Below are 72,089 nucleotides of genomic sequence, written 5' to 3' on the forward strand. Positions count from 1 at the left end.
TTTAATAGGATGCCTGGCAGAATCTTAACCTCAATGCAGGCCTATGGGGTCCAGCCTTATTCTCAATGACTGCATAGCCAGGCATGAAGGGACCCCATATTATTAATTTGAAGCCTGGTAAAAAGAGATTTATGTATTTATTTATTTACTACATTTATACCCCGCCCTCTTTTCCCTTAAAGGGGACTCAGAGCGGCTTACAAGTTATATTTATATACACTATCTCATTAGCATAGCACAATATTAGCATTATATATTACTACATTGCACTATACCACTATATAGAAATATTGTTAGCAATATTACATTTAAAATATAATATGTAATTAATATTATTGTATCATTGTTAGTATTATATTGCTTAATTTATTTATTTATTTATTTATTAGATTTATATGCTGCCCTTCTCACCCCGAAGGGGACTCAGAACGGCTTAAAAATTAAATTTACATACAATATTATATTATTAGCATAGTACAATACTGGCAATAAATTACTATATTGTACTATATCAATATATGGTAGTATTATTAGTAATATTACATGCAAAATATAATATATAATTAATATTATTATATTGTATTATTAGTATATCGTATTACAATATAATATTATGAATATATGTATATACAATATGTTGTAATTATTATATATTAAATTTTATATATATATATATATATATATATATATATATATATACACACACACACACACACACACACACACACAGTAGAGTCTCATTTATCCAACATAAACGGGCCAGCAGAATGTTGGATAAGCGAATATGTTGGATAATAAGGAGGGATTAAGGAAAAGCCTATTAAACATCAAATTAGTTTATGATTTTACAAATTAAGCACCAAATCATCATGTTATACAACAAATTTCACAAAAAAAGTAGTTCAATATGCAGTAATGCTATGTAGTAATTACTGTATTTATGAATTTAGTACCAAAATATCATGATGTCTTGAAAACATTGTCTACAAAAATGCGTTGGATAAGCGAGTGTTGGATAAGTGAGACTCTACTGTATATAAAAATTAGAATAGCATGTTATTAGGGGAGGAGCATCTTAATTATTAGATGTCAGTATTAGTCATTAGATGTTAATATTAGTTATTCATATTAGTATCAATATTACATTAATATACAATAGAGCAGGGGTCCCCAAACTAAGGCCCGTGTGCGGGATGCGGCCCATCGAAGCCATTTATCCGGCCCCCACAGCACAACCCTTATTATTATTATTATTATTATTATTATTATTATTATTAGCATTGAGGCTGGGTGGCCATCTGTCAGGGGTGCTTTGCTTGTGCTTTCGGTGCACAAAGGCAGAAAGGGATTGGACTCAATGGCCAACCCTTCCAACCCTCATAATTATTATTATTATTATTATTAATTATTATTATTATTGCTTGGTGGCCAACTGTCAGAACCCTGCTACTAGAGCCTGGATGTGGCTCTGAGTTTCAGGGTCACTGACATTGATAAGACACCTGCGTCCCAGGACTCGGAGGAGAAACGGCTGATGGACTTGGCGGGGAATTTGCGCGGGGTTTTACTGAGCGGGAAGAGACTGTTCAAATGAGGGGGAGGGTATATAAAGGAGGGTTGGCCGGAGCCTCCCATTCTTGGCTTTTCTGATGTTCATGTTTCCTACAGTAAAAGTTCCTGGTGATACCACAAAGAGTCTCGTGTGTTCATTCAGGAGCGGCTGTGGTGAGCTGACACTAAGCCAAGAATACGGACACCATCCCGCTGTAGCGGTGAGGTGTAACATGCAAGTGGAGGATGAAGAGCTCTTGGGCGCCGGAGGAGGAAGGTCGGAAAGGGCCACTCCCGAGACGGACGCTGAGTTCCACCAGCTGGCGGCCCTGGCGTCATCCACCGCTTATGCCCAGCCAAATGGGGTAACCCAGAGGCGCGGAGTGGTGCGGGGAGATAGCACCGGAGGAGAGGAAGGTTCACCTTCCCCAGGCCCGCAAAAGATGGTGTTTCTGGAGGAGAGGATGTCGGCGATGGAGACCACCCTGGCAGTGATGTCGAGGGCGATGGAGCGCCTGGCGGTTTTGGCGGAGCCGGAGCGAGGAAGGGAACTCCGGGCTAGCTCAATGTGGGACGTGAGCATGGGAAGCAGCCAGGGCTTTGCAGACCTCCCAGCACCGAAGGGAAGGGAAATGCGAAAGGAGCCCGGTGCCCGGCCCAAGATCCAAACGAGCCTGACGCGGGTGGAGGAGAGTGACGACGAAGGGGAAAAGCCTCCGAGAATCCCGGCTACGCTCCCAACTGAGACCCTGGTGCCCCTGGCGAATGCCGGGCGTGGCACAGGACAAAGGGAAGCAGCAGCGGGGCCCACTGGCCCGCAAGGGGGCTTGCGACGGGCGGAGGATTGGGGATTGCCACCACAGGGACCCCTACCGAGACGAGAGGAACTAAGGATCGAGTTTGGGGGAGAGTCCTCTGAACTGGATTTTTTCCTGACCACGGTGAGGGGCTATATGGAGGACAATGCCCACACTTTTAGAACGGAATCCAGCCGGGTACGGGCCATTGGTGCAGTGTTGAAGAGGGGAGCGGCCAGCTGGTACGTTCAACTACACGCGCGGCGCGACCCGTGTCTGGGGTCACTCCGACGCTTTATGGGGGCCCTGGAGACCCGTTTCCGAGATCCACTGGAGCAGATCCGGGCGAGGGAGGAGTTGAAGACCGTCTCCCAGGGGCAGAGGTCGGTATCTGAGTATGCGGAGGAGTTCCAATGCCTCGCTGAAAAGGTGCCGGAATGGTCTGCAGTGACAAAGATAGAACTCTTCAAAGAGGGGCTCAGGCGGGAGATCCTCTCCTGGGCGGTGCATCGTGATGAGCCTGACACACTGCGCGGATGGATTCAGCTGGCGGGGCGCATCGAGACATCGCTGGCCCAGGCGAGGAGGCACCGAGGAGGGCTACAGCAGCGGCCGCAGATGAAAGAGGGGAGCCGGAAGGAGGGATCAACCCCAGCCGGGAGGAGAACGGAGCCGACAGGGAACGTGAGCACCAGCAGGAGGGGCTGCTTCGTGTGCGGCCGTTTGGGCCACAGGGCTGCCGAGTGCTGGCAGAGAAAAGGGGAAGGCGGAGGCCCGCCCAAACCAAGAGCCGTTGCAGGGAAACGCGCCGAGGGAGAACTACCGATGAGGCACCACTCGGGGGGGTTGGTAAGTCAGGACAAAGCCATGTTAGTGGTCCCCATTCAGCTGGAAAGTGGCAGCAAACAAGCAACCTGCAAAGCATTTGTGGATTGTGGATGTTCCAGGAACATCATCTCCCCTGAATTAGCCGAGGGATTGGGATGCGAAAGAACGAACCTAGAATCCCCAATAGCTTTTTCGCAGTTGGACGGATCCACAGCATCGGGATCATTAGCTAAGTACAGTGCCGAAGATGTAAAGTGTAAGATAGGGAGTTGGGAAGGAAAGGTGTCATTTGTGATATCACAAATAGCCAGCTATAATGTTATACTAGGCATGCCATGGCTGGGGCAGGCCAACCCGCAAATCAACTGGGAGGATAAGAGCATGATCTTCAGGATGAAGTTGGAAGGAGGGAGCCAGGAAGTGGAAAGGGAGCCGGGGAAAAGGGGGGAGGAAGACTCTATCAGGATAGCAGAACTGGCAGATAAATTACCCCCAGAGTATCGGGATTTTGTGGACGTATTTGATGAGAAGGAAGCAGACAGTTTCCCACCGAAGCGGAGAGTTGAAGTGAAGATAGAGCTAGTCCCAGGAGCAGAGCTTCCTAAGGCAAAAATATACCCAATGTCGGCTAGGGAAAAGGAGGAACTGAGAAAATACATTGATAAAAACCTAGCGAGGGGTTTCATAGAGCCTTCAAATTCCCCTCTAGGGGCGCCTGTGTTGTTCAGGCGCAAAAAGGACCAAACGCTGAGGCTCTGCATTGACTACAGGGGCCTGAATGCAATCAGTTCTGGAAATAAATACCCCCTACCTTTAGTGAAGGACTTGATCGCCCAGTTATCGGAGGGACAGATATTCACTAAATTGGACTTAATTGAAGCGTACCATAAATTGCAGATTAAACCAGAGGACAGGTGGAAGACGGCCTTCTCCTGTGCATTCGGATTATTCAATTATCGTGTGCTCCCTTTCGGTTTGTGCGGCGGAGGCGCCGCGTTCATGCAATTAATCAACGAAGTGTTGCATCCATTGTTGTACAAGGGAGTCTTTGTTTTTTTAGATGACATATTGTTAGTATCTCGGACTAAGGAGCAACACATAGAACTAGTCAGGGAAGTCCTGCAAAAGTTGAGAGAAGCAAAACTGTATGCGAAGCTTGCCAAGTGCGAGTTCAATAAAGACCAGATAGACTTTCTGGGGTATAGGATTTCCTCCCAGGGAGTGGCGATGGACCCTGCGAAGGTAGAAGACGTGAGGGGGTGGGAAGCCCCCAAAACACGGAAGCAGCTGCAATCCTTCCTAGGGTTCGCAAACTTCTATAGAACATTTATCAAGGACTTTGCGCGCCTCACTTTGCCATTAACGGATTTGTTAAAGACTAAAGGTAGGGGAGAAACAGCCAAAGTGAAGGCCCCAGGGGCCAAACTGACCTGGACAATAGAATGCCAGGAAGCTTTCGAAGCCCTTAAAAAGCGTTTTACTGAGGAGCCTGTCCTACAGCACCCTGATATGTCTAAAGCCTTTGTATTACATTGCGATGCGTCAGACCGGGCATATGGGGCAGTTCTGCTACAGAAAGACGAGGGGGGGAACCTGAAGCCATGTGGCTATCTGTCAAAAAAGTTTAGCGATACAGAAAAAAACTGGCCGATTTGGGAGAGAGAAGCCTTAGCGATTCTAAAAGCACTAGAGTGCTGGAGACACTTCCTGGAAGGAAGTGGAACACCGTTTGAGGTGTGGACTGACCATAGAAATTTACAGTATCTAAGATCCCCTCGTAAACTATCAGCGAAGCAAATTACATGGGCCCAATATTTCAGCCGTTTTGATTTCAGACTCAGATTCTTCCAGGGGAAACATAATATACTCGCTGACGCTCTCTCTCGGATGCCTCAGCACGGGGGAGGAATTCAGGAATCTGAAGGGAGTATTTTTCTTGATAAGCAATGGGGCCTGGCAGTACTAACTCGAGCACAAGCGGCCAAAGAAAACAAACGTACTGCCATTTCCACGGGGGGAGGAGAAATATGGGAGGAAGAGTTGAAGCGAGCGTATGGAATGGACAAATGGTTACAAACAAACAAAGAAAAGGGAGAATTGTGTGGGGATTTGGTGTTTGTAAATAAGAAATTGTATATTCCTGAATGTTTAAGACGAGAAATGTTAAGGAAGTACCATGATAACAAGGGTGCGGGTCATCTAGGCCCCACCAGGACTATTAAACTGTTGGCCAAACAATGCTGGTGGCCCGGAATGAGGAAAGACGCCAGGGGATACGTCACGCAGTGTGAATTATGTGCAGAGGGAAAAACACCACCGGGGAAGCCCCAGGGGCTATTGCAGAAGGTGGTGGAGCCCATGAGGCCATGGGAATGCGTAGCCATGGATTTTGTAGGCGAACTACCCCCCAGCAGAGGCCACAGATACATTTGGACAATATTGGACCTATTCTCAAAACAGGCACACTTTGTGGCTCTGCCAAAACTTCCTTCAGCTGAAAAACTTGCTGATTTGTATGTGAAGCATGTATATCGCCTACATGGGTGTCCCGACAAGATAATTAGTGACCGGGGAGTCCAATTTACTGCAAAATTTTGGGGAAAATTCTTACAGCTGTTAGGAGCAGAAAGGAACCTGAGCTCGGCCTTTCATCCCGCGACCAACGGGGGGGTCGAACGTACCCAACAGACACTGTGCCAATTCTTAAGGATGTACACCAATTATAGACAGGATGATTGGGCGGACCTTCTTCCGTTTGCTGAGATGGCTTTTAACGGGGCCGTACATTCGGCCACAGGTCGTGCCCCATTCGAAATAGTATACGGACAGGAGGTGGCACCTTTCCCCAGGCTACCCGAGTGGAAGGAAGGGGAGGGCCAGACCGACGAGGAATGGCCGGCCAAAATCAAGCAAGGGTGGCAAACCGTGGTAGAGGCATTGCGGGAAACACAAAAGAAGTACAAGCTCTTTGCGGATCGTAGGCGCCGAGAGGGGGACAAATTGGGCGAAGGAGATCTGGTTTGGCTGAGCACAAAAAACCTGAAATTGGGGTTCCCATCCAAGAAATTGGCTCCACGCTATATAGGGCCATTCAGGGTAGCAAAAAGAATAAACGAAGTGACCTATGAGCTGAGGCTACCAAAGGACCTAGGAAAGGTACACCCGGTATTCCATTGCAGCCTGTTAAAAAAGTATAAAGGAACTCTGGACAGCGGAGAACAATAGTTGTGTTTAATCTTTTCCTTCCAGGACGAAGGGGAGGAGGACGCCATGTCAGAACCCTGCTACTAGAGCCTGGATGTGGCTCTGAGTTTCAGGGTCACTGACATTGATAAGACACCTGCGTCCCAGGACTCGGAGGAGAAACGGCTGATGGACTTGGCGGGGAATTTGCGCGGGGTTTTACTGAGCGGGAAGAGACTGTTCAAATGAGGGGGAGGGTATATAAAGGAGGGTTGGCCGGAGCCTCCCATTCTTGGCTTTTCTGATGTTCATGTTTCCTACAGTAAAAGTTCCTGGTGATACCACAAAGAGTCTCGTGTGTTCATTCAGGAGCGGCTGTGGTGAGCTGACAGCCAACTATAGTCTGGCCCTGCAATGGTCTGAAGGATCGTGAACTGGCTCCCTGTTTAAAAGGTTTGGGGACCCCTGCAATAGAGTATATTATTATCCTAGCACAATGTTATTATGTTATATAGTAGTATGTATGTTAATATTATTTATTCATATTAGTATCAATATGACATTAATATACAATAGAGTATATTATTATCCTAGCACAATATTCATATGTTCTATAGTAGTATGTTGTTGCTAGGGGGAGGGGCCCCCCACTGATGGGGAGGGCCCCCCCACTGAGATCCCCTGTCATTAATGTTAGACCAGGCATTTAACGCCTACCTTTGCATTAAAGAGCAGGCTCCTAGGCCTTTGCATTCAAGAGCAGTGCGCTAGGCCTTTGCGCAAGGAACACCACCCACGGCTCCCCTTGTGCGTGGCGTTGAGGCCCCACTCGGTGACGGACGGGTCCTCCCTTTGCCCTGGGCAGGTCGTGGGGGGGGGTCTCCCTGGATGTGCAGGGGGTCACGGCTGGGGGGAGAGCGGGGGCCCGGCCTTGGCACCCCCCTGGGGACCCGAGGGGCCGCTCTCAGCCCACGTCACGGGCATTTTAAAACGTCCCCGGGATGTAGTAGCTCAGATTAATCCCTGCACTAACCGCTAACCCTACTAACCCAGTTCTAACCCGGGCAGGCTAGGCTTTTAAATAGGACTGTTTTTGCCTGTTGGCAAGAACCAAGTGGGAGGGGGCCTCCGGGCCTCCCGTGGGAAGAAGGGCTCCGGCCCCCCCGGCCCCCCGGCCCCTGCCCTGTGCTGGGAGCCCCCCGCCCGGGCCCCCAGAGGCCTCCCTGTGGTACCGGGCTTGGCCCCCATCCGCTCTGCCCCCATCCGACGGCCTAGGAAAGCCCCCCACCATCCGCCCAGGGCCAACGGACGGCCCTCCCTCCCAGGGGCAGCCGCGTTCCTCACGCAAAGGTCTGGCGCACGGGAGCCTGTTTCTGAATGCAAACGTGGGGCCCAGGACCCCCCCCCTTGTCTCCGTGCAGGGCCACCCCCCCAGGGACCCCCACAAATGCCTGGTGACAGGGGATCCTCTCCTCTTAGCAGGAGGAAAAGCCACGTGCGTAAAGCGGTGCCTTTGCTCCCGTCGTTCCCAAGAGCCCCCCAAAAGCGAGATGCTCCCCTGGGTTCAGCCCTCCTGACCCCTGTCTTCTCCCTTGTTCCATGTCTCCAAAATCCCCGAGGGAGGGGCTCCTCCTGGACAAGAGCCAAGGACGGACGGACGGACGGACGGACGGATGGAGATCCCAGAGAGAGAGCGGAGAGCAGGACGCCTTGCCTTTTCCCAGCTGCTGAGGTCGACCCCTTTCCAACGAGGTCAGCTTTCAAGAAGAAAACTCTTCCCAAAAAAGTGTGTTCTGGTTATTATTCAAAGGCACAACGTTCAATATTTGACAGCATTAAACATCTAGATTACAGGACAGTTTATGTTACTGCATTTTATACACCTGACCTTGTTTTTACAAAGGTACTCTGTATAATTTTTGCCTCTATATATATATATTGTACTATGCTCAGACTCATTGTTCTGATATGCTGTTATATGGTTTAATTGTTTATATTGTTTATATTTTTAATGTATGACTGTTTATTACATGTGACATTGGGCTTGTTTCCCATGTGAGCCACCCCGAGTCCTCCTGGGGGAGATGGGAGCGGGAATATAAAAATAAAGTATTATTTTGTATTATTATTTATAATATTTATTATATATAATTTTCTTGCACCCCAAGTACCTCTGCCAAGTGCCAAAGAGTATTTAACTCTGCCTACATGGCACTAAAGTGTATTTATATGTTGATTGTTCCTATTGATTTTATGTTATGTTTTTTTTTGCTTTGTATAATAAGGCATTGAATTTTTGCCTTAATAATAATAGTTTTATGAATGTTTTAATGTCACTGAATTTTGAATTGAATTGAAATGTCATTGTAATTGTTTATATGTGTATTTTCTATTTGTAAGCCACCCTGAGTCTCCCCTTATTGGGTGAGAAGGTTTGGGAAGAAATACTGTCATAAATAAATAAATAAATATTCTGTGTCCAGGTTGGTTCATGGTTGACTTCTCTGGCAGGATGAGTCTGCAGGGCCTTTCCTGTCCCATGCAGCCGTGGGCAAGTCTACACAGGGACCACCAAGCCCAGCACTCTGCCCCGCAGCAAGCATGCAACAGAAAAGGCACTGCAGACACTCCTGCGCCTGCGCGGCCTGCTCCCGATTCGAGGGAACTTGGCCCGCCCACTACAGGCATCCCTTTATGCGCCTGCGCGGCCTGCTCCCTATGAGAGCGAACTTGGCCCCGCCCACTGCAGGCATCCCTTTATGCGCCTGTGCGGCCTGCTCCGTATGAGAGCGAACCTGGCCCCGCCCACTGCAGGCATCCCTTTATGCGCCTGTGCGGCCTGCTCCCTATGAGAGCGAACGTGGCCCCGCCCACTGCAGGCATCCCTTATGCGCCTGTGCGGCCTGCTCCCTATGAGAGCGAACGTGGCCCCGCCCACGACAGGCATCCCTCTCCCTCCCTTCTGCGCCTGCGCGGCCTCCTCGGCGTCACCGGAAGCTCCGTCACAGGGCGGCAAGATGGCGGCCCGGCCCGGTCAGAGGCGTTCGGGGCGGCGTTTCCACGGTGACCCGGGTCCGTCGAGGCTTCGTCGCCAAGGCCCGGGAGGAGGAGGAAGGGCGCCGGGAGCGTGGCCTTCCAAACCGAGCCGGGGTTGGGCGTGAGGCCGCGCCTGCCTCCCTTCACTGCCCGGACGTTTGCAGGCCAAGGCGGGGAAGGAATCCCAGGCAGGAAACCCCCCTTGGCCTGCGCGCCCTCCCTGCCTGCCGGAGTTTGGGACTCTTCCCAACCCGTAGGCTGGCTGCTAGGCATTGTGGGAGTTGGAGTCCCAAGTTCGCCCAGGCCTCTTCTTTTTTCCTGACCTTTTTTAAAAAAAATTATGTATCAAAAAAAGTTTTCAATAAAAATGATTTAAAAAAAATAAATGGAGGTGAGCACCAACCTCCAGAGTGTGAGTAGATCAATAGGTACCGCTCCAGCGGGAAGGTAACGGCGCTCCATGCCGTCGTGCCAGTGGCCACATGACCCTGGAGGTGTCTACGGACAACGCCGGCGCTTCGGCTTAGAAATTATTTCTACTAATAGGTTTGAGAAAGTAAAAAAGTAGACCAGAAGGAAGAAGGCGGGACCAGGAAGACACCTGTCCATCATGTCTCCTGTATCAATTTCACAATAGAATAATAGAGAATACTCATATTATACTATACTCATCATATACTGTATACACATATAATATTGATAATATTCCGATGTAATACAATAGAATAATAATAATAATACGGTATTATAATTATATATTTATATTACAGGTAATATTACTAATAATATATAATGCTTATATTGTGCTGTACTAATATTATAATGTATATACATATAATATTGATAATAATATTCTGATGTATTACAATATAATAATAATAATACGCTATTATAATTATATATTTTATGACATGTAATATTACTAATAATATTGCAATATAGTCCTATAGTACAAAATAATAATATATAATGCTTATATTGTGCTGTACTAATATAATGTATATACTTATAATATAATACTGATAATAATATTCCTATGTATTACAATATAATAATAATAATACACTATTATGATTGTATATACATATAATACTGATAATAATATTCCAATGCAATACAATTTAATAAAAATAATAATGCACTATTATAATTGTATATTTTTATTACATGTAATATGACTAATAATATTGCAATATAGTCATTTAGTACAAATAATAATATATAATGCTTGTATTGTGCTGTACTAATATTATAATATATATATATACTGATATTAATATTCTGATGTAATATAATGTAATAATAATAATAATACACTATTGTATATTTAAATTACATGTAATATTCCTAATAATATTGCAATATAGTCCTATAGTACAATATAATAATATATAATGCTTATATTGTGCTGTACTAATATTATAATGTATATACATATAATATTGATAATAATATTCCGATGCAATACAATTTAATAATAATAATACACTTTTATAATTGTATAATTTTATTACATGTAATATTACTAATAATATTGCAATATAGTACAATATAATAATATATAATGCTTATATTGTGCTGTACTAATATTATAATGTATATACATGTAATATAATACTGAGAATAATATTCCGATGTATTACAATATAATAATAATACCCTATTATAATTGTATATACATATAATACTGATAATAATATTCCAATGCAATACAATTTAATAATAATAATAATAATAATACACTATTATAATTGTATATTTTTATTACATGTAATATGACTAATAATATTGCAGTATAGTCCTATAGTACAATATAATAATATATAATGCTTGTTTTGTGCTGTACTAATATTATAATGTATATACATATAATACTGATAATAATATTCCAATGCAATACAATGTAATAATAATAATAATACACTATTGTATATTTATATTACATGTAATATGACTAATAATATTGCAATATAGTCATATAGTACAATATAATAATATATAATGCTTATATTGTGCTGTACTGTTATAATGTATAAAATACTGATAATAATATTCCAATGTATTACTATATAATAATAATAATACGCTATTATAATTGTATATACATATAATACTGATAATAATATTCTGATGCAATACAATGCAATAATAATAATAATAATACACTATTTTATATTTATATTCCATGTAATGTTACTAATAATATTGCAATATAGTCGTATAGTACAATATAATAATATACAATGCTTATATTGTGCTGTACTAATATTATAATATATTGTATATACATATAATATTGATAATAATATTCCGATGTATTACAATATAATAATAATAATATGCTATTATAATTAAATATTTATATTACATGTAATGTTAGTAGTAATACTGCAACATAGTCATATAGTACAATACAATAATATATAATGCTTATATTGAGCTGTACTAATATTATAATATATTGTATATACATATATTATTGATAATAATATTCTGATGTAATATTTATTTATTTATTATTTAAACGTATATGCCATCACTCCCCTAGGGTTAATACAATGTAATAATAATAATATACTATTGTATATTTATATTCCATGTAATGTTACAAATAATATTGCAATATAGTAATATAGTACAATATAATAATTTACAATGCTTATATTGTGCTGTACTAATATTATAATATACATATAATATTGATAATATTCCAATGTATTACAATATAATAATAATACACTATTATAATGATATAAGGCACCAGCACTCTTGGGCGGAGGGCGTGACAGGTCTTGCAAACCTCTCACTCCCAAGATTATTATTATTAATATTAATATTATTTAAGATTACCCTGGATCAAAGAAATATCAATTAATATTACATTAAGTCCTAATGGCTTTTCTGTCTGTCGCCCTCCTGTGGACAGAAGAAGATTGCACTTGCCTTGAAACTCTGATTCTTTGCTCTCTGCTGCCATCCAATGGTCAGATAGAAAAGTGCAGCACAAAGGCGCCTTCAACGCTCGAGGCTGCACTTCCGCCTCTGACCATTGGATGGCAGCAGAGAGCGAAGACTCAGAATCCCAAGGCAAGTGCAATATTCTTCTGTCCACAGGAGGGCGACAAAGAGAAAAGACATTAGGAATCCCATTGATAGATCATTGAGCCATTTGGGAAATATAATTACATGACAATAGTAATACTACTAATAATAACATCCTGGGAGTTAGGGTTTTGCAAGGTCTTTCCCGTCTTCTGCCCAGGAGTGCCGGTGCCTTGTCAAACTACAACTCCCACCATCCTAGACAAACTCTACAACAGCTCAATGCCATTGGAGCCTAGGAGATATAACCCCCCCTTGCTTAGTTTTCCAATAAGAATAACATAATAACAACAAAACTTTATTTCTAGACCGCCCTCTCTCCTCCAGAGGATGTACATATAATTCACTATAATTGTATATTTTTATTATATGAAATATTACTAATAATATTGCAATATAGTCGTATAATATAACTCGCTGTACCCGGCCACGCGTTGCTGTGGCGTAGTCCTTAGTGGGGTTTTCTTCGTGGCATAAAGAGGATTCTCCGTAGGTAGGAAGCAGCCAGGCTTTGATGCTGCAAGGCTATTCAATGGGATTCAAGTTGGCCGACAATGGAGTCCCCTAGGTATGAAGCAGCCAGGCTTTGATGCTGCAAGGCTATTCAATGGGATTCAAGTTGGCCGACAATGGAGTCCCCTAGGTATGAAGCAGCCAGGCTTTGATGCTGCAAGGCTATTCAATGGGATTCAAGTTTGCCGACAATGGAGTCCCCTAGGTATGAAGCAGCCAGGCTTTGATGCTGCAAGGCTATTCAATGGCCAGGAATCCGCTGTGTGTGTTTGTCTCCATCCAGTGGTGAAAGGCGCGCATTGCAGGCGGAGAGAAAATGAATGGGAAGAAGCCGCTGTGTGTGTTTGTCTCCATCCAGTGGTGAAAGGCGCGCATTGCAGGCGGAGAGAAAATGAATGGGAAGAAGCCGCTGTGTGTGTTTGTCTCCATCCAGTGGTGAAAGGCGCGCATTGCAGGCGGACTGGAAAATTCCCCGCATTGCCGTCAATGGAGACGGAGGAGGAGGATGAGGAGGAGGAGGATGAGGACGAAGGCCTCTCCATGGAATATTCTTCAAATACCCTATATACCCGGATATAAGCCGACCCGAATATAAACCGAGGCATCTAATTTTACCACAAAAAAAACCCTGGGAAATCATTGACTCCAGTATAAGCCGAGGGTGGGAAATTTCAGAAATAAAAATAGATACCAATAAAATTACATTGTGGGTGAAACGTCAGGAGAGAATGCTTCTGGAAACCAATTATTATTACTTAGATTGTACTATATTAATCATATACCACAATGTCTATAATACACCCCTAGTATGTTATATTATTAGTATTATGTCACATTTTAGTGCTAAATCATAAGTTGCATAAGAGATGTGGGCGAAACGTCAGGAGAGAATGCTTCTGGGAAACCAATTATTATTTCTTAGATTGTACTATATTAATCATATACCACAATGTCTATAATACACCCCTAGTATGTTATATTATTAGTATTATGTCACATTTTAGTGCTAAATCAAAAGTTGCATAAGAGATGTGGGCGAAACGTCAGGAGAGAATGCTTCTGGGAAACCAATTATTTTTTCTTAGACTGTACTATATTAATCATATACCACAATGTCTATAATACACCACGAGTATATTATATTATTAGTATTATGTCACATTTTAGTGCTAAATCATAAGTTGCATAAGAGATGTGGGCGAAACGTCAGGAGAGAATGCTTCTGGGAAACCAATTATGATTTCTTAGATTGTACTATATTAATAATATACCACAATATCTATAATACACCACTAGTATGTTATATTATTAGTATTATGTCACATACCAGTGCTAAATCATAAGTTGCATAAGAGATGTGGGCGAAACGTCAGGAGAGAATGCTTCTGGGAAACCAATTGTTTTTTCTTAGATTGTACTATATTAATCATATACCACAATGTCTATAATACACCACGAGTATATTATATTATTAGTATTATGTCACATTTTAGTGCTAAATCATAAGTTGCATAAGAGATGTGGGCGAAACGTCAGGAGAGAATGCTTCTGGGAAACCAATTATTATTTCTTACATTGTACTATATTAATCATATACCACAATGTCTATAATACACCCCTAGTATGTTATATTATTAGTATTATGTCACATTTTAGTGCTAAATCAAAAGTTGCATAAGAGATGTGGGCGAAACGTCAGGAGAGAATGCTTCTGGGAAACCAATTATTATTTCTTAGATTGTACTATATTAATCATATACCACAATGTCTATAATACACCCCTAGTATGTTATATTATTAGTATTATGTCACATTTTAGTGCTAAATCAAAAGTTGCATAAGAGATGTGGGCGAAACGTCAGGAGAGAATGCTTCTGGGAAACCAATTATTTTTTCTTAGATTGTACTATATTAATCATATACCACAATGTCTATAATACACCACGAGTATATTATATTATTAGTATTATGTCACATTTTAGTGCTAAATCATAAGTTGCATAAGAGATGTGGGCGAAACGTCAGGAGAGAATGCTTCTGGGAAACCAATTATGATTTCTTAGATTGTACTATATTAATAATATACCACAATATCTATAATACACCCCTAGTATGTTATATTATTAGTATTATGTCACATTTTAGTGCTAAATCAAAAGTTGCATAAGAGATGTGGGCGAAACGTCAGGAGAGAATGCTTCTGGGAAACCAATTATTATTTCTTAGATTGTACTATATTAATCATATACCACAATGTCTATAATACACCACGAGTATATTATATTATTAGTATTATGTCACATTTTAGTGCTAAATCATAAGTTGCATAAGAGATGTGGTCGAAACGTCAGGAGAGAATGCTTCTGGGAAACCAATTATTATTTCTTACATTGTACTATATTAATCATATACCACAATGTCTATAATACACCCCTAGTATGTTATATTATTAGTATTATGTCACATTTTAGTGCTAAATCATAAGTTGCATAAGAGATGTGGGCGAAACGTCAGGAGAGAATGCTTCTGGGAAACCAATTATTTTTTCTTAGATTGTACTATATTAATAATATACCACAATGTCTATAATACACCCCTAGTATGTTATATTATTAGTATTATGTAACATATTAGTGCTAAATCATAAGTTGCATAAGAGATGTGGGCGAAATGTCAGGAGAGAATGCTTCTGGGAAACCAATTATTATTTCTTAGATTGTACTATATTAATCATATACCACAATGTCTATAATACACCCCTAGTATGTTATATCATTAGTATTATGTCACATACCAGTGCTAAATCATAAGTTGCATAAGAGATGTGGGCGAAACGTCAGGAGAGAATGCTTCTGGGAAACCAATTATTATTTCTTAGATTGTACTATATTAATCATATACCACAATGTCTATAATACACCCCTAGTATGTTATATCATTAGTATTATGTCACATACCAGTGCTAAATCATAAGTTGCATAAGAGATGTGGGCGAAACGTCAGGAGAGAATGCTTCTGGGAAACCAATTATTTTTTCTTAGATTGTACTATATTAATCATATACCACAATGTCTATAATACACCACGAGTATATTATATTATTAGTATTATGTCACATTTTAGTGCTAAATCATAAGTTGCATAAGAGATGTGGGCGAAACGTCAGGAGAGAATGCTTCTGGGAAACCAATTATGATTTCTTAGATTGTACTATATTAATAATATACCACAATATCTATAATGCACCACTAGTATGTTATATTATTAGTATTATGTCACATACCAGTGCTAAATCATAAGTTGCATAAGAGATGTGGGCGAAACGTCAGGAGAGAATGCTTCTGGGAAACCAATTGTTTTTTCTTAGATTGTACTATATTAATCATATACCACAATGTCTATAATACACCACGAGTATATTATATTATTAGTATTATGTCACATTTTAGTGCTAAATCATAAGTTGCATAAGAGATGTGGGCGAAACGTCAGGAGAGAATGCTTCTGGGAAACCAATTATTATTTCTTAGATTGTACTATATTAATCATATACCACAATGTCTATAATACACCACGAGTATATTATATTATTAGTATTATGTCACATTTTAGTGCTAAATCAAAAGTTGCATAAGAGATGTGGGCGAAATGTCAGGAGAGAATGCTTCTGGGAAACCAATTATTTTTTCTTAGATTGTACTATATTAATCATATACCACAATGTCTATAATACACCACGAGTATATTATATTATTAGTATTATGTCACATTTTAGTGCTAAATCATAAGTTGCATAAGAGATGTGGGCGAAACGTCAGGAGAGAATGCTTCTGGGAAACCAATTATGATTTCTTAGATTGTACTATATTAATAATATACCACAATATCTATAATACACCACTAGTATGTTATATTATTAGTATTATGTCACATACCAGTGCTAAATCAAAAGTTGCATAAGAGATGTGGGCGAAACGTCAGGAGAGAATGCTTCTGGGAAACCAATTATGATTTCTTAGATTGTACTATATTAATAATATACCACAATATCTATAATGCACCACTAGTATGTTATATTATTAGTATTATGTCACATACCAGTGCTAAATCATAAGTTGCATAAGAGATGTGGGCGAAACGTCAGGAGAGAATGCTTCTGGGAAACCAATTGTTTTTTCTTAGATTGTACTATATTAATCATATACCACAATGTCTATAATACACCACGGGTATGTTATATTATTAGTATTATGTAACATATTAGTGCTAAATCATAAGTTGATTTGACAGAAAAAGCAGTTCAATACGCAGTAATGTTATGTTGTCATTACTTTATGAATTTAGCACCAAAATATCACGATATATTGAAAACGTTGACTATAAAAATGTGTTGGATAATCCTGAACGTTGGATAAGTGAGACTACTGTATCTATTTTAGATGACAACGGAGTGCGCATGCGTCGAGCCGCTCCCTGCTTTCCCGCCCAAATGGGCGAAGCCCTCTCTGAGCCTGTGACGTGCGGGAGAATCGTCCAATCGGGCGGCGGCAGAGGGAGGAGGGGTGGGACCATGGCCGAAAAGGCGGCCGTGGTGGAGGCGGGGCTTCTTCTTGGCGCCTCAGCCGTGAATTTACCTCAGGAAACGGGGCCTCGTTTGGCGCCCAGTTGAAGAGTTTCAAGAGGAGAGAGACGCCTTTCCTTTGGGGAGTCACTTTTACCTCAGGAAAGGCTTTTCTTCCCGTCCAGAGGACCCTCTCTCTCCCACTCGGTTTTAGGTTGGTTTCCTTGTTGTTTTGGGGGTTCTTTCATTCCCTCAGGAATCCCCTCAAAAGTGAAATACAAAGAGGAGGAAAGGCCTGCTTTATTATATTACTCTGGTCTTAAATTTTCAAAAACGGCCTCAAATAGCACCAGGTCTTTCTCCAGATAAAGGTGGATAAAGGCTTTGTGAAACAGAAAGAAGGAAACTATTTCGTTGATTAAGACTTCCATGAGGTTTTGCCTCCGAAATCACCTCGTCACAAAGCCTTTCTCTAGTAAGAGAGAAGATACAGTTGGAAACAATGTTCACTGAAATATTTACAAAATCATTAAAGTATTGACAAACATAATCATAAAAAATATTTGCAGAAACATTTGCCCAAAATAAGCAAAGTATTTGGGGAAAAATATTCATAAAAATATTCACAAACGTATTCAGAAAAAAAACAATCATGGAAACATTCACAAACATTGAAATAAAATATTCACCCAAAAAATCATACAAATATTTGTGGAAACATTTGCCAAAAATAAGCAAAATACTCAGAAAAAATATTCACAAATACAGTAGAGTCTCACTTATCCAACACTCGCTTATCCAACGTTCTGGATTATCCAACGCATTTTTGTAGTCCATGTTTTCAATAAATCCTGATATTTAGGTGCTAAATTCGTAAATACAGTAATTACTACATAGTATTACTGCATATTGAACGACTTTCTGTCAAATTTGTTGTATAACATTAAGGTTTGGTGCTTAATTTGTAAAATCATAAACTAATTTAATGTTTAATAGGCTTTTCCTTAATCTCTCCTTATTATCCAACATATTCGCTTATCCAACGTTCTGTCGGCCCGTTTACGTTGGATAAGCGGGACTCTACTGTAATGCCTGCTTTATTGATGAATAGTTTATTATTCTATCACCTCAAAAATGACAAAACTTTTGTCCAGAGAAAGACAAAGAACAACATTTTTGGAAATTTACACCATTTGATTTATTTCCAGCCTTAAGACCCACAAAGGGCCATAAAGAGCCAGGTGGCTTTACTCTGAGCCATAAGTTTTACCTCAGAATATGTTTTTTCTGTCATCTGGAGAACTTCTTTTCACTTTATTCATGTACGTTTCCTTATTATTTCAGAAATTTCTTTATCGAACCTTTACCTCAGAAAAGCCTTGTGAAATAGAAAGAAGAAAATGCCAATTTTATTTATTAAGAGATTGTCACCTCAGACTTTACCTCAGAAATGGCCAAGCCTTGTGAAACGGAAGGGAGAAACAAAGGCAAAACTTTTGAAAATTAGCACAGCTTTTTCTGAAGGGACCAGGTGAATATTGTTGCATTTTATTTATTATAATCTGAAATAATAATTGGTTTCCAGAAGCATTCTCTCCTGACGTTTCGCCCACATCTATGGCAGGAAACCATAGATTGCTGGTGAAGTTTTTATATATCTGCCAAATGTCCAGGGTGGGAGAAAGAACTCTTGTCTGTTGGAGGCCAATGTGAATGCTGCTATTGGCCACCTTGATTAGCATTGAATGGCCTGCAGTTTCAAGGCCTGGCTGCTTCCTGCCTGGGGGAATCCTGTGTTTGGAGGTGTTAGCTGGCCCTGCTTTTTGAGGTGGCAGCCCAGAAACTCACAACAACCCAGTGATTCCGGCCATGAAAGCCTTTGACAACACATGGCAACATTTTTGAAAATTCACACAGCTTTCCAGAGGAAATGAGTAGAATAATAATTGCATTTTTTTTACCAATCTGATTTATTTCCAGCCTTAAGACCCATAACATGCTATGCTGAAAATTATATATATATATATATATATATATATATATATATATATATATATATATATATAATTTTGTATATAATGGACAATATAATATATTATAATCTAATGAATATACATATAATATTGATAGTAATATTGTAATGTAATACAATTTAATAATAAAACAATGATATTGATTATATATTATATATATTATATATAATTATATATGTACATACAAAGTATTATATTAGCATACACAATAATAGCATTATATATTACTATATTGTACTATACCATCATACTGTAATATTATTAGAAATATTACATGTAATATATAAAATAATTAATATTATATTTCATTAGTATTTGAATTATATTGTATTACATTATAATATTCTCAATATTATATTTATATTCAATATATTATATTATGATATATCATTGTCTATTATATTGTATATTATATACAATATACTATATATACACAATACATATTATATTATTAGCATAGCATGTTACGGGAGACAAGATGGGAACTGTCTTCCTGGCCTTGCAAAATAGAAAGAAGACAATGCCTGTTTTTTTTTTTTTTCTGAAAGCTTTCTTCCCACTCACTCTTCTCCCAGCGCTGAATTCAAGTCAAAGGGAAGAAAGGGAAGAAACAAAAGGTCGAAGAGACAGAAGACAGAAGATGCTTGAAGACACTCTCGCAAGGACACCGCCCGCCCCCCAAAAAAGGTCATTGTCAGGGTAATGGGTGTCAGGCTAGGCATTTCATGTCTATCTTTGCAATAAAAAACAGGCTACCTGTGTGCTAGGCTTTTGCATGAATAACACGGTTCCCCTCGTGTGTGGCATCGAAGGTTCCCACTCGGGAACGGACGGGTCCTCCCTTTGTTCTAGGCAGATGATGGGGGTTTTCCTATACAAGCCGTAGGGGCCACAGCTTGGGGGGCAGCGGGGGGCCCGGCCCTGGCACCGCGGGGAGCAGCACACCTTACGGGCATTTTAAAAGCTCCCTTAAACTTAGACAGTGGCTAGCAATAAAAATATTAATACCTTAACTCACCTACTAACCCTACTAACACCATTCTAACTAGGGCAGGCTGGCCTTTTAAATAGGACTGTGTTTTGCCTGCTGGCAAGAACCAAGCTGGGAGGGAAGGGGGCCTCCTGGCCCCCCATAGAAGGGCTCCCCTAGAAGGACATTCAAAATGCCCGCAAGGTGTCCTGAGAGCAGCCCCTGGGGCCCTCAGTGTGCCCCCCACGGTGCCAGGGCTGGGCCCCCCGCTCTCCCCCAACCCATGACCCCTGCCGCCTGTATCTCGTCCGCCCAGGGCCAACGGACGCCCCCTCCCTCCCCGGGCGGAGCTTCGGCGCCACACACAAGGGGAGGCCAGCCGTGGCCGCCAGAACATGGCCAACCTGGTTTTGGACTGCAAACATAGGCATGTAGGGACCCCCTTTTATTTATGTAAGGCCACCCACCCAGGGGACCTGGTTAAAGGGGATCCTCTATTCTTAAAGTAAGGCCTATAGAGATCTCCTATCCAGAAACTAAGGCGGCCTGGCCTATAGAGATCCCCTTTTGTTAAACTAAGGTGGCCTGGCCTATAGAGATCTCTTGTTGTTAAACTAAGGTGGCCTGGCCTATAGAGATCTCCTATTCTTTAAGGTAACGCCAGGCGATGTGGAGATCCCTGGTTCTTTTAACCCTTAAGGCCAACCGTGGGGAGATCCCTGGTTCTTTTAACCCTTAAGGCCAACCGTGGGGAGATCCCTGGTTCTTTTAACCCTTAAGGCCAACCGTGGGGAGATCCCTGGTTCTTTTAACCCTTAAGGCCTGCCTGGGGAGATATCCTATTCTTTTTTCATGAAAAGTCGGGTATAGACCTTCTCTTTTCTCTCCCGTTTCATGTGCCTGGACTCCCGGAGGGCTCCTGCCGGACACCGTCTCCCATCGGCCGAGAGGGATCCTTCCTGTTTGGAAAGCATCTGCTACACAGGTAAAAAGAAGATTCCGGGAAGGAGATTCCTACAGCGGAGCCCTAAAGCCAGGTGAGACGTTCCTTCCAACCTCCACGGCTGCTTTGCACACACACACATGACACACACATGACACACACACACACGCATATACAGCTCGGGGCCCTCAGGGACTCTCCCCCCAATAGATCGGGGACTCCCACTCCGGCAATTGGCCATTGGAAATGCCTTGAAGCAGTTTGGGGCTTCCGGCCAAGCGCTCGCAAAGAGAACCCATTCAAGGTATACGTGGAGCCCCTTTTATTTATTATTTATTGACAGCATTTCTATTCCGCCCTTCTTTCTCACCCCAAAGGGGACTCAGGGCGGATCACATGACACATATAGGCAAACATTCAGTGCCTTTTAACATAGAACAAAGACAAACAAACATAAGCTCCGAGCGGGTCTCGAACTCATGACCTCCTGGTCAGAGTGATTCATTGCAGTTATAATTGCAGCTGGCTTCCTCTCCCGCCTGCGCCACAGCCCGGGCCAACCTTGATAAAAAGGGCCTGGCACGTGGAAAACTCCATTTGTAAGGCAAACCCTCGTTAAAGGAGGTTTGCAATTAATTTAAAACCAGGCTTCTGAGGGACCCGCTGCGTTTAAAGCCAAACCTAGCAGGTGGGAACCTCTCTGGTTGGATAAAGGAGATCCCCTCTGGTTAACGTAAGGGGAGGGACCCTCCATTTTTAATAGGATGCCTGGCAGAATCTTAACCTCAATGCAGGCCTATGGGGTCCAGCCTTATTCTCAATGACGGCATAGCCAGGCATGAAGGGACCCCATATTATTAATTTGAAGCCTGGTAAAAAGAGATTTATGTATTTATTTATTTACTACATTTATACCCCGCCCTCTTTTCCCTTAAAGGGGACTCAGAGCGGCTTACAAGTTATATTTACATACACTATCTCATTAGCATAGCACAATATTAGCATTATATATTACTACATTGCACTATACCACTATATAGAAATATTGTTAGCAATATTACATTTAAAATATAATATGTAATTAATATTATTGTATCATTGTTAGTATTATATTGCTTTATTTATTTATTTATTAGATTTATATGCTGCCCTTCTCACCCCGAAGGGGACTCAGAACGGCTTAAAAATTAAATTTACATACAATATTATATTATTAGCATAGTACAATACTGGCAATAAATTACTATATTGTACTATATCAATATATGGTAGTATTATTAGTAATATTACATGCAAAACATAATATATAATTAATATTATTATATTGTATTATTAGTATATCGTATTACAATATAATATTATGAATATATGTATATACAATATGTTGTAATTATTATATATTAAATTATATATATATATATATATATATACACACACACACACAGTAGAGTCTCATTTATCCAACATAAACGGGCCAGCAGAATGTTGGATAAGCGAATATGTTGGATAATAAGGAGGGATTAAGGAAAAGCCTATTAAACATCAAATTAGTTTATGATTTTACAAATTAAGCACCAAATCATCATGTTATACAACAAATTTGACAGAAAAAGTAGTTCAATATGCAGTAATGCTATGTAGTAATTACTGTATTTATGAATTTAGTACCAAAATATCATGATGTCTTGAAAACATTGTCTACAAAAATGCGTTGGATAATCCAGAATGTTGGATAAGCGAGTGTTGGATAAGTGAGACTCTACTGTATATAAAAATTAGAATAGCATGTTATTAGGGAAGGAGCATCTTAATTATTAGATGTCAGTATTAGTCATTAGATGTTAATATTAGTTATATTCATATTAGTATCAATATTACATTAATATACAATAGAACAGGGGTCCCCAAACTAAGGCCCGTGTGCGGGATGCGGCCCATCGAAGCCATTTATCCGGCCCCCACAGCACAACCATTATTATTATTATTATTATTATTATTATTATTATTATTATTAGCATTGAGGCTGGGTGGCCATCTGTCAGGGGTGCTTTGCTTGTGCTTTCGGTGCACAAAGGCAGAAAGGGATTGGACTCAATGGCCAACCCTTCCAACCCTCATAATTATTATTATTATTATTATTATTAATTATTATTATTGCTTGGTGGCCAACTATAGTCTGGCCCTGCAGTGGTCTGAAGGATCGTGAACTGGCTCCCTGTTTAAAAGGTTTGGGGACCCCTGCAATAGAGTATATTATTATCCTAGCACAATTTTATTATGTTATATAGTAGTATGTATGTTCATATTATTTATTCATATTAGTATCAATATGACATTAATATACAATAGAGTGTATTATTATCCTAGCACAATATTCATATGTTCTATAGTAGTATGTTGTTGCTAGGGGGAGGGGCCCCCCACTGATGGGGAGGGCCCCCCCACTGAGATCCCCTGTCATTAATGTTAGACCAGGCATTTAACGCCTACCTTTGCATTAAAGAGCAGGCTCCTAGGCCTTTGCATTCAAGAGCAGTGCGCTAGGCCTTTGCGCAAGGAACACCACCCACGGCTCCCCTTGTGCGTGGCGTTGAGGCCCCACTCGGTGACGGACGGGTCCTCCCTTTGCCCTGGGCAGGTCGTGGGGGGGGTCTCCCTGCACGTGCAGGGGGTCACGGCTGGGGGGAGAGCGGGGGCCCGGCCTTGGCACCCCCCTGGGGACCCGAGGGGCCGCTCTCAGCCCACGTCACGGGCATTTTAAAACGTCCCCGGGATGTAGTAGCTCAGATTAATCCCTGCACTAACCGCTAACCCTACTAACCCAGTTCTAACCCGGGCAGGCTAGGCTTTTAAATAGGACTGTTTTTGCCTGTTGGCAAGAACCAAGTGGGAGGGGGCCTCCGGGCCTCCCGTGGGAAGAAGGGCTCCGGCCCCCCCGGCCCCCCGGCCCCTGCCCTGTGCTGGGAGCCCCCCGCCCGGGCCCCCAGAGGCCTCCCTGTGGTACCGGGCTTGGCCCCCATCCGCTCTGCCCCCATCCGACGGCCTAGGAAAGCCCCCCACCATCCGCCCAGGGCCAACGGACGGCCCTCCCTCCCAGGGGCAGCCGCGTTCCTCACGCAAAGGTCTGGCGCACGGGAGCCTGTTTCTGAATGCAAACGTGGGGCCCAGGACCCCCCCCTTGTCTCCGTGCAGGGCCACCCCCCCAGGGACCCCCACAAATGCCTGGTGACAGGGGATCCTCTCCTCTTAGCAGGAGGAAAAGCCACGTGCGTAAAGCGGTGCCTTTGCTCCCGTCGTTCCCAAGAGCCCCCCAAAAGCGAGATGCTCCCCTGGGTTCAGCCCTCCTGACCCCTGTCTTCTCCCTTGTTCCATGTCTCCAAAATCCCCGAGGGAGGGGCTCCTCCTGGACAAGAGCCAAGGACGGAAGGACGGACGGACGGACGGACGGAGATCCCAGAGAGAGAGCGGAGAGCAGGACGCCTTGCCTTTTCCCAGCTGCTGAGGTCGACCCCTTTCCAACGATGTCAGCTTTCAAGAAGAAAACTCTTCCCAAAAAAGTGTGTTCTGGTTATTATTCAAAGGCACAACGTTAAATATTTGACAGCATTAAACATCTAGATTACAGTACAGTTTATGTTACTGCATTTTATACACCTGACCTTGTTTTTACAAATTTTTGCCTCTCTATATATATATTGTACTATGCTCAGACTCAGTGTTCTGATATGCTGTTATGTGGTTTAATTGTTTATATTGTTTATATTTTTAATGTATGACTGTTTATTACATGTGACATTGGGCTTGTTTCCCATGTGAGCCACCCCGAGTCCTCCTGGGGGAGATGGGAGCGGGAATATAAAAATAAAGTATTATTTTGTATTATTATTATTATTTATAATATTTATTATATATAATTTTCTTGCACCCCAAGTACCTCTGGCAAGTGCCAAAGAGTATTTAACTCTGCCTACATGGCACTAAAGTGTATTTATATGTTGATTGTTCCTATTGATTTTATGTTATGTTTTTTTTTTTGCTTTGTATAATAAGGCATTGAATTTTTGCCTTAATAATAATAATTTTATGAATGTTTTAATGTCACTGAATTTTAAATTGAATTGAAATGTCATTGTAATTGTGTATATGTGTATTTTCTATTTGTAAGCCACCCTGAGTCTCCCCTTATTGGGCGAGAAGGTTTGGGAAGAAATACTGTCATAAATAAATAAATAAATATTCTGTGTCCAGGTTGGTTCATGGTTGACTTCTCTGGCAGGATGAGTCTGCAGGGCCTTTCCTGTCCCATGCAGCCGTGGGCAAGTCTACACAGGGACCACCAAGCCCAGCACTCTGCCCCGCAGCAAGCATGCAACAGAAAAGGCACTGCAGACACTCCTGCGCCTGCGCGGCCTGCTCCCGATTCGAGGGAACGTGGCCCCGCCCACTGCAGGCATCCCTTTATGCGCCTGTGCGGCTTGCTCCCTATGAGAGCGAACGTGGCCCCGCCCACTACAGGCATCCCTTTATGCGCCTGCGCAGCCTGCTCCCTATGAGAGCGAACGTGGCCTCGCCCACTACAGGCATCCCTTTATGCGCCTGCGCAGCCTGCTCCCTATGAGAGCGAACGTGGCCCCGCCCACTACAGGCATCCCTTTATGCGCCTGTGCGGCCTGCTCCCTATGAGAGCTAACGTGGCCCCGCCCACGACAGGCATCCCTCTCCCTCCCTTCTGCGCCTGCGCGGCCTCCTCGGCGTCACCGGAAGCTCCGTCATACGGCGGCAAGATGGCGGCCCGGCCCGGTAAGGCGTTCGTGTCGGGCGTTTCCACGGTGACCCGGGTCCGTCGAGGCTTCGTCGCCAAGGCCCGGGAGGAGGAGGAAGGGCGCCGGGAGCGTGGCCTTCCAAACCGAGCCGGGGTTGGGCGTGAGGCCGCGCCTGCCTCCCTTCACTGCCCGGACGTTTGCAGGCCAAGGCGGGGAAGGAATCCCAGGCAGGAAAACCCCCTTGGCCTGCGCGCCCTCCCTGCCTGCCGGAGTTTGGGACTCTTCCCAACCCGTAGGCTGGCTGCTAGGCATTGTGGGAGTTGGAGTCCCAAGTTCGCCCAGGCCTCTTCTTTTTTCCTGACCTTTTTAAAAAAAAATTATGTATCAAAAAAAGTTTTCAATAAAAATGATTTAAAAAAAATAAATGGAGGTGAGCACCAACCTCCAGAGTGTGAGTAGATCAATAGGTACCGCTCCAGCGGGAAGGTAACGGCGCTCCATGCCGTCGTGCCAGTGGCCACATGACCCTGGAGGTGTCTACGGACAACGCCGGCGCTTCGGCTTAGAAATTATTTCTACTAATAGGTTTGAGAAAGTAAAAAAGTAGACCAGAAGGAAGAAGGCGGGACCAGGAAGACACCTGTCCATCATGTCTCCTGTATCAATTTCACAATAGAATAATAGAGAATACTCATATTATACTATACTCATCATATACTGTATACACATATAATATTGATAATATTCCGATGTAATACAATAGAATAATAATAATAATACGGTATTATAATTATATATTTATATTACAGGTAATATTACTAATAATATATAATGCTTATATTGTGCTGTACTAATATTATAATGTATATACATATAATATTGATAATAATATTCTGATGTATTACAATATAATAATAATAATACGCTATTATAATTATATATTTTATGACATGTAATATTACTAATAATATTGCAATATAGTCCTATAGTACAAAATAATAATATATAATGCTTATATTGTGCTGTACTAATATAATGTATATACTTATAATATAATACTGATAATAATATTCCTATGTATTACAATATAATAATAATAATACACTATTATGATTGTATATACATATAATACTGATAATAATATTCCAATGCAATACAATTTAATAAAAATAATAATGCACTATTATAATTGTATATTTTTATTACATGTAATATGACTAATAATATTGCAATATAGTCATTTAGTACAAATAATAATATATAATGCTTGTATTGTGCTGTACTAATATTATAATATATATATATACTGATATTAATATTCTGATGTAATATAATGTAATAATAATAATAATACACTATTGTATATTTAAATTACATGTAATATTCCTAATAATATTGCAATATAGTCCTATAGTACAATATAATAATATATAATGCTTATATTGTGCTGTACTAATATTATAATGTATATACATATAATATTGATAATAATATTCCGATGCAATACAATTTAATAATAATAATACACTTTTATAATTGTATAATTTTATTACATGTAATATTACTAATAATATTGCAATATAGTACAATATAATAATATATAATGCTTATATTGTGCTGTACTAATATTATAATGTATATACATGTAATATAATACTGAGAATAATATTCCGATGTATTACATTATAATAATAATACCCTATTATAATTGTATATACATATAATACTGATAATAATATTCCAATGCAATACAATTTAATAATAATAATAATAATAATACACTATTATAATTGTATATTTTTATTACATGTAATATGACTAATAATATTGCAGTATAGTCCTATAGTACAATATAATAATATATAATGCTTGTTTTGTGCTGTACTAATATTATAATGTATATACATATAATACTGATAATAATATTCCAATGCAATACAATGTAATAATAATAATAATACACTATTGTATATTTATATTACATGTAATATGACTAATAATATTGCAATATAGTCATATAGTACAATATAATAATATATAATGCTTATATTGTGCTGTACTATTATAATGTATAAAATACTGATAATAATATTCCAATGTATTACTATATAATAATAATAATACGCTATTATAATTGTATATACATATAATACTGATAATAATATTCTGATGCAATACAATGCAATAATAATAATAATAATACACTATTTTATATTTATATTCCATGTAATGTTACTAATAATATTGCAATATAGTCGTATAGTACAATATAATAATATACAATGCTTATATTGTGCTGTACTAATATTATAATATATTGTATATACATATAATATTGATAATAATATTCCGATGTATTACAATATAATAATAATAATATGCTATTATAATTAAATATTTATATTACATGTAATGTTAGTAGTAATACTGCAACATAGTCATATAGTACAATACAATAATACATAATGCTTATATTGAGCTGTACTAATATTATAATATATTGTATATACATATATTATTGATAATAATATTCTGATGTAATATTTATTTATTTATTATTTAAACGTATATGCCATCACTCCCCTAGGGTTAATACAATGTAATAATAATAATAATAATAATAATAATAATAATAATACACTATTCCATGTAATATTCCATGTAATATGACTAATAATATTGCAATATAGTAATATAGTACAATATAATAATTTACAATGCTTATATTGTGCTGTACTAATATTATAATATACATATAATATTGATAATATTCCAATGTATTACAATATAATAATAATACACTATTATAATGATATAAGGCACCAGCACTCTTGGGCGGAGGGCGTGACAGGTCTTGCAAACCTCTCACTCCCAAGATTATTATTATTAATATTAATATTATTTAAGATTACCCTGGATCAAAGAAATATCAATTAATATTACATTAAGTCCTAATGGCTTTTCTGTCTGTCGCCCTCCTGTGGACAGAAGAAGATTGCACTTGCCTTGAAACTCTGATTCTTTGCTCTCTGCTGCCATCCAATGGTCAGATAGAAAAGTGCAGCACAAAGGCGCCTTCAACGCTCGAGGCTGCACTTCCGCCTCTGACCATTGGATGGCAGCAGAGAGCGAAGACTCAGAATCCCAAGGCAAGTGCAATATTCTTCTGTCCACAGGAGGGCGACAAAGAGAAAAGACATTAGGAATCCCATTGATAGATCATTGAGCCATTTGGGAAATATAATTACATGACAATAGTAATACTACTAATAATAACATCCTGGGAGTTAGGGTTTTGCAAGGTCTTTCCCGTCTTCTGCCCAGGAGTGCCGGTGCCTTGTCAAACTACAACTCCCACCATCCTAGACAAACTCTACAACAGCTCAATGCCATTGGAGCCTAGGAGATATAACCCCCCCTTGCTTAGTTTTCCAATAAGAATAACATAATAACAACAAAGCTTTATTTCTAGACCGCCCTCTCTCCTCCAGAGGATGTACATATAATTCACTATAATTGTATATTTTTATTATATGAAATATTACTAATAATATTGCAATATAGTCGTATAATATAACTCGCTGTACCCGGCCACGCGTTGCTGTGGCGTAGTCCTTAGTGGGGTTTTCTTCGTGGCATAAAGAGGATTCCCCGTAGGTAGGAAGCAGCCAGGCTTTGATGCTGCAAGGGTATTCAAGTTGGCCAACAATGGAGTCCCCTAGGTATGAAGCAGCCAGGCTTTGATGCTGCAAGGCTATTCAATGGGATTCAAGTTGGCCGACAATGGAGTCCCCTAGGTATGAAGCAGCCAGGCTTTGATGCTGCAAGGCTATTCAATGGGATTCAAGTTGGCCAACAATGGAGTCCCCTAGGTATGAAGCAGCCAGGCTTTGATGCTGCAAGGCTATTCAATGGGATTCAAGTTGGCCGACAATGGAGTCCCCTAGGTATGAAGCAGCCAGGCTTTGATGCTGCAAGGCTATTCAATGGGATTCAAGTTGGCCGACAATGGAGTCCCCTAGGTATGAAGCAGCCAGGCTTTGATGCTGCAAGGCTATTCAATGGCCAGGAAGCCGCTGTGTGTGTTTGTCTCCATCCAGTGGTGAAAGGCGCGCATTGCAGGCGGACTGGAAAATTCCCCGCATTGCCGTCAATGGAGACGGAGGAGGAGGATGAGGAGGAGGAGGATGAGGACGAAGGCCTCTCCATGGAATATTCTTCAAATACCCTATATACCCGGATATAAGCCGACCCGAATATAAACCGAGGCATCTAATTTTACCACAAAAAAAACCCTGGGAAATCATTGACTCCAGTATAAGCCGAGGGTGGGAAATTTCAGAAATAAAAATAGATACCAATAAAATTACATTGTGGGTGAAACGTCAGGAGAGAATGCTTCTGGAAACCAATTATTATTACTTAGATTGTACTATATTAATCATATACCACAATGTCTATAATACACCCCTAGTATGTTATATTATTAGTATTATGTCACATTTTAGTGCTAAATCAAAAGTTGCATAAGAGATGTGGGCGAAACGTCAGGAGAGAATGCTTCTGGGAAACCAATTATTATTTCTTACATTGTACTATATTAATCATATACCACAATGTCTATAATACACCCCTAGTATGTTATATTATTAGTATTATGTCACATTTTAGTGCTAAATCAAAAGTTGCATAAGAGATGTGGGCGAAACGTCAGGAGAGAATGCTTCTGGGAAACCAATTATTTTTTCTTAGATTGTACTATATTAATCATATACCACAATGTCTATAATACACCACGAGTATATTATATTATTAGTATTATGTCACATTTTAGTGCTAAATCATAAGTTGCATAAGAGATGTGGGCGAAACGTCAGGAGAGAATGCTTCTGGGAAACCAATTATGATTTCTTAGATTGTACTATATTAATCATATACCACAATGTCTATAATACACCCCTAGTATGTTATATTATTAGTATTATGTCACATTTTAGTGCTAAATCATAAGTTGCATAAGAGATGTGGGCGAAACGTCAGGAGAGAATGCTTCTGGGAAACCAATTATTATTTCTTAGATTGTACTATATTAATAATATACCACAATGTCTATAATACACCCCTAGTATGTTATATTATTAGTATTATGTCACATTTTAGTGCTAAATCAAAAGTTGCATAAGAGATGTGGGCGAAACGTCAGGAGAGAATGCTTCTGGGAAACCAATTATTTTTTCTTAGATTGTACTATATTAATCATATACCACAATGTCTATAATACACCACGAGTATATTATATTATTAGTATTATGTCACATTTTAGTGCTAAATCATAAGTTGCATAAGAGATGTGGGCGAAACGTCAGGAGAGAATGCTTCTGGGAAACCAATTATTTTTTCTTAGATTGTACTATATTAATCATATACCATGGTTCAGCCTCCTTTCTTGGGGATTCATCTGGAAAGAGTTTCAAGAGGAGAGAGACGCCTTTCCTTTGGGGAGTCACTTTTACCTCAGGAAAGGCTTTTCTTCCCGTCCAGAGGACCCTCTCTCTCCCACTCGATTTTAGGTTGGTTTCCTTGTTGTTTTGGGGGTTCTTTCATTCCCTCAGGAATCCCCTCAAAAGTGAAATACAAAGAGGAGGAAAGGCCTGCTTTATTATATTACTCTGGTCTTAAATTTTCAAAAACGGCCTCAAATAGCACCAGGTCTTTCTCCAGATAAAGGTGGATAAAGGCTTTGTGAAACAGAAAGAAGGAAACTATTTCGTTGATTAAGACTTCCATGAGGTTTTGCCTCAGAAATCACCTCGTCACAAAGCCTTTCTCTAGGAAGAGAGAAGATACAGTTGGAAACAATGTTCACTGAAATATTTACAAAATCATTAAAGTATTGACAAACATAGTCATAAAAAATATTTGCAGAAACATTTGCCCAAAATAAGCAAAGTATTTGGGGAAAAATATTCATAAAAATATTCACAAACGTATTCAGAAAAAAACAATCATGGAAACATTCACAAACATTGAAATAAAATATTCACCCAAAAAAATCATACAAATATTTGCGGAAATATTTGCCAAAAATAAGCAAAATATTCAGAAAAAAATATTCACAAATACAGTAGAGTCTCACTTATCCAACACTCGCTTATCCAACGTTCTGGATTATCCAACGCATTTTTGTAGTCAATGTTTTCAATAAATCCTGATATTTAGGTGCTAAATTCGTAAATACAGTAATTACTACATAGTATTACTGCATATTGAACGACTTTTTCTGTCAAATTTGTTGTATAACATAATGTTTTGGTGCTTAATTTGTAAAATCATAAACTAATTTAATGTTTAATAGGCTTTTCCTTAATCTCTCCTTATTATCCAACGTATTCACTTATCCAACGTTCTGTCGGCCCGTTTACGTTGGATAAGCGGGACTCTACTGTAATACCTGCTTTATTGATGAATAGTTTATTATTCTATCACCTCAAAAATGACAAAACTTTTGTCCAGAGAAAGACAAAGAACAACATTTTTGGAAATTTACACCATTTGATTTATTTCCCGCCTTAAGACCCATAAAGGGCCATAAAGAGCCAGGTGGCTTTACTCTGAGCCATAAGTTTTACCTCAGAATATGTTTTTTCTGTCATCTGGAGAACTTCTTTTCACTTTATTCATGTATGTTTCCTTATTATTTCAGAAATTTCTTTATCAAACCTTTACCTCAGAAAAGCCTTGTGAAATAGAAAGAAGAAAATGCCAATTTTATTTATTAAGAGATTGTCACCTCAGACTTTACCTCAGAAATGGCCAAGCCTTGTGAAACGGAAGGGAGAAACAAAGGCAAAACTTTTGAAAATTAGCACAGCTTTTTCTGAAGGGACCAGGTGAATATTGTTGCATTTTATTTATTATAATCTGAAATAATAATTGGTTTCCAGAAGCATTCTCTCCTGACGTTTCGCCCACATCTATGGCAAGAAACCATAGATTGCTGGTGAAGTTTTTATATACAGTAGAGTCTCACATATCCAACGTAAACGGGCCGGCAGAACGTTGGATAAGCGAATATGTTGGATAATAAGGAGGGATTAAGGAAAAGCCTATTAAACATCAAAATAGGTTATGATTTTACAAATTAAGCACCAAAACATCATGTTTTACAACAAATTTGACAGAAAAAGTACAGTAGAGTCTCACTTATCCAACACAAACGGGCCGACAGAACGTTGGATAAGCGAATATGTTGGATAATAAGGAGGGATTAAGGAAAAGCCTATTAAACATCAGAATAGGTTATGATTTTACAAATTAAGCCCCAAAACATCACGTTTTACAACAAATTTGACAGAAAAAGTACAGTAGAGTCTCACTTATCCAACACAAACAGGCCGGCAGAACGTTGGATAAGCGAATATGTTGGATAATGAGGAGGGATTAAGGAAAAGCCTATTAAACATCAAAATAGGTTATGATTTTACAAATGAAGCCCCAAAACATCATGTTTTACAACAAATTTGACAGAAAAAGTACAGTAGAGTCTCACTTATCCAACACAAACGGGCCGACGGAACGTTGGATAAGCGAATATGTTGGATAATGAGGAGAGATTAAGAAAAAACCTATTAAACATCAAAATAGGTTATGATTTTACAAATTAAGCCCCAAAACATCATGTTTTACAACAAATTTGACAGAAAAAGTACAGTAGAGTCTCACTTATCCAACATAAACGGGCCGACGGAACGTTGGATAAGCGAATATGTTGGATAATGAGGAGGGATTAAGGAAAAGCCTATTAAACATCAGAATAGGTTATGATTTTACAAATGAAGCCCCAAAGCATCATGTTTTACAACAAATTTGACAGAAAAAGTACAGTAGAGTCTCACTTATCCAACACAAACGGGCCGACAGAACGTTGGATAAGCGAATATGTTGGATAATGAGGAGAGATTAAGGAAAAGCCTATTAAACATCAAAATAGGTTATGATTTTACAAATTAAGCCCCAAAACATCACGTTTTACAACAAATTTGACAGAAAAAGTACAGTAGAGTCTCACTTATCCAACATAAACGGGCTGGCAGAACGTTGGATAAGCGAATATGTTGGATAATGAGGAGGGATTAAGGAAAAGCCTATTAAACAGCAAAATAGGTTATGATTTTACAAATTAAGCCCCAAAACATCACGTTTTACAACAAATTTGACAGAAAAAGCAGTTCAATACGCAGTAATGTTATGTTGTCATTACTTTATGAATTTAGCACCAAAATATCACGATATATTGAAAACGTTGACTATAAAAATGTGTTGGATAATCCTGAACGTTGGATAAGTGAGACTACTGTATCTATTTTAGATGACAACGGAGTGCGCATGCGTCGAGCCGCTCCCTGCTTTCCCGCCCAAATGGGCGAAGCCCTCTCTGAGCCTGTGACGTGCGGGAGAATCGTCCAATCGGGCGGCGGCAGAGGGAGGAGGGGTGGGACCATGGCCGAAAAGGCGGCCGTGGTGGAGGCGGGGCTTCTTCTTGGCGCCTCAGCCGTGAATTTACCTCAGGAAACGGGGCCTCGTTTGGCGCCCAGTTGAAGAGTTTCAAGAGGAGAGAGACGCCTTTCCTTTGGGGAGTCACTTTTACCTCAGGAAAGGCTCTTCTTCCCGTCCAGAGGACCCTCTCTCTCCCACTCGATTTTAGGTTGGTTTCCTTGTTGTTTTGGGGGTTCTTTCATTCCCTCAGGAATCCCCTCAAAAGTGAAATACAAAGAGGAGGAAAGGCCTGCTTTATTATATTACTCTGGTCTTAAATTTTCAAAAACGGCCTCAAATAGCACCAGGTCTTTCTCCAGATAAAGGTGGATAAAGGCTTTGTGAAACAGAAAGAAGGAAACTATTTCGTTGATTAAGACTTCCATGAGGTTTTGCCTCAGAAATCACCTCGTCACAAAGCCTTTCTCTAGGAAGAGAGAAGATACAGTTGGAAACAATGTTCACTGAAATATTTACAAAATCATTAAAGTATTGACAAACATAATCATAAAAAATATTTGCAGAAACATTTGCCCAAAATAAGCAAAGTATTTGGGGAAAAATATTCATAAAAATATTCACAAACGTATTCAGAAAAAAAACAATCATGGAAACATTCACAAACATTGAAATAAAATATTCACCCAAAAAATCATACAAATATTTGTGGAAACATTTGCCAAAAATAAGCAAAATACTCAGAAAAAATATTCACAAATACAGTAGAGTCTCACTTATCCAACACTCGCTTATCCAACGTTCTGGATTATCCAACGCATTTTTGTAGTCCATGTTTTCAATAAATCCTGATATTTAGGTGCTAAATTCGTAAATACAGTAATTACTACATAGTATTACTGCATATTGAACGACTTTCTGTCAAATTTGTTGTATAACATTAAGGTTTGGTGCTTAATTTGTAAAATCATAAACTAATTTAATGTTTAATAGGCTTTTCCTTAATCTCTCCTTATTATCCAACGTATTCACTTATCCAACGTTCTGTCGGCCCGTTTACGTTGGATAAGCGGGACTCTACTGTAATACCTGCTTTATTGATGAATAGTTTATTATTCTATCACCTCAAAAATGACAAAACTTTTGTCCAGAGAAAGACAAAGAACAACATTTTTGGAAATTTACACCATTTGATTTATTTCCAGCCTTAAGACCCACAAAGGGCCATAAAGAGCCAGGTGGCTTTACTCTGAGCCATAAGTTTTACCTCAGAATATGTTTTTTCTGTCATCTGGAGAACTTCTTTTCACTTTATTCATGTATGTTTCCTTATTATTTCAGAAATTTCTTTATCAAACCTTTACCTCAGAAAAGCCTTGTGAAATAGAAAGAAGAAAATGCCAATTTTATTTATTAAGAGATTGTCATCTCAGACTTTACCTCAGAAATGGCCAAGCCTTGTGAAACGGAAGGGAGAAACAAAGGCAAAACTTTTGAAAATTAGCACAGCTTTTTCTGAAGGGACCAGGTGAATATTGTTGCATTTTATTTATTATAATCTGAAATAATAATTGGTTTCCAGAAGCATTCTCTCCTGACGTTTCGCCCACATCTATGGCAGGAAACCATAGATTGCTGGTGAAGTTTTTATATATCTGCCAAATGTCCAGGGTGGGAGAAAGAACTCTTGTCTGTTGGAGGCCAATGTGAATGCTGCTATTGGCCACCTTGATTAGCATTGAATGGCCTGCAGTTTCAAGGCCTGGCTGCTTCCTGCCTGGGGGAATCCTGTGTTTGGAGGTGTTAGCTGGCCCTGCTTTTTGAGGTGGCAGCCCAGAAACTCACAACAACCCAGTGATTCCGGCCATGAAAGCCTTTGACAACACATGGCAACATTTTTGAAAATTCACACAGCTTTCCAGAGGAAATGAGTAGAATAATAATTGCATTTTTTTTACCAATCTGATTTATTTCCAGCCTTAAGACCCATAACATGCTATGCTGAAAATTATATATATATATATATATATATATATATATATATATATATAAATAATTTTGTATATAATGGACAATATAATATATTATAATCTAATGAATATACATATAATATTGATAGTAATATTGTAATGTAATACAATTTAATAATAAAACAATGATATTGATTATATATTATATATATTATATATAATTATATATGTACATACAAAGTATTATATTAGCATACACAATAATAGCATTATATATTACTATATTGTACTATACCATCATACTGTAATATTATTAGAAATATTACATGTAATATATAAAATAATTAATATTATATTTCATTAGTATTTGAATTATATTGTATTACATTATAATATTCTCAATATTATATTTATATTCAATATATTATATTATGATATATCATTGTCTATTATATTGTATATTATATACAATATACTATATATACACAATACATATTATATTATTAGCATAGCATGTTACGGGAGACAAGATGGGAACTGTCTTCCTGGCCTTGCAAAATAGAAAGAAGACAATGCCTGTTTTTTTTTTCTGAAAGCTTTCTTCCCACTCACTCTTCTCCCAGCGCTGAATTCAAGTCAAAGGGAAGAAAGGGAAGAAACAAAAGGTCGAAGAGACAGAAGACAGAAGATGCTTGAAGACACTCTCGCAAGGACACCGCCCGCCCCCCAAAAAAGGTCATTGTCAGGGTAATGGGTGTCAGGCTAGGCATTTCATGTCTATCTTTGCAATAAAAAACAGGCTACCTGTGTGCTAGGCTTTTGCATGAATAACACGGTTCCCCTCGTGTGTGGCATCGAAGGTTCCCACTCGGGAACGGACGGGTCCTCCCTTTGTTCTAGGCAGATGATGGGGGTTTTCCTATACAAGCCGTAGGGGCCACAGCTTGGGGGGCAGCGGGGGGCCCGGCCCTGGCACCGCGGGGAGCAGCACACCTTACGGGCATTTTAAAAGCTCCCTTAAACTTAGACAGTGGCTAGCAATAAAAATATTAATACCTTAACTCACCTACTAACCCTACTAACACCATTCTAACTAGGGCAGGCTGGCCTTTTAAATAGGACTGTGTTTTGCCTGCTGGCAAGAACCAAGCTGGGAGGGAAGGGGGCCTCCTGGCCCCCCATAGAAGGGCTCCCCTAGAAGGACATTCAAAATGCCCGCAAGGTGTCCTGAGAGCAGCCCCTGGGGCCCTCAGTGTGCCCCCCACGGTGCCAGGGCTGGGCCCCCCGCTCTCCCCCAACCCATGACCCCTGCCGCCTGTATCTCGTCCGCCCAGGGCCAACGGACGCCCCCTCCCTCCCCGGGCGGAGCTTCGGCGCCACACACAAGGGGAGGCCAGCCGTGGCCGCCAGAACATGGCCAACCTGGTTTTGGACTGCAAACATAGGCATGTAGGGACCCCCTTTTATTTATGTGAGGCCACCCACCCAGGGGACCTGGTTAAAGGGGATCCTCTATTCTTAAAGTAAGGCCTATAGAGATCTCCTATCCAGAAACTAAGGCGGCCTGGCCTATAGAGATCCCCTTTTGTTAAACTAAGGTGGCCTGGCCTATAGAGATCTCTTGTTGTTAAACTAAGGTGGCCTGGCCTATAGAGATCTCCTATTCTTTAAGGTAACGCCAGGCGATGTGGAGATCCCTGGTTCTTTTAACCCTTAAGGCCAACCGTGGGGAGATCCCTGGTTCTTTTAACCCTTAAGGCCAACCGTGGGGAGATCCCTGGTTCTTTTAACCCTTAAGGCCAACCGTGGGGAGATCCCTGGTTCTTTTAACCCTTAAGGCCAACCGTGGGGAGATCCCTGGTTCTTTTAACCCTTAAGGCCAACCGTGGGGAGATCCCTGGTTCTTTTAACCCTTAAGGCCAACCGTGGGGAGATCCCTGGTTCTTTTAACCCTTAAGGCCAACCGTGGGGAGATCCCTGGTTCTTTTAACCCTTAAGGCCAACCGTGGGGAGATCCCTGGTTCTTTTAACCCTTAAGGCCAACCGTGGGGAGATCCCTGGTTCTTTTAACCCTTAAGGCCAACCGTGGGGAGATCCCTGGTTCTTTTAACCCTTAAGGCCTGCCTGGGGAGATATCCTATTCTTTTTTCATGAAAAGTCGGGTATAGACCTTCTCTTTTCTCTCCCGTTTCATGTGCCTGGACTCCCGGAGGGCTCCTGCCGGACACCGTCTCCCATCGGCCGAGAGGGATCCTTCCTGTTTGGAAAGCATCTGCTACACAGGTAAAAAGAAGATTCCGGGAAGGAGATTCCTACAGCGGAGCCCTAAAGCCAGGTGAGACGTTCCTTCCAACCTCCACGGCTGCTTTGCACACACACACATGACACACACATGACACACACACACACGCATATACAGCTGGGGGCCCTCAGGGACTCTCCCCCCAATAGATCGGGGACTCCCACTCCGGCAATTGGCCATTGTAAATGCCTTGAAGCAGTTTGGGGCTTCCGGCCAAGCGCTCGCAAAGAGAACCCATTCAAGGTATACGTGGAGCCCCTTTTATTTATTATTTATTGACAGCATTTCTATTCCGCCCTTCTTTCTCACCCCAAAGGGGACTCAGGGCGGATCACATGACACATATAGGCAAACATTCAGTGCCTTTTAACATAGAACAAAGACAAACAAACATAAGCTCCGAGCGGGTCTCGAACTCATGACCTCCTGGTCAGAGTGATTCATTGCAGTTATAATTGCAGCTGGCTTCCTCTCCCGCCTGCGCCACAGCCCGGGCCAACCTTGATAAAAAGGGCCTGGCACGTGGAAAACTCTATTTGTAAGGCAAACCCTCGTTAAAGGAGGTTTGCAATTAATTTAAAACCAGGCTTCTGAGGGACCCGCTGCGTTTAAAGCCAAACCTAGCAGGTGGGAACCTCTCTTGTTGGATAAAGGAGATCCCCTCTGGTTAACGTAAGGGGAGGGACCCTCCATTTTTAATAGGATGCCTGGCAGAATCTTAACCTCAATGCAGGCCTATGGGGTCCAGCCTTATTCTCAATGACGGCATAGCCAGGCATGAAGGGACCCCATATTATTAATTTGAAGCCTGGTAAAAAGAGATTTATGTATTTATTTATTTACTACATTTATACCCCGCCCTCTTTTCCCTTAAAGGGGACTCAGAGCGGCTTACAAGTTATATTTATATACACTATCTCATTAGCATAGCACAATATTAGCATTATATATTACTACATTGCACTATACCACTATATAGAAATATTGTTAGCAATTTTACATTTAAAATATAATATGTAATTAATATTATTGTATCATTGTTAGTATTATATTGCTTAATTTATTTATTTATTTATTTATTAGATTTATATGCTGCCCTTCTCACCCCGAAGGGGACTCAGAACGGCTTAAAAATTAAATTTACATACAATATTATATTATTAGCATAGTACAATACTGGCAATAAATTACTATATTGTACTATATCAATATATGGTAGTATTATTAGTAATATTACATGCAAAATATAATATATAATTAATATTATTATATTGTATTATTAGTATATCGTATTACAATATAATATTATGAATATATGTATATACAATATGTTGTAATTATTATATATTAAATTTTATATATATATATATATATATATATATATACACACACACACAGTAGAGTCTCATTTATCCAACATAAACGGGCCAGCAGAATGTTGGATAAGCGAATATGTTGGATAATAAGGAGGGATTAAGGAAAAGCCTATTAAACATCAAATTAGTTTATGATTTTACAAATTAAGCACCAAATCATCATGTTATACAACAAATTTCACAAAAAAAGTAGTTCAATATGCAGTAATGCTATGTAGTAATTACTGTATTTATGAATTTAGTACCAAAATATCATGATGTCTTGAAAACATTGTCTACAAAAATGCGTTGGATAAGCGAGTGTTGGATAAGTGAGACTCTACTGTATATAAAAATTAGAATAGCATGTTATTGGGGAGGAGCATCTTAATTATTAGATGTCAGTATTAGTCATTAGATGTTAATATTAGTTATTCATATTAGTATCAATATTACATTAATATACAATAGAGCAGGGGTCCCCAAACTAAGGCCCGTGTGCTGGATGCGGCCCATCGAAGCCATTTATCCGGCCCCCACAGCACAACCCTTATTATTATTATTATTATTATTATTAGCATTGAGGCTGGGTGGCCATCTGTCAGGGGTGCTTTGCTTGTGCTTTCGGTGCACAAAGGCAGAAAGGGATTGGACTCAATGGCCAACCCTTCCAACCCTCATAATTATTATTATTATTATTATTAATTATTATTATTATTGCTTGGTGGCCAACTATAGTCTGGCCCTGCAATGGTCTGAAGGATCGTGAACTGGCTCCCTGTTTAAAAGGTTTGGGGACCCCTGCAATAGAGTATATTATTATCCTAGCACAATGTTATTATGTTATATAGTAGTATGTATGTTCATATTATTTATTCATATTAGTATCAATATGACATTAATATACAATAGAGTGTATTATTATCCTAGCACAATATTCATATGTTCTATAGTAGTATGTTGTTGCTAGGGGGAGGGGCCCCCCACTGATGGGGAGGCCCCCCCCCACTGAGATCCCCTGTCATTAATGTTAGACCAGGCATTTAACGCCTACCTTTGCATTAAAGAGCAGGCTCCTAGGCCTTTGCATTCAAGAGCAGTGCGCTAGGCCTTTGCGCAAGGAACACCACCCACGGCTCCCCTTGTGCGTGGCGTTGAGGCCCCACTCGGTGACGGACGGGTCCTCCCTTTGCCCTGGGCAGGTCGTGGGGGGGGGTCTCCCTGGATGTGCAGGGGGTCACGGCTGGGGGGAGAGCGGGGGCCCGGCCTTGGCACCCCCCTGGGGACCCGAGGGGCCGCTCTCAGCCCACGTCACGGGCATTTTAAAACGTCCCCGGGATGTAGTAGCTCAGATTAATCCCTGCACTAACCGCTAACCCTACTAACCCAGTTCTAACCCGGGCAGGCTAGGCTTTTAAATAGGACTGTTTTTGCCTGTTGGCAAGAACCAAGTGGGAGGGGGCCTCCGGGCCTCCCGTGGGAAGAAGGGCTCCGCCCCCCCGGCCCCCCGGCCCCTGCCCTGTGCTGGGAGCCCCCCGCCCGGGCCCCCAGAGGCCTCCCTGTGGTACCGGGCTTGGCCCCCGCTCTGCCCCCATCCGACGGCCTAGGAAAGCCCCCCACCATCCGCCCAGGGCCAACGGACGGCCCTCCCTCCCAGGGGCAGCCGCGTTCCTCACGCAAAGGTCTGGCGCACGGGAGCCTGTTTCTGAATGCAAACGTGGGGCCCAGGACCCCCCCCTTGTCTCCGTGCAGGGCCACCCCCCCAGGGACCCCCACAAATGCCTGGTGACAGGGGATCCTCTCCTCTTAGCAGGAGGAAAAGCCACGTGCGTAAAGCGGTGCCTTTGCTCCCGTCGTTCCCAAGAGCCCCCCAAAAGCGAGATGCTCCCCTGGGTTCAGCCCTCCTGACCCCTGTCTTCTCCCTTGTTCCATGTCTCCAAAATCCCCGAGGGAGGGGCTCCTCCTGGACAAGAGCCAAGGACGGACGGACGGACGGACGGACGGAGATCCCAGAGAGAGAGCGGAGAGCAGGACGCCTTGCCTTTTCCCAGCTGCTGAGGTCGACCCCTTTCCAACGATGTCAGCTTTCAAGAAGAAAACTCTTCCCAAAAAAGTGTGTTCTGGTTATTATTCAAAGGCACAACGTTCAATATTTGACAGCATTAAACATCTAGATTACAGTACAGTTTATGTTACTGCATTTTATACACCTGACCTTGTTTTTACAAATTTTTGCCTCTCTATATATATATTGTACTATGCTCAGACTCAGTGTTCTGATATGCTGTTATGTGGTTTAATTGTTTATATTGTTTATATTTTTAATGTATGACTGTTTATTACATGTGACATTGGGCTTGTTTCCCATGTGAGCCACCCCGAGTCCTCCTGGGGGAGATGGGAGCGGGAATATAAAAATAAAGTATTATTTTGTATTATTATTATTATTTATAATATTTATTATATATAATTTTCTTGCACCCCAAGTACCTCTGGCAAGTGCCAAAGAGTATTTAACTCTGCCTACATGGCACTAAAGTGTATTTATATGTTGATTGTTCCTATTGATTTTATGTTATGTTTTTTTTTGCTTTGTATAATAAGGCATTGAATTTTTGCCTTAATAATAATAATTTTATGAATGTTTTAATGTCACTGAATTTTAAATTGAATTGAAATGTCATTGTAATTGTTTATTATGTGTATTTTCTATTTGTAAGCCACCCTGAGTCTCCCCTTATTGGGTGAGAAGGTTTGGGAAGAAATACTGTCATAAATAAATAAATAAATATTCTGTGTCCAGGTTGGTTCATGGTTGACTTCTCTGGCAGGATGAGTCTGCAGGGCCTTTCCTGTCCCATGCAGCCGTGGGCAAGTCTACACAGGGACCACCAAGCCCAGCACTCTGCCCCGCAGCAAGCATGCAACAGAAAAGGCACTGCAGACACTCCTGCGCCTGCGCGGCCTGCTCCCGATTCGAGGGAACTTGGCCCGCCCACTACAGGCATCCCTTTATGCGCCTGCGCGGCCTGCTCCCTATGAGAGCGAACTTGGCCCCGCCCACTGCAGGCATCCCTTTATGCGCCTGTGCGGCCTGCTCCGTATGAGAGCGAACTTGGCCCCGCCCACTGCAGGCATCCCTTTATGCGCCTGCGCGGCCTGCTCCCTATGAGAGCGAACTTGGCCCCGCCCACGACAGGCATCCCTCTCCCTCCCTTCTGCGCCTGCGCGGCCTGCTCCCGATTCGAGGGAACTTGGCCCGCCCACTACAGGCATCCCTTTATGCGCCTGCGCGGCCTGCTCCCTATGAGAGCGAACTTGGCCCCGCCCACTGCAGGCATCCCTTTATGCGCCTGCGCGGCCTGCTCCCTATGAGAGCGAACTTGGCCCCGCCCACTACAGGCATCCCTTTATGCGCCTGCGCGGCCTGCTCCCTATGAGAGCGAACTTGGCCCCGCCCACTACAGGCATCCCTTTATGCGCCTGTGCGGCCTGCTCCGTATGAGAGCGAACCTGGCCCCGCCCACTGCAGGCATCCCTTTATGCGCCTGTGCGGCCTGCTCCCTAGGAGAGCGAACGTGGCCCCGCCCACGACAGGCATCCCTCTCCCTCCCTTCTGCGCCTGCGCGGCCTCCTCGGCGTCACCGGAAGCTCCGTCACAGGGCGGCAAGATGGCGGCCCGGCCCGGTCAGAGGCGTTCGGGGCGGCGTTTCCACGGTGACCCGGGTCCGTCGAGGCTTCGTCGCCAAGGCCCGGGAGGAGGAGGAAGGGCGCCGGGAGCGTGGCCTTCCAAACCGAGCCGGGGTTGGGCGTGAGGCCGCGCCTGCCTCCCTTCACTGCCCGGACGTTTGCAGGCCAAGGCGGGGAAGGAATCCCAGGCAGGAAACCCCCCTTGGCCTGCGCGCCCTCCCTGCCTGCCGGAGTTTGGGACTCTTCCCAACCCGTAGGCTGGCTGCTAGGCATTGTGGGAGTTGGAGTCCCAAGTTCGCCCAGGCCTCTTCTTTTTTCCTGACCTTTTTTTAAAAAAATTATGTATCAAAAAAAAGTTTTCGATAAAAATGATTTTAAAAAAATAAATGGAGGTGAGCACCAACCTCCAGAGTGTGAGTAGATCAATAGGTACCGCTCCAGCGGGAAGGTAACGGCGCTCCATGCCGTCGTGCCAGTGGCCACATGACCCTGGAGGTGTCTACGGACAACGCCGGCGCTTCGGCTTAGAAATTATTTCTACTAATAGGTTTGAGAAAGTAAAAAAGTAGACCAGAAGGAAGAAGGCGGGACCAGGAAGACACCTGTCCATCATGTCTCCTGTATCAATTTCACAATAGAATAATAGAGAATACTCATATTATACTATACTCATCATATACTGTATACACATATAATATTGATAATATTCCGATGTAATACAATAGAATAATAATAATAATATGGTATTATAATTATATATTTATATTACATGTAATATTCCTAATAATATTGCAATATAGTCCTATAGTACAATATACTAATATATAATGCTTATATTGTGCTGTATTAATATTATAATGTATATACATATAATATTGATAATAATATTCTGATGTATTACAATATAATAATAATAATACACTATTATGATTGTATATACATATAATACTGATAATAATATTCCAATGCAATACAATTTAATAAAAATAATAATGCACTATTATAATTGTATATTTTTATTACATGTAATATGACTAATAATATTGCAATATAGTCATTTAGTACAAATAATAATATATAATGCTTGTATTGTGCTGTACTAATATTATAATATATTGTATATATATATATATATATACTGATAATAATATTCTGATGTAATACAATGTAATAATAATAATAATACACTATTGTATATTTAAATTACATGTAATATTCCTAATAATATTGCAATATAGTCCTATAGTACAATATAATAATATATAATGCTTATATTGTGCTGTACTAATATTATAATGTATATACATATAATATTGATAATAATATTCCGATGCAATACAATTTAATAATAATAATACACTTTTATAATTGTATAATTTTATTACATGTAATATTACTAATAATATTGCAATATAGTACAATATAATAATATATAATGCTTATATTGTGCTGTACTAATATTATAATGTATATACATATAATATAATACTGAGAATAATATTCCGATGTATTACAATATAATAATAATACGCTATTATAATTGTATATACATATAATACTGATAATAATATTCCAATGCAATACAATTTAATAATAATAATAATAATAATACACTATTATAATTGTATATTTTTATTACATGTAATATGACTAATAATATTGCAGTATAGTCCTATAGTACAATATAATAATATATAATGCTTGTTTTGTGCTGTACTAATATTATAATGTATATACAAATAATACTGATAATAATATTCCAATGCAATACAATGTAATAATAATAATAATACACTATTGTATATTTATATTACATGTAATATGACTAATAATATTGCAATATAGTCATATAGTACAATATAATAATATATAATGCTTATATTGTGCTGTACTATTATAATGTATAAAATACTGATAATAATATTCCAATGTATTACTATATAATAATAATAATACGCTATTATAATTGTATATACATATAATACTGATAATAATATTCTGATGGAATACAATGCAATAATAATAATAATAATAATAATACACTATTGTATATTTATATTCCATGTAATGTTACTAATAATATTGCAATATAGTCGTATAGTACAATATAATAATATACAATGCTTATATTGTGCTGTACTAATATTATAATATATTGTATATACATATAATATTGATAATAATATTCCGATGTATTACAATATAATAATAATAATATGCTATTATAATTAAATATTTATATTACATGTAATGTTAGTAGTAATACTGCAACATAGTCATATAGTACAATACAATAATATATAATGCTTATATTGAGCTGTACTAATATTATAATATATTGTATATACATATATTATTGATAATAATATTCTGATGTAATATTTATTTATTTATTATTTAAACGTATATGCCATCACTCCCCTAGGGTTAATACAATGTAATAATAATAATATACTATTGTATATTTATATTCCATGTAATGTTACAAATAATATTGCAATATAGTAATATAGTACAATATAATAATTTACAATGCTTATATTGTGCTGTACTAATATTATAATATACATATAATATTGATAATATTCCAATGTATTACAATATAATAATAATACACTATTATAATGATATAAGGCACCAGCACTCTTGGGCGGAGGGCGTGACAGGTCTTGCAAACCTCTCACTCCCAAGATTATTATTATTAATATTAATATTATTTAAGATTACCCTGGATCAAAGAAATATCAATTAATATTACATTAAGTCCTAATGGCTTTTCTGTCTGTCGCCCTCCTGTGGACAGAAGAAGATTGCACTTGCCTTGAAACTCTGATTCTTTGCTCTCTGCTGCCATCCAATGGTCAGATAGAAAAGTGCAGCACAAAGGCGCCTTCAACGCTCGAGGCTGCACTTCCGCCTCTGACCATTGGATGGCAGCAGAGAGCGAAGACTCAGAATCCCAAGGCAAGTGCAATATTCTTCTGTCCACAGGAGGGCGACAAAGAGAAAAGACATTAGGAATCCCATTGATAGATCATTGAGCCATTTGGGAAATATAATTACATGACAATAGTAATACTACTAATAATAACATCCTGGGAGTTAGGGTTTTGCAAGGTCTTTCCCGTCTTCTGCCCAGGAGTGCCGGTGCCTTGTCAAACTACAACTCCCACCATCCTAGACAAACTCTACAACAGCTCAATGCCATTGGAGCCTAGGAGATATAACCCCCCCTTGCTTAGTTTTCCAATAAGAATAACATAATAACAACAAAACTTTATTTCTAGACCGCCCTCTCTCCTCCAGAGGATGTACATATAATTCACTATAATTGTATATTTTTATTATATGAAATATTACTAATAATATTGCAATATAGTCGTATAATATAACTCGCTGTACCCGGCCACGCGTTGCTGTGGCGTAGTCCTTAGTGGGGTTTTCTTCGTGGCATAAAGAGGATTCCCCGTAGGTAGGAAGCAGCCAGGCTTTGATGCTGCAAGGGTATTCAAGTTGGCCAACAATGGAGTCCCCTAGGTATGAAGCAGCCAGGCTTTGATGCTGCAAGGCTATTCAATGGGATTCAAGTTGGCCGACAATGGAGTCCCCTAGGTATGAAGCAGCCAGGCTTTGATGCTGCAAGGCTATTCAATGGGATTCAAGTTGGCCGACAATGGAGTCCCCTAGGTATGAAGCAGCCAGGCTTTGATGCTGCAAGGCTATTCAAGTTGGCCGACAATGGAGTCCCCTAGGTATGAAGCAGCCAGGCTTTGATGCTGCAAGGCTATTCAATGGGATTCAAGTTGGCCGACAATGGAGTCCCCTAGGTATGAAGCAGCCAGGCTTCGATGCTGCAAGGCTATTCAATGGGATTCAACTTGGCCGACAATGGAGTCCCCTAGGTATGAAGCAGCCAGGCTTCGATGCTGCAAGGCTATTCAATGGGATTCAAGTTGGCCGACAATGGAGTCCCCTAGGTATGAAGCAGCCAGGCTTTGATGCTGCAAGGCTATTCAATGGGATTCAAGTTGGCCGACAATGGAGTCCCCTAGGTATGAAGCAGCCAGGCTTTGATGCTGCAAGGCTATTCAATGGGATTCAAGTTGGCCGACAATGGAGTCCCCTAGGTATGAAGCAGCCAGGCTTTGATGCTTCAAGGCTATTCAATGGGATTCAAGTTGGCCGACAATGGAGTCCCCTAGGTATGAAGCAGCCAGGCTTTGATGCTGCAAGGCTATTCAATGGGATTCAAGTTGGCCGACAATGGAGTCCCCTAGGTATGAAGCAGCCAGGCTTTGATGCTGCAAGGCTATTCAATGGGATTCAAGTTGGCCGACAATGGAGTCCCCTAGGTATGAAGCAGCCAGGCTTTGATGCTGCAAGGCTATTCAATGGGATTCAAGTTGGCCGACAATGGAGTCCCCTAGGTATGAAGCAGCCAGGCTTTGATGCTGCAAGGCTATTCAATGGGAATCAAGTTGGCCGACAATGGAGTCCCCTAGGTATGAAGCAGCCAGGCTTTGATGCTGCAAGGCTATTCAAGTTGGCCGACAATGGAGTCCCCTAGGTATGAAGCAGCCAGGCTTTGATGCTGCAAGGCTATTCAATGGGATTCAAGTTGGCCGACAATGGAGTCCCCTAGGTATGAAGCAGCCAGGCTTTGATGCTGCAAGGCTATTCAAGTTGGCCGACAATGGAGTCCCCTAGGTATGAAGCAGCCAGGCTTTGATGCTGCAAGGCTATTCAATGGGATTCAAGTTGGCCGACAATGGAGTCCCCTAGGTATGAAGCAGCCAGGCTTTGATGCTGCAAGGCTATTCAATGGGATTCAAGTTGGCCAACAATGGAGTCCCCTAGGTATGAAGCAGCCAGGCTTTGATGCTGCAAGGCTATTCAATGGGATTCAAGTTGGCCGACAATGGAGTCCCCTAGGTATGAAGCAGCCAGGCTTTGATGCTGCAAGGCTATTCAATGGGATTCAAGTTGGCCGACAATGGAGTCCCCTAGGTATGAAGCAGCCAGGCTTTGATGCTGCAAGGCTATTCAATGGCCAGGAAGCCGCTGTGTGTGTTTGTCTCCATCCAGTGGTGAAAGGCGCGCATTGCAGGCGGACTGGAAAATTCCCCGCATTGCCGTCAATGGAGACGGAGGAGGAGGATGAGGAGGAGGAGGATGAGGACGAAGGCCTCTCCATGGAATATTCTTCAAATACCCTATATACCCGGATATAAGCCGACCCGAATATAAACCGAGGCATCTAATTTTACCACAAAAAAAACCCTGGGAAATCATTGACTCCAGTATAAGCCGAGGGTGGGAAATTTCAGAAATAAAAATAGATACCAATAAAATTACATTGTGGGTGAAACGTCAGGAGAGAATGCTTCTGGAAACCAATTATTATTACTTAGATTGTACTATATTAATCATATACCACAATGTCTATAATACACCCCTAGTATGTTATATTATTAGTATTATGTCACATTTTAGTGCTAAATCAAAAGTTGCATAAGAGATGTGGGCGAAACGTCAGGAGAGAATGCTTCTGGGAAACCAATTATTATTTCTTACATTGTACTATATTAATCATATACCACAATGTCTATAATACACCCCTAGTATGTTATATTATTAGTATTATGTCACATTTTAGTGCTAAATCAAAAGTTGCATAAGAGATGTGGGCGAAACGTCAGGAGAGAATGCTTCTGGGAAACCAATTATTTTTTCTTAGATTGTACTATATTAATCATATACCACAATGTCTATAATACACCACGAGTATATTATATTATTAGTATTATGTCACATTTTAGTGCTAAATCATAAGTTGCATAAGAGATGTGGGCGAAACGTCAGGAGAGAATGCTTCTGGGAAACCAATTATGATTTCTTAGATTGTACTATATTAATCATATACCACAATGTCTATAATACACCCCTAGTATGTTATATTATTAGTATTATGTCACATTTTAGTGCTAAATCATAAGTTGCATAAGAGATGTGGGCGAAACGTCAGGAGAGAATGCTTCTGGGAAACCAATTATTATTTCTTAGATTGTACTATATTAATAATATACCACAATGTCTATAATACACCCCTAGTATGTTATATTATTAGTATTATGTCACATTTTAGTGCTAAATCAAAAGTTGCATAAGAGATGTGGGCGAAACGTCAGGAGAGAATGCTTCTGGGAAACCAATTATTTTTTCTTAGATTGTACTATATTAATCATATACCACAATGTCTATAATACACCACGAGTATATTATATTATTAGTATTATGTCACATTTTAGTGCTAAATCATAAGTTGCATAAGAGATGTGGGCGAAACGTCAGGAGAGAATGCTTCTGGGAAACCAATTATTTTTTCTTAGATTGTACTATATTAATCATATACCATGGTTCAGCCTCCTTTCTTGGGGATTCATCTGGAAAGAGTTTCAAGAGGAGAGAGACGCCTTTCCTTTGGGGAGTCACTTTTACCTCAGGAAAGGCTTTTCTTCCCGTCCAGAGGACCCTCTCTCTCCCACTCGATTTTAGGTTGGTTTCCTTGTTGTTTTGGGGGTTCTTTCATTCCCTCAGGAATCCCCTCAAAAGTGAAATACAAAGAGGAGGAAAGGCCTGCTTTATTATATTACTCTGGTCTTAAATTTTCAAAAACGGCCTCAAATAGCACCAGGTCTTTCTCCAGATAAAGGTGGATAAAGGCTTTGTGAAACAGAAAGAAGGAAACTATTTCGTTGATTAAGACTTCCATGAGGTTTTGCCTCAGAAATCACCTCGTCACAAAGCCTTTCTCTAGGAAGAGAGAAGATACAGTTGGAAACAATGTTCACTGAAATATTTACAAAATCATTAAAGTATTGACAAACATAGTCATAAAAAATATTTGCAGAAACATTTGCCCAAAATAAGCAAAGTATTTGGGGAAAAATATTCATAAAAATATTCACAAACGTATTCAGAAAAAAACAATCATGGAAACATTCACAAACATTGAAATAAAATATTCACCCAAAAAAATCATACAAATATTTGCGGAAATATTTGCCAAAAATAAGCAAAATATTCAGAAAAAAATATTCACAAATACAGTAGAGTCTCACTTATCCAACACTCGCTTATCCAACGTTCTGGATTATCCAACGCATTTTTGTAGTCAATGTTTTCAATAAATCCTGATATTTAGGTGCTAAATTCGTAAATACAGTAATTACTACATAGTATTACTGCATATTGAACGACTTTTTCTGTCAAATTTGTTGTATAACATAATGTTTTGGTGCTTAATTTGTAAAATCATAAACTAATTTAATGTTTAATAGGCTTTTCCTTAATCTCTCCTTATTATCCAACGTATTCACTTATCCAACGTTCTGTCGGCCCGTTTACGTTGGATAAGCGGGACTCTACTGTAATACCTGCTTTATTGATGAATAGTTTATTATTCTATCACCTCAAAAATGACAAAACTTTTGTCCAGAGAAAGACAAAGAACAACATTTTTGGAAATTTACACCATTTGATTTATTTCCCGCCTTAAGACCCATAAAGGGCCATAAAGAGCCAGGTGGCTTTACTCTGAGCCATAAGTTTTACCTCAGAATATGTTTTTTCTGTCATCTGGAGAACTTCTTTTCACTTTATTCATGTATGTTTCCTTATTATTTCAGAAATTTCTTTATCAAACCTTTACCTCAGAAAAGCCTTGTGAAATAGAAAGAAGAAAATGCCAATTTTATTTATTAAGAGATTGTCACCTCAGACTTTACCTCAGAAATGGCCAAGCCTTGTGAAACGGAAGGGAGAAACAAAGGCAAAACTTTTGAAAATTAGCACAGCTTTTTCTGAAGGGACCAGGTGAATATTGTTGCATTTTATTTATTATAATCTGAAATAATAATTGGTTTCCAGAAGCATTCTCTCCTGACGTTTCGCCCACATCTATGGCAAGAAACCATAGATTGCTGGTGAAGTTTTTATATACAGTAGAGTCTCACATATCCAACGTAAACGGGCCGGCAGAACGTTGGATAAGCGAATATGTTGGATAATAAGGAGGGATTAAGGAAAAGCCTATTAAACATCAAAATAGGTTATGATTTTACAAATTAAGCACCAAAACATCATGTTTTACAACAAATTTGACAGAAAAAGTACAGTAGAGTCTCACTTATCCAACACAAACGGGCCGACAGAACGTTGGATAAGCGAATATGTTGGATAATAAGGAGGGATTAAGGAAAAGCCTATTAAACATCAGAATAGGTTATGATTTTACAAATTAAGCCCCAAAACATCACGTTTTACAACAAATTTGACAGAAAAAGTACAGTAGAGTCTCACTTATCCAACACAAACAGGCCGGCAGAACGTTGGATAAGCGAATATGTTGGATAATGAGGAGGGATTAAGGAAAAGCCTATTAAACATCAAAATAGGTTATGATTTTACAAATGAAGCCCCAAAACATCATGTTTTACAACAAATTTGACAGAAAAAGTACAGTAGAGTCTCACTTATCCAACACAAACGGGCCGACGGAACGTTGGATAAGCGAATATGTTGGATAATGAGGAGAGATTAAGAAAAAACCTATTAAACATCAAAATAGGTTATGATTTTACAAATTAAGCCCCAAAACATCATGTTTTACAACAAATTTGACAGAAAAAGTACAGTAGAGTCTCACTTATCCAACATAAACGGGCCGACGGAACGTTGGATAAGCGAATATGTTGGATAATGAGGAGGGATTAAGGAAAAGCCTATTAAACATCAGAATAGGTTATGATTTTACAAATGAAGCCCCAAAGCATCATGTTTTACAACAAATTTGACAGAAAAAGTACAGTAGAGTCTCACTTATCCAACACAAACGGGCCGACAGAACGTTGGATAAGCGAATATGTTGGATAATGAGGAGAGATTAAGGAAAAGCCTATTAAACATCAAAATAGGTTATGATTTTACAAATTAAGCCCCAAAACATCACGTTTTACAACAAATTTGACAGAAAAAGTACAGTAGAGTCTCACTTATCCAACATAAACGGGCTGGCAGAACGTTGGATAAGCGAATATGTTGGATAATGAGGAGGGATTAAGGAAAAGCCTATTAAACAGCAAAATAGGTTATGATTTTACAAATTAAGCCCCAAAACATCACGTTTTACAACAAATTTGACAGAAAAAGCAGTTCAATACGCAGTAATGTTATGTTGTCATTACTTTATGAATTTAGCACCAAAATATCACGATATATTGAAAACGTTGACTATAAAAATGTGTTGGATAATCCTGAACGTTGGATAAGTGAGACTACTGTATCTATTTTAGATGACAACGGAGTGCGCATGCGTCGAGCCGCTCCCTGCTTTCCCGCCCAAATGGGCGAAGCCCTCTCTGAGCCTGTGACGTGCGGGAGAATCGTCCAATCGGGCGGCGGCAGAGGGAGGAGGGGTGGGACCATGGCCGAAAAGGCGGCCGTGGTGGAGGCGGGGCTTCTTCTTGGCGCCTCAGCCGTGAATTTACCTCAGGAAACGGGGCCTCGTTTGGCGCCCAGTTGAAGAGTTGAAAGAGGAGAGAGACGCCTTTCCTTTGGGGAGTCACTTTTACCTCAGGAAAGGCTTTTCTTCCCGTCCAGAGGACCCTCTCTCTCCCACTCGATTTTAGGTTGGTTTCCTTGTTGTTTTGGGGGTTCTTTCATTCCCTCAGGAATCCCCTCAAAAGTGAAATACAAAGAGGAGGAAAGGCCTGCTTTATTATATTACTCTGGTCTTAAATTTTCAAAAACGGCCTCAAATAGCACCAGGTCTTTCTCCAGATAAAGGTGGATAAAGGCTTTGTGAAACAGAAAGAAGGAAACTATTTCGTTTATTAAGACTTCCATGAGGTTTTGCCTCAGAAATCACCTCGTCACAAAGCCTTTCTCTAGGAAGAGAGAAGATACAGTTGGAAACAATGTTCACTGAAATATTTACAAAATCATTAAAATATTGACAAACATAATCAAAAAATATTTGCAGAAACATTTGCCCAAAATAAGCAAAGTATTTGGGGAAAAATATTCATAAAAATATTCACAAACGTATTCAGAAAAAAAAACAATCATGGAAACATTCACAAACATTGAAATAAAATATTCACCCAAAAAATCATACAAATATTTGTGGAAACATTTGCCAAAAATAAGCAAAATACTCAGAAAAAATATTCACAAATACAGTAGAGTCTCACTTATCCAACACTCGCTTATCCAACGTTCTGGATTATCCAACGCATTTTTGTAGTCCATGTTTTCAATAAATCCTGATATTTAGGTGCTAAATTCGTAAATACAGTAATTACTACATAGTATTACTGCATATTGAACGACTTTCTGTCAAATTTGTTGTATAACATTAAGGTTTGGTGCTTAATTTGTAAAATCATAAACTAATTTAATGTTTAATAGGCTTTTCCTTAATCTCTCCTTATTATCCAACGTATTCACTTATCCAACGTTCTGTCGGCCCGTTTACGTTGGATAAGCGGGACTCTACTGTAATACCTGCTTTATTGATGAATAGTTTATTATTCTATCACCTCAAAAATGACAAAACTTTTGTCCAGAGAAAGACAAAGAACAACATTTTTGGAAATTTACACCATTTGATTTATTTCCCGCCTTAAGACCCATAAAGGGCCATAAAGAGCCAGGTGGCTTTACTCTGAGCCATAAGTTTTACCTCAGAATATGTTTTTTCTGTCATCTGGAGAACTTCTTTTCACTTTATTCATGTATGTTTCCTTATTATTTCAGAAATTTCTTTATCAAACCTTTACCTCAGAAAAGCCTTGTGAAATAGAAAGAAGAAAATGCCAATTTTATTTATTAAGAGATTGTCATCTCAGACTTTACCTCAGAAATGGCCAAGCCTTGTGAAACGGAAGGGAGAAACAAAGGCAAAACTTTTGAAAATTAGCACAGCTTTTTCTGAAGGGACCAGGTGAATATTGTTGCATTTTATTTATTATAATCTGAAATAATAATTGGTTTCCAGAAGCATTCTCTCCTGACGTTTCGCCCACATCTATGGCAGGAAACCATAGATTGCTGGTGAAGTTTTTATATATCTGCCAAATGTCCAGGGTGGGAGAAAGAACTCTTGTCTGTTGGAGGCCAATGTGAATGCTGCTATTGGCCACCTTGATTAGCATTGAATGGCCTGCAGTTTCAAGGCCTGGCTGCTTCCTGCCTGGGGGAATCCTGTGTTTGGAGGTGTTAGCTGGCCCTGCTTTTTGAGGTGGCAGCCCAGAAACTCACAACAACCCAGTGATTCCGGCCATGAAAGCCTTTGACAACACATGGCAACATTTTTGAAAATTCACACAGCTTTCCAGAGGAAATGAGTAGAATAATAATTGCATTTTTTTTACCAATCTGATTTATTTCCAGCCTTAAGACCCATAACATGCTATGCTGAAAATTATATATATATATATATATATATATATATATATATATATATATAAATAATTTTGTATATAATGGACAATATAATATATTATAATCTAATGAATATACATATAATATTGATAGTAATATTGTAATGTAATACAATTTAATAATAAAACAATGATATTGATTATATATTATATATATTATATATAATTATATATGTACATACAAAGTATTATATTAGCATACACAATAATAGCATTATATATTACTATATTGTACTATACCATCATACTGTAATATTATTAGAAATATTACATGTAATATATAAAATAATTAATATTATATTTCATTAGTATTTGAATTATATTGTATTACATTATAATATTCTCAATATTATATTTATATTCAATATATTATATTATGATATATCATTGTCTATTATATTGTATATTATATACAATATACTATATATACACAATACATATTATATTATTAGCATAGCATGTTACGGGAGACAAGATGGGAACTGTCTTCCTGGCCTTGCAAAATAGAAAGAAGACAATGCCTGTTTTTTTTTTCTGAAAGCTTTCTTCCCACTCACTCTTCTCCCAGCGCTGAATTCAAGTCAAAGGGAAGAAAGGGAAGAAACAAAAGGTCGAAGAGACAGAAGACAGAAGATGCTTGAAGACACTCTCGCAAGGACACCGCCCGCCCCCCAAAAAAGGTCATTGTCAGGGTAATGGGTGTCAGGCTAGGCATTTCATGTCTATCTTTGCAATAAAAAACAGGCTACCTGTGTGCTAGGCTTTTGCATGAATAACACGGTTCCCCTCGTGTGTGGCATCGAAGGTTCCCACTCGGGAACGGACGGGTCCTCCCTTTGTTCTAGGCAGATGATGGGGGTTTTCCTATACAAGCCGTAGGGGCCACAGCTTGGGGGGCAGCGGGGGGCCCGGCCCTGGCACCGCGGGGAGCAGCACACCTTACGGGCATTTTAAAAGCTCCCTTAAACTTAGACAGTGGCTAGCAATAAAAATATTAATACCTTAACTCACCTACTAACCCTACTAACACCATTCTAACTAGGGCAGGCTGGCCTTTTAAATAGGACTGTGTTTTGCCTGCTGGCAAGAACCAAGCTGGGAGGGAAGGGGGCCTCCTGGCCCCCCATAGAAGGGCTCCCCTAGAAGGACATTCAAAATGCCCGCAAGGTGTCCTGAGAGCAGCCCCTGGGGCCCTCAGTGTGCCCCCCACGGTGCCAGGGCTGGGCCCCCCGCTCTCCCCCAACCCATGACCCCTGCCGCCTGTATCTCGTCCGCCCAGGGCCAACGGACGCCCCCTCCCTCCCCGGGCGGAGCTTCGGCGCCACACACAAGGGGAGGCCAGCCGTGGCCGCCAGAACATGGCCAACCTGGTTTTGGACTGCAAACATAGGCATGTAGGGACCCCCTTTTATTTATGTAAGGCCACCCACCCAGGGGACCTGGTTAAAGGGGATCCTCTATTCTTAAAGTAAGGCCTATAGAGATCTCCTATCCAGAAACTAAGGCGGCTTGGCCTATAGAGATCCCCTTTTGTTAAACTAAGGTGGCCTGGCCTATAGAGATCTCTTGTTGTTAAACTAAGGTGGCCTGGCCTATAGAGATCTCCTATTCTTTAAGGTAACGCCAGGCGATGTGGAGATCCCTGGTTCTTTTAACCCTTAAGGCCAACCGTGGGGAGATCCCTGGTTCTTTTAACCCTTAAGGCCAACCGTGGGGAGATCCCTGGTTCTTTTAACCCTTAAGGCCAACCGTGGGGAGATCCCTGGTTCTTTTAACCCTTAAGGCCAACCGTGGGGAGATCCCTGGTTCTTTTAACCCTTAAGGCCAACCGTGGGGAGATCCCTGGTTCTTTTAACCCTTAAGGCCAACCGTGGGGAGATCCCTGGTTCTTTTAACCCTTAAGGCCAACCGTGGGGAGATCCCTGGTTCTTTTAACCCTTAAGGCCAACCGTGGGGAGATCCCTGGTTCTTTTAACCCTTAAGGCCAACCGTGGGGAGATCCCTGGTTCTTTTAACCCTTAAGGCCTGCCTGGGGAGATATCCTATTCTTTTTTCATGAAAAGTCGGGTATAGACCTTCTCTTTTCTCTCCCGTTTCATGTGCCTGGACTCCCGGAGGGCTCCTGCCGGACACCGTCTCCCATCGGCCGAGAGGGATCCTTCCTGTTTGGAAAGCATCTGCTACACAGGTAAAAAGAAGATTCCGGGAAGGAGATTCCTACAGCGGAGCCCTAAAGCCAGGTGAGACGTTCCTTCCAACCTCCACGGCTGCTTTGCACACACACACATGACACACACATGACACACACACACACGCATATACAGCTGGGGGCCCTCAGGGACTCTCCCCCCAATAGATCGGGGACTCCCACTCCGGCAATTGGCCATTGTAAATGCCTTGAAGCAGTTTGGGGCTTCCGGCCAAGCGCTCGCAAAGAGAACCCATTCAAGGTATACGTGGAGCCCCTTTTATTTATTATTTATTGACAGCATTTCTATTCCGCCCTTCTTTCTCACCCCAAAGGGGACTCAGGGCGGATCACATTACACGTATAGGCAAACATTCAGTGCCTTTTAACATAGAACAAAGACAAACAAACATAAGCTCCGAGCGGGTCTTGAACTCATGCCCTCCTGGTCAGAGTGATTCATTGCAGTTATAATTGCAGCTGGCTTGCTCTCCCGCCTGCGCCACAGCCCGGGCCAACCTTGATAAAAAGGGCCTGGCACGTGGAAAACTCTATTTGTAAGGCAAACCCTCGTTAAAGGAGGTTTGCAATTAATTTAAAACCAGGCTTCTGAGGGACCCGCTGCGTTTAAAGCCAAACCTAGCAGGTGGGAACCTCTCTTGTTGGATAAAGGAGATCCCCTCTGGTTAACGTAAGGGGAGGGACCCTCCATTTTTAATAGGATGCCTGGCAGAATCTTAACCTCAATGCAGGCCTATGGGGTCCAGCCTTATTCTCAATGACGGCATAGCCAGGCATGAAGGGACCCCATATTATTAATTTGAAGCCTGGTAAAAAGAGATTTATGTATTTATTTATTTACTACATTTATACCCCGCCCTCTTTTCCCTTAAAGGGGACTCAGAGCGGCTTACAAGTTATATTTACATACACTATCTCATTAGCATAGCACAATATTAGCATTATATATTACTACATTGCACTATACCACTATATAGAAATATTGTTAGCAATATTACATTTAAAATATAATATGTAATTAATATTATTGTATCATTGTTAGTATTATATTGCTTTATTTATTTATTTATTTATTTGTTAGATTTATATGCTGCCCTTCTCACCCCGAAGGGGACTCAGAACGGCTTAAAAATTAAATTTACATACAATATTATATTATTAGCATAGTACAATACTGGCAATAAATTACTATATTGTACTATATCAATATATGGTAGTATTATTAGTAATATTACATGCAAAACATAATATATAATTAATATTATTATATTGTATTATTAGTATATCGTATTACAATATAATATTATGAATATATGTATATACAATATGTTGTAATTATTATATATTAAATTATATATATATATATATATATACACACACACACACACAGTAGAGTCTCATTTATCCAACATAAACGGGCCAGCAGAATGTTGGATAAGCGAATATGTTGGATAATAAGGAGGGATTAAGGAAAAGCCTATTAAACATCAAATTAGTTTATGATTTTACAAATTAAGCACCAAATCATCATGTTATACAACAAATTTGACAGAAAAAGTAGTTCAATATGCAGTAATGCTATGTAGTAATTACTGTATTTATGATTTAGTACCAAAATATCATGATGTCTTGAAAACATTGTCTACAAAAATGCGTTGGATAATCCAGAATGTTGGATAAGCGAGTGTTGGATAAGTGAGACTCTACTGTATATAAAAATTAGAATAGCATGTTATTAGGGGAGGAGCATCTTAATTATTAGATGTCAGTATTAGTCATTAGATGTTAATATTAGTTATTCATATTAGTATCAATATTACATTAATATACAATAGAGCAGGGGTCCCCAAACTAAGGCCCGTGTGCGGGATGCGGCCCATCGAAGCCATTTATCCGGCCCCCACAGCACAACCCTTATTATTATTATTATTATTATTATTATTATTATTATTAGCATTGAGGCTGGGTGGCCATCTGTCAGGGGTGCTTTGCTTGTGCTTTCGGTGCACAAAGGCAGAAAGGGATTGGACTCAATGGCCAAACCCTTCCAACCCTCATAATTATTATTATTATTATTATTAATTATTATTATTATTGCTTGGTGGCCAACTATAGTCTGGCCCTGCAATGGTCTGAAGGATCGTGAACTGGCTCCCTGTTTAAAAGGTTTGGGGACCCCTGCAATAGAGTATATTATTATCCTAGCACAATGTTATTATGTTATATAGTAGTATGTATGTTCATATTATTTATTCATATTAGTATCAATATGACATTAATATACGATAGAGTCTATTATTATCCTAGCACAATATTCATATGTTATATAGTAGTATGTTGTTGCTAGGGGGAGGGGCCCCCCACTGATGGAGAGGGCCCCCCCACTGAGATCCCCTGTCATTAATGTTAGACCAGGCATTTAACGCCTACCTTGCATTAAAGAGCAGGCTCCTAGGCCTTTGCATTCAAGAGCAGTGCGCTAGGCCTTTGCGCAAGGAACACCACCCACGGCTCCCCTTGTGCGTGGCGTTGAGGCCCCACTCGGTGACGGACAGGTCCTCCCTTTGCCCTGGGCAGGTCGTGGGGGGGGGTCTCCCTGGATGTGCAGGGGGTCACGGCTGGGGGGAGAGCGGGGGCCCGGCCTTGGCACCCCCCTGGGGACCCGAGGGGCCGCTCTCAGCCCACGTCACGGGCATTTTAAAACGTCCCCGGGATATGTAGTAGCTCAGATTAATCCCTGCACTAACCGCTAACCCTACTAACCCAGTTCTAACCCGGGCAGGCTAGGCTTTTAAATAGGACTGTTTTTGCCTGTTGGCAAGAACCAAGTGGGAGGGGGCCTCCGGGCCTCCCGTGGGAAGAAGGGCTCCGGCCCCCCCGGCCCCCCGGCCCCTGCCCTGTGCTGGGAGCCCCCCGCCCGGGCCCCCAGAGGCCTCCCTGTGGTACCGGGCTTGGCCCCCATCCGCTCTGCCCCCATCCGACGGCCTAGGAAAGCCCCCCACCATCCGCCCAGGGCCAACGGACGGCCCTCCCTCCCTCCCAGGGGCAGCCGCGTTCCTCACGCAAAGGTCTGGCGCACGGGAGCCTGTTTCTGAATGCAAACGTGGGGCCCAGGACCCCCCCCCCTTGTCTCCGTGCAGGGCCACCCCCCCAGGGACCCCCACAAATGCCTGGTGACAGGGGATCCTCTCCTCTTAGCAGGAGGAAAAGCCACGTGCGTAAAGCGGTGCCTTTGCTCCCGTCGTTCCCAAGAGCCCCCCAAAAGCGAGATGCTCCCCTGGGTTCAGCCCTCCTGACCCCTGTCTTCTCCCTTGTTCCATGTCTCCAAAATCCCCGAGGGAGGGGCTCCTCCTGGACAAGAGCCAAGGACGGAAGGACGGACGGACGGACGGACGGATGGAGATCCCAGAGAGAGAGCGGAGAGCAGGACGCCTTGCCTTTTCCCAGCTGCTGAGGTCGACCCCTTTCCAACGAGGTCAGCTTTCAAGAAGAAAACTCTTCCCAAAAAAGTGTGTTCTGGTTATTATTCAAAGGCACAACGTTCAATATTTGACAGCATTAAACATCTAGATTACAGGACAGTTTATGTTACTGCATTTTATACACCTGACCTTGTTTTTACAAAGGTACTCTGTATAATTTTTGCCTCTCTATATATATATTGTACTATGCTCAGACTCATTGTTCTGATATGCTGTTATATGGTTTAATTGTTTATATTGTTTATATTTTTAATGTATGACTGTTTATTACATGTGACATTGGGCTTGTTTCCCATGTGAGCCACCCCGAGTCCTCCTGGGGGAGATGGGAGCGGGAATATAAAAATAAAGTATTATTTTGTATTATTATTATTATTTATAATATTTATTATATATAATTTTCTTGCACCCCAAGTACCTCTGGCAAGTGCCAAAGAGTATTTAACTCTGCCTACATGGCACTAAAGTGTATTTATATGTTGATTGTTCCTATTGATTTTATGTTATGTTTTTTTTTGCTTTGTATAATAAGGCATTGAATTTTTGCCTTAATAATAATAGTTTTATGAATGTTTTAATGTCACTGAATTTTGAATTGAATTGAAATGTCATTGTAATTGTTTATATGTGTATTTTCTATTTGTAAGCCACCCTGAGTCTCCCCTTATTGGGTGAGAAGGTTTGGGAAGAAATACTGTCATAAATAAATAAATAAATATTCTGTGTCCAGGTTGGTTCATGGTTGACTTCTCTGGCAGGATGAGTCTGCAGGGCCTTTCCTGTCCCATGCAGCCGTGGGCAAGTCTACACAGGGACCACCAAGCCCAGCACTCTGCCCCGCAGCAAGCATGCAACAGAAAAGGCACTGCAGACACTCCTGCGCCTGCGCGGCCTGCTCCCGATTCGAGGGAACTTGGCCCGCCCACTACAGGCATCCCTTTATGCGCCTGCGCGGCCTGCTCCCTATGAGAGCGAACTTGGCCCCGCCCACTGCAGGCATCCCTTTATGCGCCTGTGCGGCCTGCTCCCTATGAGAGCGAACGTGGCCCCGCCCACTGCAGGCATCCCTTTATGCGCCTGTGCGGCCTGCTCCCTATGAGAGCGAACCTGGCCCCGCCCACTGCAGGCATCCCTTTATGCGCCTGTGCGGCCTGCTCCCTAGGAGAGCGAACGTGGCCCCGCCCACGACAGGCATCCCTCTCCCTCCCTTCTGCGCCTGCGCGGCCTCCTCGGCGTCACCGGAAGCTCCGTCACAGGGCGGCAAGATGGCGGCCCGGCCCGGTCAGAGGCGTTCGGGGCGGCGTTTCCACGGTGACCCGGGTCCGTCGAGGCTTCGTCGCCAAGGCCCGGGAGGAGGAGGAAGGGCGCCGGGAGCGTGGCCTTCCAAACCGAGCCGGGGTTGGGCGTGAGGCCGCGCCTGCCTCCCTTCCCTGCCCGGACGTTTGCAGGCCAAGGCGGGGAAGGAATCCCAGGCAGGAAAACCCCCTTGGCCTGCGCGCCCTCCCTGCCTGCCGGAGTTTGGGACTCTTCCCAACCCGTAGGCTGGCTGCTAGGCATTGTGGGAGTTGGAGTCCCAAGTTCACCCAGGCCTCTTCTTTTTTATGTATTTTTATGTATTTCAATAAAAATGATTTAAAAAAAAGAAATGGAGGTGAGCACCAACCTCCAGAGTGTGAGTAGATCAATAGGTACCGCTCCAGCGGGAAGGTAACGGCGCTCCATGCCGTCGTGCCAGTGGCCACATGACCCTGGAGGTGTCTACGGACAACGCCGGCGCTTCGGCTTAGAAATTATTTCTACTAATAGGTTTGAGAAAGTAAAAAAGTAGACCAGAAGGAAGAAGGCGGGACCAGGAAGACACCTGTCCATCATGTCTCCTGTATCAATTTCACAATAGAATAATAGAGAATACTCATATTATACTATACTCATCATATACTGTATACACATATAATATTGATAATATTCCGATGTAATACAATAGAATAATAATAATAATACGGTATTATAATTATATATTTATATTACAGGTAATATTACTAATAATATATAATGCTTATATTGTGCTGTACTAATATTATAATGTATATACATATAATATTGATAATAATATTCTGATGTATTACAATATAATAATAATAATACGCTATTATAATTATATATTTTATGACATGTAATATTACTAATAATATTGCAATATAGTCCTATAGTACAAAATAATAATATATAATGCTTATATTGTGCTGTACTAATATAATGTATATACTTATAATATAATACTGATAATAATATTCCTATGTATTACAATATAATAATAATAATACACTATTATGATTGTATATACATATAATACTGATAATAATATTCCAATGCAATACAATTTAATAAAAATAATAATGCACTATTATAATTGTATATTTTTATTACATGTAATATGACTAATAATATTGCAATATAGTCATTTAGTACAAATAATAATATATAATGCTTGTATTGTGCTGTACTAATATTATAATATATATATATACTGATATTAATATTCTGATGTAATATAATGTAATAATAATAATAATACACTATTGTATATTTAAATTACATGTAATATTCCTAATAATATTGCAATATAGTCCTATAGTACAATATAATAATATATAATGCTTATATTGTGCTGTACTAATATTATAATGTATATACATATAATATTGATAATAATATTCCGATGCAATACAATTTAATAATAATAATACACTTTTATAATTGTATAATTTTATTACATGTAATATTACTAATAATATTGCAATATAGTACAATATAATAATATATAATGCTTATATTGTGCTGTACTAATATTATAATGTATATACATGTAATATAATACTGAGAATAATATTCCGATGTATTACAATATAATAATAATACCCTATTATAATTGTATATACATATAATACTGATAATAATATTCCAATGCAATACAATTTAATAATAATAATAATAATAATACACTATTATAATTGTATATTTTTATTACATGTAATATGACTAATAATATTGCAGTATAGTCCTATAGTACAATATAATAATATATAATGCTTGTTTTGTGCTGTACTAATATTATAATGTATATACATATAATACTGATAATAATATTCCAATGCAATACAATGTAATAATAATAATAATACACTATTGTATATTTATATTACATGTAATATGACTAATAATATTGCAATATAGTCATATAGTACAATATAATAATATATAATGCTTATATTGTGCTGTACTGTTATAATGTATAAAATACTGATAATAATATTCCAATGTATTACTATATAATAATAATAATACGCTATTATAATTGTATATACATATAATACTGATAATAATATTCTGATGCAATACAATGCAATAATAATAATAATAATACACTATTTTATAGTTATATTCCATGTAATGTTACTAATAATATTGCAATATAGTCGTATAGTACAATATAATAATATACAATGCTTATATTGTGCTGTACTAATATTATAATATATTGTATATACATATAATATTGATAATAATATTCCGATGTATTACAATATAATAATAATAATATGCTATTATAATTAAATATTTATATTACATGTAATGTTAGTAGTAATACTGCAACATAGTCATATAGTACAATACAATAATATATAATGCTTATATTGAGCTGTACTAATATTATAATATATTGTATATACATATATTATTGATAATAATATTCTGATGTAATATTTATTTATTTATTATTTAAACGTATATGCCATCACTCCCCTAGGGTTAATACAATGTAATAATAATAATATACTATTGTATATTTATATTCCATGTAATGTTACAAATAATATTGCAATATAGTAATATAGTACAATATAATAATTTACAATGCTTATATTGTGCTGTACTAATATTATAATATACATATAATATTGATAATATTCCAATGTATTACAATATAATAATAATACACTATTATAATGATATAAGGCACCAGCACTCTTGGGCGGAGGGCGTGACAGGTCTTGCAAACCTCTCACTCCCAAGATTATTATTATTAATATTAATATTATTTAAGATTACCCTGGATCAAAGAAATATCAATTAATATTACATTAAGTCCTAATGGCTTTTCTGTCTGTCGCCCTCCTGTGGACAGAAGAAGATTGCACTTGCCTTGAAACTCTGATTCTTTGCTCTCTGCTGCCATCCAATGGTCAGATAGAAAAGTGCAGCACAAAGGCGCCTTCAACGCTCGAGGCTGCACTTCCGCCTCTGACCATTGGATGGCAGCAGAGAGCGAAGACTCAGAATCCCAAGGCAAGTGCAATATTCTTCTGTCCACAGGAGGGCGACAAAGAGAAAAGACATTAGGAATCCCATTGATAGATCATTGAGCCATTTGGGAAATATAATTACATGACAATAGTAATACTACTAATAATAACATCCTGGGAGTTAGGGTTTTGCAAGGTCTTTCCCGTCTTCTGCCCAGGAGTGCCGGTGCCTTGTCAAACTACAACTCCCACCATCCTAGACAAACTCTACAACAGCTCAATGCCATTGGAGCCTAGGAGATATAACCCCCCCTTGCTTAGTTTTCCAATAAGAATAACATAATAACAACAAAACTTTATTTCTAGACCGCCCTCTCTCCTCCAGAGGATGTACATATAATTCACTATAATTGTATATTTTTATTATATGAAATATTACTAATAATATTGCAATATAGTCGTATAATATAACTCGCTGTACCCGGCCACGCGTTGCTGTGGCGTAGTCCTTAGTGGGGTTTTCTTCGTGGCATAAAGAGGATTCCCCGTAGGTAGGAAGCAGCCAGGCTTTGATGCTGCAAGGGTATTCAAGTTGGCCAACAATGGAGTCCCCTAGGTATGAAGCAGCCAGGCTTTGATGCTGCAAGGCTATTCAATGGGATTCAAGTTGGCCGACAATGGAGTCCCCTAGGTATGAAGCAGCCAGGCTTCGATGCTGCAAGGCTATTCAATGGGATTCAAGTTGGCCGACAATGGAGTCCCCTAGGTATGAAGCAGCCAGGCTTTGATGCTGCAAGGCTATTCAATGGGATTCAAGTTGGCCGACAATGGAGTCCCCTAGGTATGAAGCAGCCAGGCTTCGATGCTGCAAGGCTATTCAATGGGATTCAACTTGGCCGACAATGGAGTCCCCTAGGTATGAAGCAGCCAGGCTTTGATGCTGCAAGGCTATTCAATGGGAATTCAAGTTGGCCGACAATGGAGTCCCCTAGGTATGAAGCAGCCAGGCTTTGATGCTGCAAGGCTATTCAATGGGATTCAAGTTGGCCGACAATGGAGTCCCCTAGGTATGAAGCAGCCAGGCTTTGATGCTGCAAGGCTATTCAATGGGATTCAAGTTGGCCGACAATGGAGTCCCCTAGGTATGAAGCAGCCAGGCTTTGATGCTGCAAGGCTATTCAATGGGATTCAAGTTTGCCGACAATGGAGTCCCCTAGGTATGAAGCAGCCAGGCTTTGATGCTGCAAGGCTATTCAATGGCCAGGAATCCGCTGTGTGTGTTTGTCTCCATCCAGTGGTGAAAGGCGCGCATTGCGGGCGGAGAGAAAGTGAATAGGGAATAAGCCGCTGTGTGTGTTTGTCTCCATCCAGTGGTGAAAGGCGCGCATTGCAGGCGGAGAGAAAATGAATGGGAAGAAGCCGCTGTGTGTGTTTGTCTCCATCCAGTGGTGAAAGGCGCGCATTGCGGGCGGAGAGAAAATGAATGGGAAGAAGCCGCTGTGTGTGTTTGTCTCCATCCAGTGGTGAAAGGCGCGCATTGCGGGCGGAGAGAAAGTGAATAGGGAATAAGCCGCTGTGTGTGTTTGTCTCCATCCAGTGGTGAAAGGCGCGCATTGCAGGCGGAGAGAAAATGAATGGGAAGAAGCCGCTGTGTGTGTTTGTCTCCATCCAGTGGTGAAAGGCGCGCATTGCAGGCGGACTGGAAAATTCCCCGCATTGCCGTCAATGGAGACGGAGGAGGAGGATGAGGAGGAGGAGGATGAGGACGAAGGCCTCTCCATGGAATATTCTTCAAATACCCTATATACCCGGATATAAGCCGACCCGAATATAAACCGAGGCATCTAATTTTACCACAAAAAAACCCTGGGAAATCATTGACTCCAGTATAAGCCGAGGGTGGGAAATTTCAGAAATAAAAATAGATACCAATAAAATTACATTGTGGGTGAAACGTCAGGAGAGAATGCTTCTGGAAACCAATTATTATTACTTAGATTGTACTATATTAATCATATACCACAATGTCTATAATACACCCCTAGTATGTTATATTATTAGTATTATGTCACATTTTAGTGCTAAATCATAAGTTGCATAAGAGATGTGGGCGAAACGTCAGGAGAGAATGCTTCTGGGAAACCAATTATTATTTCTTAGATTGTACTATATTAATCATATACCACAATGTCTATAATACACCACTAGTATGTTATATTATTAGTATTATGTCACATTTTAGTGCTAAATCAAAAGTTGCATAAGAGATGTGGGCGAAACGTCAGGAGAGAATGCTTCTGGGAAACCAATTATTTTTTCTTAGACTGTACTATATTAATCATATACCACAATGTCTATAATACACCACGAGTATATTATATTATTAGTATTATGTCACATTTTAGTGCTAAATCATAAGTTGCATAAGAGATGTGGGCGAAACGTCAGGAGAGAATGCTTCTGGGAAACCAATTATGATTTCTTAGATTGTACTATATTAATAATATACCACAATATCTATAATACACCACTAGTATGTTATATTATTAGTATTATGTCACATACCAGTGCTAAATCATAAGTTGCATAAGAGATGTGGGCGAAACGTCAGGAGAGAATGCTTCTGGGAAACCAATTGTTTTTTCTTAGATTGTACTATATTAATCATATACCACAATGTCTATAATACACCACGAGTATATTATATTATTAGTATTATGTCACATTTTAGTGCTAAATCATAAGTTGCATAAGAGATGTGGGCGAAACGTCAGGAGAGAATGCTTCTGGGAAACCAATTATTATTTCTTAGATTGTACTATATTAATCATATACCACAATGTCTATAATACACCCCTAGTATGTTATATTATTAGTATTATGTCACATTTTAGTGCTAAATCAAAAGTTGCATAAGAGATGTGGGCGAAACGTCAGGAGAGAATGCTTCTGGGAAACCAATTATTATTTCTTAGATTGTACTATATTAATCATATACCACAATGTCTATAATACACCCCTAGTATGTTATATTATTAGTATTATGTCACATTTTAGTGCTAAATCAAAAGTTGCATAAGAGATGTGGGCGAAACGTCAGGAGAGAATGCTTCTGGGAAACCAATTATTTTTTCTTAGATTGTACTATATTAATCATATACCACAATGTCTATAATACACCACGAGTATATTATATTATTAGTATTATGTCACATTTTAGTGCTAAATCATAAGTTGCATAAGAGATGTGGGCGAAACGTCAGGAGAGAATGCTTCTGGGAAACCAATTATGATTTCTTAGATTGTACTATATTAATAATATACCACAATATCTATAATACACCCCTAGTATGTTATATTATTAGTATTATGTCACATTTTAGTGCTAAATCAAAAGTTGCATAAGAGATGTGGGCGAAACGTCAGGAGAGAATGCTTCTGGGAAACCAATTATTATTTCTTAGATTGTACTATATTAATCATATACCACAATGTCTATAATACACCACGAGTATATTATATTATTAGTATTATGTCACATTTTAGTGCTAAATCATAAGTTGCATAAGAGATGTGGTCGAAACGTCAGGAGAGAATGCTTCTGGGAAACCAATTATTATTTCTTACATTGTACTATATTAATCATATACCACAATGTCTATAATACACCCCTAGTATGTTATATTATTAGTATTATGTCACATTTTAGTGCTAAATCATAAGTTGCATAAGAGATGTGGGCGAAACGTCAGGAGAGAATGCTTCTGGGAAACCAATTATTTTTTCTTAGATTGTACTATATTAATAATATACCACAATGTCTATAATACACCCCTAGTATGTTATATTATTAGTATTATGTAACATATTAGTGCTAAATCATAAGTTGCATAAGAGATGTGGGCGAAATGTCAGGAGAGAATGCTTCTGGGAAACCAATTATTATTTCTTAGATTGTACTATATTAATCATATACCACAATGTCTATAATACACCCCTAGTATGTTATATCATTAGTATTATGTCACATACCAGTGCTAAATCATAAGTTGCATAAGAGATGTGGGCGAAACGTCAGGAGAGAATGCTTCTGGGAAACCAATTATTATTTCTTAGATTGTACTATATTAATCATATACCACAATGTCTATAATACACCCCTAGTATGTTATATCATTAGTATTATGTCACATACCAGTGCTAAATCATAAGTTGCATAAGAGATGTGGGCGAAACGTCAGGAGAGAATGCTTCTGGGAAACCAATTATTTTTTCTTAGATTGTACTATATTAATCATATACCACAATGTCTATAATACACCACGAGTATATTATATTATTAGTATTATGTCACATTTTAGTGCTAAATCATAAGTTGCATAAGAGATGTGGGCGAAACGTCAGGAGAGAATGCTTCTGGGAAACCAATTATGATTTCTTAGATTGTACTATATTAATAATATACCACAATATCTATAATGCACCACTAGTATGTTATATTATTAGTATTATGTCACATACCAGTGCTAAATCATAAGTTGCATAAGAGATGTGGGCGAAACGTCAGGAGAGAATGCTTCTGGGAAACCAATTGTTTTTTCTTAGATTGTACTATATTAATCATATACCACAATGTCTATAATACACCACGAGTATATTATATTATTAGTATTATGTCACATTTTAGTGCTAAATCATAAGTTGCATAAGAGATGTGGGCGAAACGTCAGGAGAGAATGCTTCTGGGAAACCAATTATTATTTCTTAGATTGTACTATATTAATCATATACCACAATGTCTATAATACACCACGAGTATATTATATTATTAGTATTATGTCACATTTTAGTGCTAAATCAAAAGTTGCATAAGAGATGTGGGCGAAATGTCAGGAGAGAATGCTTCTGGGAAACCAATTATTTTTTCTTAGATTGTACTATATTAATCATATACCACAATGTCTATAATACACCACGAGTATATTATATTATTAGTATTATGTCACATTTTAGTGCTAAATCATAAGTTGCATAAGAGATGTGGGCGAAACGTCAGGAGAGAATGCTTCTGGGAAACCAATTATGATTTCTTAGATTGTACTATATTAATAATATACCACAATATCTATAATACACCACTAGTATGTTATATTATTAGTATTATGTCACATACCAGTGCTAAATCAAAAGTTGCATAAGAGATGTGGGCGAAACGTCAGGAGAGAATGCTTCTGGGAAACCAATTATGATTTCTTAGATTGTACTATATTAATAATATACCACAATATCTATAATGCACCACTAGTATGTTATATTATTAGTATTATGTCACATACCAGTGCTAAATCATAAGTTGCATAAGAGATGTGGGCGAAACGTCAGGAGAGAATGCTTCTGGGAAACCAATTGTTTTTTCTTAGATTGTACTATATTAATCATATACCACAATGTCTATAATACACCCCTAGTATGTTATATCATTAGTATTATGTCACATACCAGTGCTAAATCATAAGTTGCATAAGAGATGTGGGCGAAACGTCAGGAGAGAATGCTTCTGGGAAACCAATTATTTTTTCTTAGATTGTACTATATTAATCATATACCACAATGTCTATAATACACCACGAGTATGTTATATTATTAGTATTATGTAACATATTAGTGCTAAATCATAAGTTGATTTGACAGAAAAAGCAGTTCAATACGCAGTAATGTTATGTTGTCATTACTTTATGAATTTAGCACCAAAATATCACGATATATTGAAAACGTTGACTATAAAAATGTGTTGGATAATCCTGAACGTTGGATAAGTGAGACTACTGTATCTATTTTAGATGACAACGGAGTGCGCATGCGTCGAGCCGCTCCCTGCTTTCCCGCCCAAATGGGCGAAGCCCTCGCTGAGCCTGTGACGTGCGGGAGAATCGTCCAATCGGGCGGCGGCAGAGGGAGGAGGGGTGGGACCATGGCCGAAAAGGCGGCCGTGGTGGAGGCGGGGCTTCTTCTTGGCGCCTCAGCCGTGAATTTACCTCAGGAAACGGGGCCTCGTTTGGCGCCCAGTTGAAGAGTTTCAAGAGGAGAGAGACGCCTTTCCTTTGGGGAGTCACTTTTACCTCAGGAAAGGCTTTTCTTCCCGTCCAGAGGACCCTCTCTCTCCCACTCGATTTTAGGTTGGTTTCCTTGTTGTTTTGGGGGTTCTTTCATTCCCTCAGGAATCCCCTCAAAAGTGAAATACAAAGAGGAGGAAAGGCCTGCTTTATTATATTACTCTGGTCTTAAATTTTCAAAAACGGCCTCAAATAGCACCAGGTCTTTCTCCAGATAAAGGTGGATAAAGGCTTTGTGAAACAGAAAGAAGGAAACTATTTCGTTGATTAAGACTTCCATGAGGTTTTGCCTCCGAAATCACCTCGTCACAAAGCCTTTCTCTAGTAAGAGAGAAGATACAGTTGGAAACAATGTTCACTGAAATATTTACAAAATCATTAAAGTAT

The 72,089-nt window shown here is 39.8% G+C and overlaps 1 protein-coding gene and 1 long non-coding RNA gene across 3 annotated transcripts; both read left to right on the forward strand.

Annotated features, from left to right (window-relative positions):
- The first annotated feature begins 1,427 nt into the window (after nucleotides 1-1,427).
- Nucleotides 1,428-6,707, forward strand: LOC134293199 (uncharacterized). The gene is made up of 2 exons (XM_062960010.1): nucleotides 1,428-3,197; nucleotides 6,426-6,707. Exons 1-2 carry the CDS (start codon nucleotides 1,650-1,652, stop codon nucleotides 6,465-6,467), a joined length of 1,590 nt encoding a protein of 529 aa, XP_062816080.1. The 5' UTR covers nucleotides 1,428-1,649; the 3' UTR covers nucleotides 6,468-6,707.
- Nucleotides 6,708-17,306: 10,599 nt separating this feature from the next.
- Nucleotides 17,307-43,200, forward strand: LOC134292322 (uncharacterized). 2 transcript variants are annotated; one of them, XR_010000289.1, is made up of 5 exons: nucleotides 17,307-17,785; nucleotides 18,916-19,102; nucleotides 32,984-34,984; nucleotides 36,115-36,301; nucleotides 37,367-43,200. It is a non-coding gene; the product is annotated as an uncharacterized LOC134292322 (long non-coding RNA). The 2 variants fall into 2 exon arrangements; XR_010000290.1 differs by lacking the exons at nucleotides 32,984-34,984; nucleotides 36,115-36,301; nucleotides 37,367-43,200 and adding an exon at nucleotides 20,180-25,762 and having other exon boundaries at nucleotides 17,570-17,785.
- Nucleotides 43,201-72,089: the final 28,889 nt, after the last annotated feature.

Source organism: Anolis carolinensis, unplaced genomic scaffold (assembly GCF_035594765.1).
Source record: "Anolis carolinensis isolate JA03-04 unplaced genomic scaffold, rAnoCar3.1.pri scaffold_7, whole genome shotgun sequence".
Classification (NCBI taxonomy): Eukaryota; Metazoa; Chordata; class Lepidosauria; order Squamata; family Dactyloidae; genus Anolis; species Anolis carolinensis.

Bases quoted from the DNA above. Each gene is read 5' to 3' on its own strand.
- LOC134293199 (XM_062960010.1), top strand. From the start codon at position 1,650: ATGTTCATGTTTCCTACAGTAAAAGTTCCTGGTGATACCACAAAGAGT. The intron at 3,198-6,425 runs GTAAGTCAGGAC...TTTTCCTTCCAG, and splicing joins GGCACCACTCGGGGGGGTTG to GACGAAGGGGAGGAGGACGC.